General features: G+C 32.7%; 2 protein-coding genes and 1 long non-coding RNA gene across 6 annotated transcripts; all 3 read left to right on the top strand.

Moving 5' to 3' along the window:
• The first annotated feature begins 17,322 nt into the window (after window positions 1-17,322).
• On the top strand, window positions 17,323-21,907 carry LOC112294835 (uncharacterized). 2 transcript variants are annotated; one of them, XM_024545728.3, is made up of 7 exons: window positions 17,323-17,667; window positions 18,099-18,224; window positions 18,554-18,578; window positions 18,808-19,623; window positions 19,914-20,609; window positions 20,923-21,412; window positions 21,627-21,907. In XM_024545728.3, the coding sequence occupies exons 4-7, from the start codon at window positions 18,826-18,828 to the stop codon at window positions 21,674-21,676; spliced, it is 2,034 nt and encodes a 677-aa protein (XP_024401496.1). In that variant the 5' UTR covers window positions 17,323-17,667; window positions 18,099-18,224; window positions 18,554-18,578; window positions 18,808-18,825; the 3' UTR covers window positions 21,677-21,907. The 2 variants fall into 2 exon arrangements, with proteins under 2 accessions (XP_024401496.1, XP_024401499.1); XM_024545731.3 differs by having other exon boundaries at window positions 17,360-17,667; window positions 21,632-21,907.
• A 21,064-nt stretch (window positions 21,908-42,971) lies between these two features.
• Window positions 42,972-48,795, top strand: LOC112294683 (uncharacterized). 3 transcript variants are annotated; one of them, XM_024545421.3, is made up of 6 exons: window positions 42,972-43,867; window positions 43,976-44,014; window positions 44,513-45,109; window positions 45,429-45,581; window positions 45,822-46,900; window positions 47,149-48,795. In XM_024545421.3, the coding sequence occupies exons 3-6, from the start codon at window positions 44,720-44,722 to the stop codon at window positions 47,663-47,665; spliced, it is 2,139 nt and encodes a 712-aa protein (XP_024401189.1). In that variant the 5' UTR covers window positions 42,972-43,867; window positions 43,976-44,014; window positions 44,513-44,719; the 3' UTR covers window positions 47,666-48,795. The 3 variants fall into 3 exon arrangements, with proteins under 3 accessions (XP_024401189.1, XP_024401186.1, XP_090099900.1); XM_024545418.3 differs by having other exon boundaries at window positions 42,972-43,380; window positions 43,541-44,014; XM_090243774.1 differs by having other exon boundaries at window positions 42,972-44,014.
• Window positions 48,796-50,528: 1,733 nt separating this feature from the next.
• LOC149987557 (uncharacterized) lies at window positions 50,529-52,414 on the top strand. The gene is made up of 2 exons (XR_016498064.1): window positions 50,529-51,003; window positions 51,321-52,414. It is a non-coding gene; the product is annotated as an uncharacterized LOC149987557 (long non-coding RNA).
• Window positions 52,415-60,948: the final 8,534 nt, after the last annotated feature.

Here is a 60,948-nt window from a genome sequence, read left to right on the forward strand (position 1 = left end):
ACACCATAGTACTCAAGAAACTCTCAATTTTGTAATATAAGTTTATTTTTCAAAATCTAATTCAATCAAGAACATCACTAATTTTGAAAATCTTCCAAAAATTGAATAATAACTTGATTGAAATAAAATCAATACTTAAAAAATTGCTTTACTAGTCTGCTCTTAAATCTCATTCTTCAATCTACCAAAGAACCTTGGAGTCATTGGTAGGTATGTGGTTTTATGCCTTGAGGTCTAATTTTGACCTAGGTTGATAATTAGTCCTCTTTAGATATCTATATTTGGTAATTTGAGATAATTTATGCTTGAACCTATTGGTAATTCTTTTTTAAATATGTCTATATCAATTACTTATCTCATTTACTTTGATTTGAGGTAATTATATTCCTATAAAGTAAATAGAAGTTCTTTTTTTAAAAAGTAGTATTAAGACTAAAATTTTTATTACCTTCCTATCATTTAGTCTTTTTTTTCTATTAGGTTTTTTTATAACATCTAAGTTTTTATTTTTTACCATATAATTGTGTTACTACATGATAATGTTCTAATTTCGTTTATTATTTTTATAGTTATAATATATATTTGGAAGCCTCAAATTGTTATCTATTAGACATTGTCTGACTTCTTTACAATTATCAAATGATTGTTGAATATAATTACTAGATGGAGGTTGTAAAGAAACTTCTCTATTTAGTTTTATATACAATTTTGTAGGATGATTACCACCACAATTTCCATACTCTATTTGATTTTCAATCCAACATTGATTAGGCAGGTGTCTTTTTGCACAAAATATATAAAAATCTACTTGTCTTATTTGACCCTTAGGACCTTGGTTCCTAAAATTAAATATTTTTGTCTCAAATTATGTCTGTGAAAAGATTGACTTTTATATAAAGATACATATGGTTGGAAATGTTGATTTTGTAGGAATATGGAATTGCAAAATTGGGCCAAATGCCTTGATTGTCGACATTAAGTGCACCAAACTCCCATTGTTTATTTTCCTAATTTGATAAGATGTAGAAGAAGGTTGGAATTGGAATTTCTAATTAATTCAAGTAATTATTCTATCATCAATTTTATTTGATGAGTGATTTGGTTTTGAAGTTCTAACTTAGATGCCCTCATTTTTTTTTATAAATCCTTCTTTTACCTATTATTTTTAATAGGATAGGTTAAGGCCAATGAAGAAAGTAGAAGCTTAGTATTTTAAAGCAAGAAATAGGCTTGTAAGATTGTGGGAATTAATTGTGATTGTTCATGTATCTATGAACTTGATGTAATAGAAATCCTAGTATATATAAATATAAAGCTAAGAACATTGTGGTCTTCTTTATGCCACAATCTTTCATGCTCTTTATTTATTTATTCTACTATTTTTACTATAAATTTGATTATTATGATGGATTTATTTAAGTTGGATTAATAGTTGCACTTCTATTTAGAAGTATTCTTTCCTAATTTGTACCTTTGATGGAAAAATATTCATGACTCTATTATGATTTGAACTCATTTCTAAAAGTTTTTATGGCCACATTCAAAGAAAATAAACAAGAAAGACTAGCAAAGACCAAGTTCTTATTTGTATAATAAGGATCACGTTGTCGTGTTGTAACACGACCATATGATGAAAGATAATAATATGGATCTTATTATAGAAGAGCCAAGTTAAAAGAAAAAGTAGAAAAATATGGATAAAAGATAAGAAGGTAGCAAAATTTTTAGTATTAATGCTGCACTTTTAGAAAATAAAGCTTCTACTTACTTTGTAGATCCAAAAATAAGGTAAAATAAGATAGATTGGAAAAATAAATGATATAGACGTTTTTAGGAGAAAGTTAAGAGTAAATTATAGCAAAATGTATCTAAAAAAATTAGATATTGGTACCAGAAGAGGGCTGGTTATCAATCTGGGTCGAAATCAAATCCTGTTGAAATCAAATCTTGAGGCACAAAACCAAATACCTATGGCAAATCAGAGATTCTTTGGCAGTTTGGAGAGTAGGGTTTAATAGAAGATTGAATAGGATTTCTATGAGCATTGGTTTTTGGTGATTTGGATCTGTATTGACTTTGTAAGAGCTTTGCAAAGTCAAGGTTTGTTTTGGATGACTTGGATTTTGTGAAATAAAATAGGATTTATATTTTGGATAATTTCAAGAATTTTGTTATAGATCTATGGGTGAATTTTTTGTGGGTTAATATTTATAAATGTATTCAATATATTTTATAAATTTGAGCTCGATCTAATGGTTGAATTGAGGATTATTGAGGTTTAAGTGAGTCAAGATCTTAGAAAATAGAATTTTAAATCCAATGAGGGTTTTCAAGATTTCTTGCAATCTATTAGTTAGATTGGAGTAAAATTTATGTAAGAGGATATTAGACTTATTTTTCTATGTGTATGAGAATTTTGAGGTCAATCGAATAATAAAAAAGAGAGATATTGGCTTTGGAAGATTGGCATCAAGGTTGGAAAAGGAGACTGGCCAATACTTAAGCACGTTTTTGAGGTTATTGTCTATTTGGAAATTCCGATTATTTTTAAATTTTTTTGTGCTTGTTTTCAACTTAGTTTATAATAAGTATACAAAATTTGAGTTAAGATCAACGGTTCATTCATTAGTTATTAAGGTTTGAATATGTTGTGGGAAATACTAGGATTTGGTTAAGATTTGGTTTAAGATTTAGGATTTTGTTAGGATTTGATTTAGGATTTGGTTAGGATTTGGTTTAGGATTTAAGGTTTATTTTAGGGTTTAGGATTTGATTTAGGATTTAGAGTTTGGTTCAAGATTTGTTTAGGATTTGGTTAGAATTTGCTTTAGGATTTGGTTAAGGTTTGATTTAGTATTTAGGATTTGGTTTAGGATTTAGGGTTTGATTTAGGATTTAAGATTTAGTTAAGATTTAATTTAGGATTTAGGATTTTATTAGGATTTGATTTAAGATTTAAGATTTGATTTAAGATTTAAGATTTGATTTAGGGTTTAAGATTTAGTTAGGGTTTGATTTAGGATTTAGAATTTGATTTAGGGTTTAAGGTTTAGTTAGGATTTGATTTAGGATTTATTTAGGAATTGGTTAGATTTAGGATTTAGGATTTGGTTTAGGATTTGGTTGGCATTTGGTTTAAGATTTATTTAGGATTTGGTTTAGGGTTTGGATAGAATTTGATTTACGGTTTGGTTAGGGTTTGGTTTAAGATTTGGTTTAGGATTTGATTTAGGGTTTAGTATTTGATTTAGGATTTAAGATTTTATTAGGGTTTTTTTAGGGTTTAAGATTTAATTATTTTTGGCCTAAAGTTTGAATGAAGTCCAATAGAATTTTAATTAGGATTAAATTAAGATTGAATTGAGATGTATTTGAAATATATTTGTGATCATTTTAATATTTTTTTAAGATTTCTTATTGTTTCTTTGAAATTTCTTTGAGATTTCTTTGAATTTGATTAAAGCTTTCTTAGCATTATTATGGTCTAATTAGAGTTTAGTTAATATTCTATTAGAGTTAGGATTTTATTGTTGCAATTTTCATTATACCTTCCACAGCCAAGTATCCAGAGCATTCTCAAGTAAGACTTCACGTATTACGACAACGTTCAACCACCATATATACTGCTAAATTTCAAAACCTTGCTTACAATATGGATTGGAATGAAAAAGCCTTTATTAATCAATTTTGATATGGATTGAAGGATAATGTCAAAGATTTATTATTGATGATGTCAAAAGCAAAAAATTTAAAATAATTTATTAATGAAGCCATTGCACATGATAATTGATTATATAAAAGATATTAAGAAGAAAAAAGTTTTTAGAGAAGAATGAGTTAAGTAATGAAGGTGTCGTAATACATGATATCTTGTTGAAAATGCACTGGGTACTTGGCTATGGAAGGTGAAGTTGTGTTTTATAAATATCTAAAAAATCTTAATAGATTTCATCTACATAAGAAGAATGCAATTCAAATTTTAATTCAAAAGTACTTAAAGCCAATACAAAGTACTCAAAAACACTCTTCTTAGTAACTTCAACCATACATAAACTCCAATTGCCTTATTACTTTCATAATTAGGTAATTTTGATTTCTCTTTTTAAGTCCTAATTTTAATTAGTGAAATTTGTTGAGTTGTAATTTCTAATCTCAATGTCTACTTAGTACAAAATTTTAAATATAAATGCCACTATAAGTTTTTTTATACGATTAGAAAAATTCAACCAAATCCAACATACAAATTGTGAGAAAAAAGTCCAAAAATTGCATTGATGTCACTTGGCTACTAACTTGAAAGTTGATGTAAATATTCTAGTAGTGATTTCTCTTTCTTCAACTATTAACTTCAATCTTAAATTAGTATATAGCTTGATTTTAAATCCCTCTAATATCATGTCAAATTTTACTTTGATTCAATTTGTAGATCTTCAAATATCATAGAAATCCTACCCAACCCCAAACTGCCAACTTCTGATACCCTCTTGTACCAAAACCTAGATATCTTTCAATTACATTGTTAGATTAATAAAAGATTTTATATACACTTAGCACACCTAATCACCCAAGAACTTTAAAATTTTGAATTATAGATGTGACATCAATTTTACAAACTAGCCAAAAGTGCTAGCTCTAATTGTATTGCAATAAATTCGAAGACATTGGTATAAATCCTAACTTTGAACCACAATTGTAAGGTTATACTAAATCCTATGAAAATAAGCCTTATACTTTTAAAATAATCTTAAAATTAGCTCATAAATCTCAATTACCAATCTTTAAATGAATCCCTATTTTACCTTAGGCAATTGTTTTAGTGGCTAGAGGTTTGATTTCAACTTTGTTCCACAAATGGTCGAACCTTGAGTATCAATTCAACCTATCTTAGGATTTTTTTAGCCTGATCTTATCTTCAATTCAATTCTTATATCAACCATTTTAATTATTTATTTATTCTATAATATTTTTATTAATTTATGGTCTTTTTAAGATAATAAAAGAAATTGTATAGTTTAAAAGATAAAATCAATAACATTCTTTTAATCTATTAGCTATTAAGTTAAAAAAAAATAAACTAAAAGGCTTTTATAAAAGCCATATTTAAGTATCTTAAATTATTATTGAATCAAGATGATTAAATATTAATTAAAATTTATTTTTGAATCAAGATGATTAAATATTAATTAAAAATTTATTTTTGATTATATTTTCACCATATAGTTGTATTACAACATAATAATGGTACTTCTTAAGTTTTTAAAAACTCATTTATCAAGGCCAAAATCAATACAAATTCATATGATACATTTTAAATCTCTCATGAAGCAAGAAAAGTCTTAATGATATTAATAGAACTTAAGCTTATATTGCGGAAAAGCTAAATATACTCTTGAATATTATCTAAAAAAACAATACAATCAAAAAATAAAGAATATGGTTGCCAAAGAAAATGATGTCTTATAAAACAAGTTTTTTCAGCTACAATAGGAATTGAGCGGCTAAAATCTTGTATAATTCCTAATAAAGGTTTCATTCTCTCTTTAGATCTTTTACCTTGTTTTATAATAGAATTTTATTTAGGACCAAAAATTCACAAAGTCTCAGCTTTGTCAAATTTAAGAGCCTTAGCTTGTTTTATAGACAAAGACTTTATCAATAAATAAGAAATATTGTTACTCAAGAAAATTAAACCTCTACATGTAGAAGTCATAGATGATCCTTTACTTTCTTTTAGAAATATTATCCATATCATTGTTTCTTTAAATGTAGCAATTAAAGATCATGATAGTATAGTAATATTTAATGTAATAAGGTCTTTTTCTAATCTAGTTATTTTAAAAATATCTTAGTTAAAAAAATACAATCTTCAAATAGATTAGATTTTTCATAACCTTAACTTTTTGTATAATTTGATCCAAAATTTTGTTAGTCAAGTAGAAATACATAAGTTTAATATATCCAAATCATTATTGATATGAATAAAAACTTTCTTGCATGTGACAAATAAAAGACCATCTTTTGCTATATGTGCTATGCTTATTTTTCATGGTGAAAAGATATCAAGTTGTATTCTTAGCCAATATTGAGATTTTTAGGATATTTTTTTAAAAAAATATGTAGATATTCTTTCAAAGCATCGACCTTATAATTATCCAATTAGTCTATAAGAAGGAGCTTAACCACCATTTGGACCAATCTACAGCTTATTATAAAATGAGTTGGGTACATTAAAAGAATACCTTAATAAAAATTTGGCTAAAAATTTCATATGCCATTCAAAATTTTTAGTAAGAGCTCTTATCTAATTTGTGAAGAAAAATGATGGATCTCTATAGATGTGCATAGATTATTCAGGACTTAATAAGATCAGCATCAAAAATAGATTTCAAAACTTCTTGATCAATTAAATCAAATAAATATCTATACAAAAATAGATTTAGAAAGAGCTTATAATCTAATATACATTAAAGAAGGAGATGAATAAAAAACTATATTTTGAACTAGACATCGGCATTTTAAATATAATATTATACCTTTTGGACTCACAAATGTAACAACTTCTTTTTAACATCTAATGAATGATGTCTTTTGTAAGTTTCTTAATAATTCTATTGTTTCTTATTTACACAATATTCTAATCTATTCTAAAAACACAAACAAGCATAAAGTTTATGTTTTTTGTATGTTACGAAAACTTAAAAATGTAAGGTTATATACTAAATTGAAGAAGTGTGTATTCCATACTATTCAAGTTGACTTCTTAGGATATATCATTTCCAATAAAGGACTAATATTGGATCTGAAGAAAGTCCAAAGTAACTTAAATTGGAAGATTTCAAAAATAATAAGAAATATGTAACATTTTTTAAGCTTTATTAATTACTATCAGATCTTCATCAAGAATTTTTTTGAAGTTGTAACTCAACTTACATGTTTGACTTGAAAAGACAAACTTGAGTAGAGTAAAGAAACTAAAACATTGTTTGATGCTAAAAAGAAGGAGTTTACTATTATACTAATCTTATCTTATATTAACTTCTTCAAGGCATTTTTTATGGAAACAAATCCATCAAATTTTGCTTTAGATGCAATATTATCATAAATAGGAATAGATGATAAACTCCATCTTGTAACTTTTTGTTTTAAAAAATTTTCAGTAATTAAGATTAATTATAAGATCTACAACAAAAAGCTCCTTACAATTGTGGATTCATTTCAAGAATAACATCATTATCTAGAACTTGCCTTAAATCTAGTCATTGTCATCGTGAAAACAATATATGTAATTCAAAGAGAGTAAGTGATTCATTTTATTGATAGTAATGGTTGGAGCCATATCTTGAATTTTTAGACAAAATTTTAGCTCAAAATTTCCAACACTATGTGTTATTAGATTAAAAAGCTATATATCAAAATTTTATAATATTTAAGTATTTAGGTTGTGATATATGAAGAAAATTGCACACATGTATATGTAAGCAAGGGTTTGAAGCTATTCTTAAGGTTTTGGCAATATCTCAAGATCCATAATGAATTTGAGGTTGATATTTGTTGTAGTAGTTGTTTAAAATACATCAGTATTTCATGTAAAATTTTAGTTTGTTTGGATGGTCTGATCGGAAGATTTGAATTATTAAAGTTAAGTTTTTTTTTATCTTATGGATATATAAGATTTTAGAATATTTTTATCACATTTTGGATGATCTTTGGTACTTAGGGCTTATGTATTGATGTAATTGCCTCTATAAGGATAATTTTATATATATTCTTGGTGTTTTTTTTTTTTTTTTTTTTTTTTTTTTTTTTTTTTTTTTTATCTTGAGACTTAGTTGAGCAATTAGAGACAACTAGAAGTTCAATACTTTTTTAAGGCAAATTCTTTCTATCTTAGCAGCAGATGCCTATCACAAAGAACAATCACAATTCAATGTAGGTGATAAGGTATAGCTACTTTGTTGCAATATTAAAACTACTTGTCCTTGTGATAAGTTTGACTATCATAGGCTTGGACTTTTTTTTATTAATAAATAAGTCAATCATGTTGCTTGTGAATTATATTTATTGGACTCTACAAGGATTCATCTCATATTTCATGTATTTTTTTTTTTAGCTAAATAAGATAGTGAATATCTTGGAAAGGAGACAAATGCCACCTCCTCTTATAGAAGTGGATAATAATTAAGAATTTAAGATAGAGGAAGTCTTAGATTTAAGGTGGTGCCAAAATAGATTATAATATCTTATTTATTGGTACAAATATGATATTAGTGAACATATACAAGAGTTAGCAAAGAATCTTACAAATACAATAAAGAAAGTTGAAGCTTTTTATCAATGACATCCATCAAAACCAAGATAAAGAATGACAAATCTTAGCTATAAAAGAAAGGAGATCCAAAAAAGATAGCATTTTATCTTCTACTCTTGTTTGTAATTTTTGTATATTTGTGATGCAAAAAAGATGAAGAACTAACAACTAGTAGATTCAATTCAAGAGCTATTATTTTTTGACCCATTAGATCAGACATTGCATTTGTTACAACCTTCAAGATGACATAATCAAGATGAAAATCCTAAAAAATGATATGTCTTTTCTTGAATAAATGGAAAAATATAATATGTTTGATATCACGACCTTGGAAGAGACTCTCAATGTTTGGTGATTTATTAGACATAGAAATGATTCTTGATAGTGTTTCAAATATTTTATTTGAAAGGAGCTATAAAGGCCTCAAGAATGTTCAAATAGTAAGGTAGTCTTTTCATCCTAATAAAAGATACTATTTATGATTGATATGACCTATCAGCTATCTTTGAAGAGAACAAAGATTAGAATATATAACAAACATAATTTGCTACCTCTTAGATTTTTTCAACATATAATGATTTTTTTTTGTAGAACTTCAAGGTAAAAAAAAAATTATAATATTATCTAAAGAAGCTTCTTAGAAGCTTCATATATATTGCTTTGACTTTACATGTATTTGTACTTGATTGATAGGTAAGAAATTTGGTCAACAAGTTAACCACATGTTGGTAGCTTGTGAAACAAGTTAATTATGTGATGTACATATAAAAAACTTGTCTTGCAAGTTAAGATATATATCTTACAAAGTCAATATATTTTAGAGGTCATATAGGATATTGTCACATAACTCTTAGTTAAGAGTATATATAAAGGCAAGAGTGAAGCCTTCTTCACTCTTGTCAATGCCTTTCTAGTCCTTAATTTTATTTCAAGACTTTCTAGTCTTCTTGTCTTAGGCAATAGCTATTTTAATTTAATATTATATCATCTTTGAGTGATTTTTTAGTCTTTTCGAGTGACACAAGAATGTATTGATATTTTTATTTTTTAAAATTCATACCCTTAATAACAAACCAAAGATTAAATATTACACTTACAAATAATAATTCTTATAACTTGTATATTGACATGTTCAACCTTGTGTTGAAATCTAGCATAAAAATATATATAGTCTACAATAATCTCTTAATCTAATGTATGTATTTTTATCTATTGTGCATTTGATGCATAAATATAATATAATCCATAGTCAGAAATGATAAAAAAAAAAAAAAAAATTGTATTCTTATGCAATATTAGCTCAATATTATCAGAGTGCATAAGAAAAACAAAGCAACTTAAAAAAAGAGTAATAAAAAGGCCCCATATTATTAGACATTCTACTCCTACTAAATGCATAAGAAGTAATTTCTTTGGGAGAATTTTCAACAATAGAATCTATAATCAACCTTAGCAGCTTTGTGAGGAGTAGTAGTTAGACTCACATAAGAAAAAATTAGAAATTGAAAACAAATGATAAGATAAATACAAAAAAAAATGAAGATTTTTTTTTTAGAATAGATAATATGATACTATAAAGTAAAAACTCATGGATAAAAATCCTTACCTAACTATATCAAGTTTTTTTATATTAATAAACTTAAAAAAATACAAAAAAAATGGATAATAATAAAAAAAATCTTTTTATACAAGATTGGTCCAAAAATTGTGACTCAACTTAAAGCGGACAAGCATGAGCCATAAAATATTGTGGTAATAATAGAAATGGAAATAAAAGCATAGAATACAACCAATTTATTAGGAAAAAAAAATATGATTAAGATATAGTAGCAAATATACAACAAAGTGATATTCTTTTCACTACTCTAGTGCAGCAAGCAATACTTGATGATACTTATCTGATTTTGTAGTGTGATTCAATCTAAATGAATTGGAAAAAAGAACTTTTACTATTTAAAGAGATCAAAGGAAGTATCACATTAGCAAATCCATTGATGATAAGGATACAAGATCCATCAATAGTTCCATTTGGCTTTAAAGCAATTCAATTAGATATAAATTTAAATATAAGCCATACTTCAAGATCAATATCTATGGATGTACAATGTGATAACACTTCCAAGATAAACAAACCATCTTCCAATGAATATTAATAATCAAATAAAAAAAGATCTAAATAAACTTTTTAATAATATAGCTCTTTTATAAGTGCATTAAAGAAAGAAAATTGAGATATTTTTTTATTATTTGACTCCATTATTTAATAAATGATTGTATGGCTATAACTTAATAAATAACTTAACAATGAATATTATTCAAAATAGGATTTTCACCAAAACAATCATAAAGAAGAATCAACGCTTAAGTTCTTTGCATTGCTAACACTTCTTCCTACTCATACAATAACATGAAGCTAGAAGACCACCAATAAAGAATAAAAATAAAAATTATAGTAGTCAAAGACCTTATCTCCTAATCCAATTTGTATTATAAAAATTATAATATTAACATAAAATATACATGGATTATATGACTTGAATAAAGCAAAAGCAATCTATAACTACTTTTAAAGATAGATGAGAAAGATGGACTTCATTTGTGTATAAGAGCATAAATTAAGAAATACAAAATTAAGTCAAATCAAAAAGCTATTATAATTGGAAGCAAGTTTTTTTGGCTAAGAGGGTGACATGGCATGTAATCATAAAATTAATAAAGAAAGGAGGAAGAGAAAGAAAGAGAAGAGGAGGAAGGAGGAAAAAAGGTAGGAATATGGATTTTTTTCATATATTCTATCTTATATTATTGTCTAGCAATTTTCAATCTGATCAAGAATAATGGATACACCTCTAAGTGGTGGTAGGACTTGACATAATAGTTTTGAATGTTTACACTTCACACACTATATGAGAGCAAAGTGAATTATAGAGCTAATTAGTGAGTACGCTTTCTATGGATTACAGGTAGATTAATATAAGAAATTATTATTTTATAAAAAAGAATTGCAATAAGTTGAATGCACAAAAAAAAAATGATCTATAAAAGAAGAAAAGAAGACCTTCAACACCTTAAAGACAACTTTGTAAGTAAAAGATGATTTTTTTTTACTTTTCATATGTTATAATTTAATTGAAATATCAAGAGGTAAGATGGTTCTTGCACTCTAGCTTAGCTAGATTACATACATACTTTCAAAGCACCTAGTATCCCCTTAATAAGTTCAAATTATATTATTTTAGGTGTAAAATTCTATTTGATTTATATGATAGTATTTTGCCAAATGCATCTACTTCTAGAGACAAAAAAGTAATTTGCATACATAATAAACTCTCAATTCCTTAGAGATCCAATATTATAAGGACAAGTATACAAAATTTAGTAATTGAATCTATTACTACTTTTCTTTGATAAGCTTTGATGGTGTGTTCACTTCTATCAAGTATTTGGCATTAACAAGGCAATTGAAAAAAATTACAAAGAAAGCTTCCACTATCAACTAATTGCAACAGTTCCTACACTACAAGACTATCTAAAAGATGTGAACTACCAAATACTGTTAGCTAACACAATTGACTTGCTAGGATAGTTCAAATCTAGAAAAATTAGAAGACAAGGATTGAGAGCCAAAGTGAGGTGGCAAAAAATGGTTGAAAAATATACAAGACTTTTTTTTCAAGTTCATAGAAAGAAAACAAAGGCATCACAAGTTACAAAATTAATAGATGGTTATAGGCAAATGCAATGCCATCCGAAGATACTAAATAAGCTTTATAAAGTCCGGCCTAGTACACCAACAACAAAAAAAGTCAAATACCAAGCAATCATAAATATAGGAGATCAAGTAGATGTAGAAAAAAATACAAAATTAAGAAGGTATGTGACTTTAGAAGAACTCACAATTGCCATACAAAAAATGTATAGAGATAAATCTTCTAGCCCAGATTGAATCATTTTAAAATTTTATGAATCATTTTGAAATATTTTGAGGCCGGATTATTTAGCCATAATATAAGAAAGTATATAGAAATGAAGATTTCTACTAAAAGTTACCTAAGGATTAATAGCATTATTACATAAAGAAAAAATAAAGCATGATCTTTCAAATTGAAGACCTATTATCTTTTTTTAATGATAGAAACAAAATTTATGAAAAAGCAATGCAAATTAGACTTCAATTAGTGCTTATAAACATCATCAATATGGACCAATTTGTCTTTTTTTTTTCAATTGATTTATATTGGATAACATTTTATTCACACATGAGTCCATAGCATGAGCAAAGAAATCAAAACAACCACTACCATTTATAAAATTTAATTTTTAAAAAGCATATGATATAATAGAATGGATTTTTTTTTTACATAATGGAAGCAATAGATTTATCTAGGAAATTCAATTGTATTGATGATGCAAAATCTTGTGCAAAGATTAATGGATCACTTTCAAGGCAATTTTAAATCAAAAGAGTAGTGAGATAAGGTTGTTGCTTGCCTCCTATTTATTTCTTATTATGGAAAAAGTATTTAATTTAATTATAATAAATAAATTAAGCTTTGGATTAATAAAACAAATACAACTATTAATGGCTTATAGATAATAAATCATAATACAATATGCAAATGATACTTCTTTGACCATACATGGAATTGAAGAAAACATATATTATGTTATCTACATATTAAAAATATTTTGTGTAGGTTTAGATCTTATTTTGAATTAAACTAAATCAAGAAATTATTAAAAAAAAAAAATCTTACTTTTATTAGATCTATGTAGAAAAATTAACTTGGTATCTCATGATTTGAGAGACAAGAAGTTAGAAAATTATAGGATGCTCCATTTGATCTTTCTTTAATATCAATTGTCTATGATGTTTTTTTAAAATAGAAAAATCAATACAAGATTAAAACATTGGTATTCAACAATAACCAATACTATAAAAGAAAGACCACTGTAAATAATATTTTATTCTTTATAATATTTTTTTATCTCCATTTGGAGAGGTACAAAAAAAGATATTTCAAAAATCAAGACGTCTCTAAATAATTATCTTATAGGAAAAATATTGTAATGTCTTTGCTCTAAAGTGGGATGGTTATAATATTACCAACTATTCTATAAAAGTGGTATAAATCTTATCAATCCAATAGATGAAATTGTAGTATTAATTGCAAATGGGTTGTCAAAGAAATAAAAACTTTTGACTCCAATTTACATTTGATGTTGAGGTATTATCTTAGTCATTTTCAATCCTATTGAAAAGAAAGGTGGCAATCAAGCCTTGAATTCTTTACCATGACAAAGAATCAAAGTTGGATAGAATCCAAGGTTTGAAATAAGATTGGATTGGCATAGAAAGATCTTCTTTTAAAAGTGATATATCTACCATCAACATGTCATGAAGAATGGATTAGTGGAAGTATTTGGCACAATCAAGAAATTAATAGCATTGATCCTAGCTTCTCAAACTACAAGCAATAGAATTATATAAATATGGTCTGCAAAAATATAGAGATGTATGAGAGAATGGCAATTTCTTTAGCTTTTTAAAGATAAAAGACCATTTTGATTTAGGACACAAAAGAGAGATAGTGTGGAAATCACTAGTCAATAAGATAGATCAACAAATGTTCTAATTTATCCTTAGTATATCTCAAAGATTACATAAGAGAAAATCGGTGGATGTATTCCAAGACAAAGAAGTTAGATCTCTCATAATAATTTGGCAAAATTCAAATAGTTACCAAGTTGACTTATTTACCACCAAATTTTGGATTCTCTTATATACTCAAGTATATAGATTTAAATGAGTAATTTATATCCTATGTAAACTTATACAAAATCAAATGCAAGCTATATACCTTAAGTTGGAGATAAGGTTACTAAAGGTACATACTTTGTAGATTGTCTTAAATGAATAAAGACAATTCTAGTTACTAAAGATAAAAAAAAAAAAAAAACCTAATATTTTTGTTATAGTAAGGTCAACCATTTAGTGTGGAATATTGGACAATACCAATAGACAAAGTATATCTCATTCATACAATATACAATATAATTAGATTGCAAATTATTTTAAAAAAAACATGTAAAATCAAATACTAATATACAAAAATAAAGTGACATACTGCTATATCAGTTCAAGCTCAAATTAGATTAAAAAGGACTAGAGAGGAGGTGAGGCTCATATGGCTATTTTGGCATAAAATAGTTGCTATGAACACTTAGAAATGGAGGATAAGTAATGAAAGTGACCAATGTTGTCTAATATGCCTAATGGGCATGTAAAAAATAGTACTTCATTGATTTTGGGAATGTCCATCAATAGTAAAAGCTTGAGAATGGAGGATTCATATCCTTCAATTCTTCACTTCCAATCAAAGTTCAAGAACATACCAAGCAATTAACATTAACATAGTCAATGCAACTTTCAACAAAGACAAACACATGGTAAGAACTAGCGCAATGAGCCGCACCAAGGTTTATACAATTTACGCCATCATAGGAACATTGTGTTTCTGCATATCAAATACCAAGATGGTCTAAGAAATTCAATTGCATTTGGCTGTTAATGCGAGGAATAGTAATGTGGATACTGCAGATTGAAAGAATCAATGCCATGTTCAACTAGATGCTCTGGTCGTCCGAGTAAGTATTTCATAGGATATGATTACAACTTCTAGACTACAATAGGAACTCGTGGTTCAATACTCAGGAAAACATAAAATGTAGACTAAGTCAGACATACCTATACATTTAACAATTTCAACAGACTTGGTGCATGAACCAAGTTCTGGCAGTATGGAGAGCAAACAAACCAGAATGGAAGTTATCTTATCCAATCAATTAACATATATGTAGTTCTAACTTACAAACTAACACCCTAACCGGACTTGGTTGGGGTTATGTAACCTTACTTACCTACAATAGAGAATCAACTCTATTTGTGTCAAAAAACAGATTATATCTCCATGATCCCCCTGTTTGTGAATTGCAGCCAAGAACTGGGTACGTGGTTGTGAATAGGAAGTGAGCCTCTCTGCTCTCTCCGAGTGGCAGAATTATGTTCTACGAGGTGATATTGACATGAGCACCACAACTTTCCTTCGGTGCTGCGATGCAGTGCTGGCCGACTGAGTTTTGTTATCCAGCTTCGTCCCTCAGGATATATTTGTGTCGTTCACGACGACTGGCCTGCCGTGGTTTACCATGAGGTTGTAAATGCCCGGGCGTCCTTATGACTAACTTTCCTCTGTGCAGACGGAGAGCTCTTCGAATGGTTAGTTTTTATTTTGATGCTGCTAATTATTCCCTGCACCGCGGTGAAAATAAACGTACCAAGGTTCTAAATTGGTGTGGGAGGTAATCACATTGGACAGGGCATTACTTCTGCAATGCCCCTATGCTGATTCCGAGTCTTGCTTCGGATTAAGATCGGTGTAGAACCATGCAGCGCAAGGCGTAATTTTTGTCAGAGGAGAAACGACGGGCACTGGAAAGACGCTAAGAATCCCGATCTCCAACAACGAAACTAAGGCCCATGAAGCTTAGCTAACCGCGACTGGAGGAGTTTCTCACGCTGATGGATTTTGGACTTCTTAAACAAGCCCAGGCTGCATACGACTGGCCAATAGACACAATTGAGTTGCACAAAGACACGCCTCATTGGCTTACAACTGAATTTAGATTCAGCTCCACGCCTTCTGCAACGTCTCCATAAGAATTGCTGCAAGCACCAACTCCACAACCTGCCAAACATGTTGAGGGCAAACATGCGGGATTGGTCCCAAAGCTGTTTTCCATCATCTGCCTGTCCGGAAGCGTGTCAAGCACCACAATAACCACAATTGCACATACTTGTTGCCACACCAGGCCATATTCTCGCCTCGATACACCACTAGTTTCTGCCGTCGAGGGCCGTTTCGTCTGCGGATCTGGACGAACTGGGTCGCATGTCCAGCGGTTCAGCTTTGAGGAGGATGTGGAGCGTCGTGTAGAACGTATGTCGCAGGAGGGGTGGAGTTTACTGCTGCTCTCAAAGATCTTGTAATTGGAAGGTTCTACTCTACCGAGCTTTCAGAACAGACTGACCGTAAATCTGTAACAATCTATGTGTGCAATGAACAGAGCTCAGACTAGCAACAGGAGAGGTAAAGAAACCAGTCGACAATCTTCGCAGCTTATCCCTGGAACAAACCCGGAGTCTCCACAAACAATGAGGGCGCAGAACTGCTGTTGCCTAAACGACTCGATGATCTGCTGGTCCCTCATCGGTAAGAGATCCTCATGTCAGCATTGCGCCTCTTAGGGCCTCATCGAGATTTGGCTGCAATAAACATTTCTGAAAGATCATCTGGTGCTCCTAGAGCTTGGACACACATGTATGGAGATGGCGCAATATCGACCTCCTTCGTGTGTGTAGGACCTTAGCTGAACACTTTGGAACACAAGCTAGCACTAGTCGTGACAAGAACAATGGAAGGGGTTGGCAAGAGGACCTACAAGCAAGATGGGACGTAGAAAGCATGTGCATGCGATATGGTAACATACAAACCTCTAACACAGTGAAGCCCTCGAAAACCCTAAACTGGAAGAAAAATTGGATCTTTTCATGTACATTGATTGCTAAGGTTTGCCACGACGACCTCGAATCGGTCAACAAGAAGAACGCCGTTAAGGACGTGGACAGATAACATAAATCCGTCGGAAATGACCGACGAAGACAGCTAATGACTACAGTGCAGTATCCTCGAACTGTACCAAGTAAACCATCACCATCACATGTCGTAGCCCTAAAAGCTTTTATATGGTAGATTCACGTACCGACATTCGATGAAGTGTGCTGAATGAAAAACTCTTACGAGTAGGTGGTTCTGGTCGCAAAAGATGAATGTGGCAGAATGGGTCGCCTTGCAAAACATGCCTCGCGAAGTTACACCCTGAACAGTAGGGAAAATGAAGGATTTTTGCATTACAAAACCAAGTGATATTGCAAAAGCTGGGACTTAGTCTCAGCTGCCCGTGTCGCTAGTTATTATATTCAGCACAATTCCACTAGTGGTGCCCGGTCTACCGAAGTAGACTCCTTCACAAGCAGACGCAGAAGACGGAATCCGTACATTTAATCGGTAAATTGAGTAATTGTGCCGGCTGGGTTATTGAGGCGAAGCAATGATTATGAATATGCAGCACATTTCGTTGCAGCACTGTTATTGATCTCCTATAGTGCAAGATCTTCCTTCAAACTAGCAGGGCCTTCACAGATCTGCAACGCGAGGAGTCTCAAGATTCGTTGTCTGAGCGTAATCCTTGTACTAGGATCACTGAAAACCTTTGCTAATTCACCAGCATTGCAATTGGTATGCTTTGACAAGGTGCCATCACTTGTATGTTCTGGTGTTGGAGCGAGTGTCGGTGCTGAATTGTTCATTGCGAGGTTTTTCGTTGATTCGAAAGCAGCGGTCGTATGGTCCGTTTGTCGGCTGTCGCTTGTGAGGTTTTGCGTTTGTCCGTTTTCGTTTTGAGGTTGGTTTGTTGAAGATAGTTCTGAGTTAGTGTACGAGCATCTTATTGTGTATATTGATCCTTAGGTTGTGGCGCTTCTCCTGTTCTTGTAATCTCCTCGTGTGGATTCCCTCTTTCTTTCTCATGCTGGCAAGTTCCGTTAGATCCATTGTTGTGCTCTCAGTTTGAATCTTTGCAGCTCGCTTCGATGAGCTTCGTACGATCCGCTTCATAGAGGAGAAACAATTGTTATTGAAAATTGTGTTGTTTTTACTGAGCAATGTAGTGGAGTCGCTCATATCAGTGCGCCGGGAGGCCTGCGGGTTAATTATCTACCAGAATGTGGCAACGAGTCGATCAGCAGGACGTTACGTGAGCGACGGAATGCAAGCGTGGGAAGTCACCAGTTCTGGTAAGACCACATCACCTAATTCTCGAGGTTGCTTCTGGCTTGAACGTATCTCTGCAAATTCCAAATTCGTTTCTATGATCTGTTCTATGCGTAGACTGTGTTAGAGCTGTCATGGGTACTCAAAACTATTGCTGTTTGGATTAAACTCAATTGTAATAGTCTTTCCCTGAGGATTTGGCTAGATGTCACAATCGGTAGAACCTTGTACAACCATTCCATTACCGGCAGTTGCAAGTGTCTAAATTGTCAGAGATTGGATACTTGACTTGTCTTTGTAATTGTCTTGCGTAATTCGTACGTTTGATTTCATGTCCTTTTGTGTTATGCAGTGGTTCATCTTGATAACAAATCCAGGTAAGAGAATCAGTTCTATGATGCCATTGTCTTTGATTTTCGAGATTATATCCTTTTAGCTTTTGTAGCGAGAAACAGTGGAATTGATATTCCTAGAATTATACACTTTTAGAGTGTTTTTTCCTTAAATAAGGTCAAATTTGGGGAAGCACTGTATCTTGGTACACTGGGTATATCAAGTAGCGATTTTGACACTGTACACCTGATCTATGTCTTGTTCTTCCACCAGGTGAAAATTGTAGACAAAATGGAGTCTTATATTGAAACTTACATCCAGCATCACATGGACACGGACCTCCAGATTGTGGATCTTGTACAATTCGTTTTACAATGTGCCGAGATTGTACGCAAAGGAGTGGATGAAGCCGATTCTTACAAATCCGACTGTGGGGAAATAAACATTAGAGTGATAAAGCTGGTAAATTTGCTTAAGCAAGCTTGGCAAAAAGCCTCGAAAACCAATGCCCCAGGTCTTTATGAGCGGCCTACCCGACGAATCATGGTGGAGGTACTGAAGGTGCTAGAGCGAGCTCTGGGGCTCGTGAGGAAGTGTAAGAGGAGCGGGATGCTCAAGAGGGTCATGACCATCACAACTGCTGCCGACTTTAAGAAAATGAACCATTGGTTGGATAGCTCAATTGGGGATGTCAAATGGGTGGTGAACATATCATCCACCGGTGATGAGCGCTCTGAATTAGGAGGATTACCACCCATCGCGTCCAATGATCCCATGTTGGCCCATATATGGGAGCAAATATCCATCGTGCACATAGGGACGCTTGAGGAGAAAGTCGAAGGAGCAGAGTACCTGGGCAACTTGGCCAAAAGCAATGAACGAAATGTGAAGATTATCATTGAGGAGGGAGGGGCGGGGCCGTTACTGCGGTTGCTTAAGGAGGGAAACATTCCTGGTCAAGATGCAGCTGCCACCGCGTTAACCTTGTTGGCGACCAATCGGGATCGAGTGATGCAGTTGCGTAAGGAAGGAGCTAGCAGTGTCTTTACGCATCTCTTGGGTAGTCATTCCACATCTATGAAGGTTCAGGTAATAGTTCCTCCACCATTTCAAGGTTTTAAGTTGCAGAACGCTTTCCTGGGCCTTGCAGTTCCTTCGGGCGGCAAATTTTGAACAGTAACAGGTTACACAGATTTTGTTGAATGTCATTTTCATTCTCTATAGAGAGAATTGAGAACACAGATGAATTATATCAATCATTCTGGGATACTTAGTATTCTTGTTTGCTGCGAAGCAACGGAGAAAAGAACGATATACCACCAATATACTTTGTGCAATCGACTGACATGGTTAGGTCCGTGTTGTTTGACAAATCCCAGATTGAAGTCGCAAAGATAGTTGCAAAATTCGCCATGTTGGATTCAGAAGCTCAAACTGAACTTGCCAATGAAGGTGCTATCAGGTTATTGGTGGCTCTTCTTGCGCATCAAACCAATACAGTGGTGGGTATGGAGGGCCCAGCAAGCATTCACTTAAACACAAAGACAAATACGGTTCAAAGGACAGATTTAGTTGTAGGGGGGAACGATAATGCTCATAGAGCTGTTTCTAACTCTCAAACACCTGTAGCAACGGCAGCTTTGACAATGATGGATCGTATTAAAAGCTCCGCACCACCAAGTATTCCAGAGAATCACTCTTCCAGTGCCAGAATGAATGCACCCCTGCGACAAGGCAGCCGAGCACAACGAGACATGGAGAGCCCAGAGGTGATGCATGAACTTAAGGTGGTGGTCACCGATGCTCTCTGGAGACTGGCAGCTGGGCACGTAGGAAATTGCAAACTCATCACAGACACATGTGCACTTCTCTGCTTTGCAAAGATCATAAAACATAGCAAAGGTCCTTTAAAACGCAATGCTGTTCTAGCAGTCAAGGAAATTGCAGTTTCTGCTGGGAATGACTCTGAGCTCCGTCGAGCCGCATTTAAGACTAACTCGCCATCAGCAAAAGCTGTAGTGGAACAACTCTTGCAACTTATTGCTAGCGAGGACGAAGATTACCCCAAACTCCAGGTGCTGAGATATCACATTTTGTGTGTGCTTAGAATCACCCTTTTCTTGCTTCCACAGGCTATTTATGTTGTATCTTCGTAAGGGCTGAGCAATGCCATGAAGACAGCCAGTAGAGCATCATGTCTTAGCTGGATAACTCAACAGGAGAATAATTTGTTGCATGTTCTTGTTAGAGCAGGTTTCTTGCAAGCAGAGGACCGACATATTGTAGGGAGATTTTAGATTTTGAGTTGTCTACTTGTCGTTTGCCTTCATTTTTTTATTTTTTATTTTTTAAATTTTTTTTCACAAGAACGTGTTCGGCTGTTGGCAGAAAGAGTGTTGCAAAGCGATAGGAAGTTTGGCGCGAATTTTTCCTGCACCAGCCGAAGCTCCTATCAAAGCGTTGACCTCAGCATTAATTAAGGTTGAAGCTTACCAGGAACCGGAAGTCATAGATGTTGCCACAGAAGCTGCTCTTGCCCTGTCAAAGTTTGCCAGCGACGAAAATTACTTGCACCTGGAACACTCGAAAAACATTATCCAGGAAGGAGCGGTGGAAGGACTGGTTGTGCTTGCACTTAACTTCGGGCATTCAGAATCACAACTTTCTGCGCTTGAGCTGCTCTGTTACCTGGCTTTGAATGTCCCAACCAGTGAAGTATTAGCAGCAGCGAAAGTCGTCAACGTGTTGGGATCTACTATCCATGTCAATCACTTATCTCAGACACTTGCGAACCATGAGACTTCTCGACAGTTGATTACTGAAGCCATCTCAAAGCTGGAGCTTCATCAGCCAGCTACAGGAAGATACGGTGCTCCAGGTGAATTTTAGAGACTGTTCAATTATACTCCAAAATTACCAATTCTTCCCTGTATTAGAGGTTTTCAGCATTGTCTGACTAAATCTATGCTCCCATACCCGGAGATTTTAGGGTAGCATGTGCTCTGACCCTTGAAAGTTTCCAGCATTGTAGCATATCCTGAGGCTGATCTAGATCCTTTTGCTTGTGGATCGTGCGTTATCAATGTGGGCAGGACAGAGCTTGGATCAACTCTCGTATCTTGAGATGGTATGCGAAAGCTGAACATGGTTTTGGTCAAAGCTGCCACAGCATTGTAAAATGTCCTGCTTGATTTGTGGGGTTTATACAACAGGACAGACCCCAGAATATATGTCTTCCCTGGAACTAGTACATAAAATACTGCTACCAACAAGTTTGTGAAAATCGTAACTCCAGGCTAGCATTTACTCGAAGTTACCCAAAGTTATGCAAAGTTTACTGGTTATTAATTGGTCTGTTGGATTCATGGCTACACATTTTGTGTTGATAGTATTGATGCATGAGTTGAATTGATGGACTGCAAATTCTAGGTGTCATACATACAACCTAGTTCTTCTTGTATGCCCTTGAGAGCTAATCTTGTACCTAAGTATTAGCAGAAGCATGCCAAGTGCTTTCTGGGGTCTTCCTATGGCTATACTCTGCTACTGAACCACATACTTACCTTTATCCTATGTTGAATAATCTCACAAAAGATATTGTGGATCATAGGCCAGCACCTTTATTTTGTTTCTTTCTTAATTTCCCCTTTGTTACGTTTTTTTCTTTCTTTCTTTCTTGCTGTCTTTATCTCTACCTTAAAACAGCCCAGTTAGCAAAATCCTATCTACCCAAGATTTGATTACTGCCCATGGCAAGGCCAGTGGCATGCACGTGTGGTTACTTGCCGTATCAAAGTCCAAAACTGTGTGGTGTCTTGTATGAGCAGAACTCTGATCAAAAACTCCCTCAAGACAGTGTCCCTACCCTCTTCAGGGTTAGCACCAATGTCATGGTGGGGCTCTGGGTTGTGATGGTGGTAGTAGTAGTATTTGTAGTTGTTAGAAGCTGCTGCAACTCTGGAAACTTGATCAGAGAAATCGACAGATAGAAACCCATGCCCTGTCACTCAATCAACAGGTGGGTGGATGGGTGGATGCACCCTCACAGTGCCCCCATGTGATGCTCCCTGTCTTGTCCCCCTCCTGAAGAAAGACAATGGTGGATCACAACTGATGGACCCTCACATCAACCCCATTTATGGACAAATCAGGAAGTCCATACACATCACTGATTTCACATCACAGACATCACATTATATTTTATCTTTTCCTACTATTTTTGTGGTGACATAAGACAAATTCCAGTGCACCATCTTGTGTGGTGCAGCCTGTATACAAATCACAGAAGCTCACATTGCCAACATTGTGCAAAACAATGGATGTGAATGCTACAGCTTCCCTCACCAGACAAGTGATGTCTTCAGGTGGAATTTTGTCTTGGGCAGCAAAGAGGCTCTCTTTCACCCCCTCATTCCTTCATGCTTTGCTTTTAATTATATCTACTCACTGTCATGAATAAGTATGTAAGTGTATCCAAGCAGCAAATGACACAATTTCAAAGACATTTTAAGATGATGTAGCAGATGAATAGAAAGGACACCTGAAGGGTGTTTGCCACACAGAGGCTACTACTGTTGGTAACAGCCACTGTCACTCAGTTTTGGGTGCCAGGTTTTGTACCTCTCAAGGCATACACCCACCAACACCAGCTGCTAGCAGGTGCTGCACAGCCAGCCTGCAGTTGAAAAACCACCCCAAAAGGTTCATCATACAATATCCATCAGCAGATACTCAACATACAGCCACCCCACTTTTGTTTGTTCGTTTGTTTGTTTTTTTATTTCTTTTCTTTTCCTGTTTTTATAATGATAATAGAGCTCTGAAAAAGCAACCCCAGAGTATGGTGCTGCCCTGTTCTTGTGTTGTGGGATGAGACTTGTCTGCCCCTATTTGACTGTGAGAAGCCGGAGTTGCTGAGAGCAGCTGTTGACATTTATGCCACTGTTGCTGCACTTTGAAAGAAAAATATACTAAATAAACCTTCTTGATTATACTTTTTGGAATTTTTTTTTATTTAAGACTAGAAAAAACAACACTATTGGTACAGCATGCTTTAGCACTCTGATATGAGCTGAAAATTGTGAGATATTTGTAGTTTTAGATGACCTTGAGGAGAGGAGGAAAGTTTGCTGGACTTACATGCTAAAAGAGGTGAATGTGATTTTTTTATTTTTTATTTTTTTTATTCATTATCTTTTTGTTTTCTCTTTTTGTTGGGGCATTTGTAGGCAGGCAGGACTCAGAGAGGGGCAGCTAATAGAGCAGCAGCAAATGTCAATGTTGCTTTTGTCCTCACTTTTGATTCTCCTTCACCATCCCTGCCAGGCGTCAATTGCCAACTCTGCAGGCGGCCATTATTCTGAAACAACCATTCTGCAAAAGGTGGTATTTATCATCATGGTGTTGGGATTCTTGGTTTCTCAAACCCATCATTTAAAGCTGTATTGTAGGTTGACAAAACTCAGAGCAGAGGAAAATAAAAATAAAAATAAATACGGCGCATGGGATTGTTGGGTACTTTTGATTATGCTTCCAAAGAAATAAAATAAACAGTAAATGTAACGTTCAAGGCCTCTGTGTACTGGCTCCCCTTGTGATTCACCTTTTTATTTTTGACAATCTAACCTTAGCCCCTACAATCAATGATTCATTGTGTGGAGGATGTAGGAGTGCGGTCCTCATTTGAAATACCTAACACTTGTCATGATAAGGGACTATTTGTGTAACAATCTAATTGTTTGAGTTGCCTGGCACACCCAATGCCACACCTAGAATCATGTGTATGTGTATATATCTATCTATATATATATATATATATATATATATAGAAAAGCTGCTGTCCCACTTACTATTGAAAGGCCTCAAAGACAGCACAAACCAAGACCTTGCTCCAGTCAGCATCTAACAAGGATTCAAAGTGTGGTCCAAGGGAGACACAAATTTTGTCCTGAAGAACATTCCATAACAAGTCCTTCATCACCAACAAGCACGCATATTCACATGCATCCCTCTTTGCCAAGCATCCTGTCCCACATGGTTTGTTCTCAAGCATGGATTCAAGTCTTGAAGAAATGCAGTCAAAGACCACTTAGTGCTGCACATTTCTTCTTAATGTGGTATTGTGTGGAAAAGGAGTTGGTTAGAGAACATTAAAGCAAGTGGAAATTCAATCCTAGCCACAAAAAGTTTTTTCACATCTTAAACTTAAAATCATTCTATTGGCCAAAGATATGCAAAGAAGAAGAGAGGGGGTGGAGAAGAAAAAGAAGACTGTAAAAAGTAGGATTGAAGAAGTTATGCATAAGAATTAATTAGGATTTTTTTATTTTTTTATTTATTTTTATTTTTTTAAAATACTTTTAAGCATGTAGAATATTTTAAAATTGAATTGATAACCCAAGAGATTAAAATATATACAAAGTGTACTAATAACATCTTCTATTTTATTATATAAATTTTAATAATATTAATAAATTTAAAAATACAAAGACTTCTTGGTATGAAGGGCTTTTGGTGAGTACTACTCCTTTTTTCTTTGTGACTCATGTTGGTATACTTCAAAAGCAGTTATTTCAGGCTTGATCATTTGATTCTATTGTATTGTTTCATGAATACAAGTATATATAGTATGAATCAATATATTGTTGCATAGTACTACAATTAGTGAGCGTCTTGCTTACCTCTATGAGTTTTCATATAGGTATGAATTTTTTAAACTTATTGTCAAACTCAAAGAACTTGCAATTACATTTAACCTATTCTAATCCATTCAAATATAGGTTTGTCATATTTGGCTTCTAGTATTTGATTTTGGTGGTTGTACAATACAATTTGGATTGAATTAAGCTTATTTTGGGCATATTAGTTGTTTTAATTTGCATGCAATGCCAATTCAACCTCAAAGATTGGAGCAAACTTAGCTTCAAAGACATCTTAAAATTGGACTCTATAGGCATATATCTTTTTGATACTATATTATTTGATTATTTTTAGAGCTTCTACAAAGTATATATTTCAAGACTTTGAAAAAAATTGTGTAATGGATTAAAATAATTTGTGGTTAAGAGTAGAATTTTTGGAAGAAATCCATGACCACATGTCATTCATGTATAATAATAATATCTCATCCAAATCTCTATATATTATGCAATGCAAGAATAAGGTGGTCATTTATCTAGAGTGTCTGTTTGCAAGATCTCGATCTCTCCATTATTGTCTTTATAACATCTAGGTAGTATAAAGATATGTGGATGAAGATTGGAGTCCTTTGGTATTTTTAATAGATTGTACTCTAAGAAAAAATATAGGTCATTGGTTTCAATGTCCTATATTTTTATTTGATATTACAAGAAGTATAATAGATATTCTTATAGGATCAAAAAGAAGATAGTCTATTGTAGCTCACTTTAATTTTTTTAGTGTGCAAATATTTTCATTATAATTAATAAATGTAAGGATGGTGTATAATGACTTGCTAAATATTGGTTGCATTTATAAGTACAACTAGTTGCATCTATAAGTACAACTATTTGCATCTTCATAGGATCGGTCACGGACACAGAATACAGACTTGATATCTACCAAGAAGTTCAAGAAGAACTGGCAAGAACTAGATTAATCAGATGAATACAAGAACAACACCAGAGAGGTGAGCTAGAGCTCCAAGAGATGTGTTGTCGAGACTGAAGAACTCTTCAGCCTCGATTCCAATATATACTCCTATTTAGGAAGCTTCTCAAGCAACTTCTACCAACTAAGAAGCTTCTAGAAGGTTCCAGAGACTTGCTTCTAGAAGGTTCTAGAAACTTATGTCTAGAAGGTTCTAAGGACTATGTCCCTAACATCTTCTACTAACTAAGAAGCTTTTAGAAGGTTCCAGAGACTTGCTTCTAGAAGGTTCTAGAAGCTTGTCTCTAGAAGGTTCTAAGGACTATGTCCCTAACATCACCCCCTCCTTTAGCTTCGAGGTCTCTGAGAAGCAATGTTGTTGTCAATCAGTATCAACGCAAGAAAATGAAGATCTATCGCATAACGTCTGCTATGAACTCCAACTGTTGTTTACGAGGTAAGTGGTTCATCGGCCCTTGAAGCCAACGGTAGTGGCCCACTCCTTCAACTTCTGACCAAGCATGAACTTCTGTGTCTTCATTGTGAAATTATCCTGCAAATATGCCTTCTGGTTGACCATCGTAAGCAGACTCGAATTCAAATACAATCACCAGTGATCGATTACTTGGTATCCTCTGTCGTTATCGTGGTGCAGTGGTTCTTCATCTCGGGGTCGCCTTCGTGAACTAGTTGGTTGAGATAATCTAACTGGCATAGTATCTATCTCTTGGCTATCCATATCAGAAGACCAAACTATGGCTATTGAAAAAATTCTATTTTATCTTGGAGAAAATAACTACATCAACTACGAATTTTGGTGGTGCTCTCTCCCTTTCTTATATTCTTGGGTGAGCAAGCTTCACAAAGAAGCTATTGTCGAACTGGCTTAGGTTTATGAGGATGTTGTTGATGAAACTCCTGTACCTTTTGCGGCGCATTGGTGAGATTTTTAGCTGGCTCCCATGTTTGCTCATTAATGTCGTAGCCGCACCAATGAACAAGATACTCCAACTTACCCCACCTTCGCCAAGAATCCAGCACCTTTTCAACCTCGTATTCCTCGTGGTTCTCAATCTCAATACTAGGTGACGGACATTGCACTCTTCCAGGAAAAGATGACTCTCGATAAGGCTCCAACAAAGAAACATGAAAGACTGGATGTACCTTCATAGAAGCCGGTAATTCTAGACGGTAAGCCACTGGATTGATTTGCTTTTGGATGATAAATGGTCCCAATCTTCGATAGTCCAACTTATCACATGGTCGCTTGGTCTTGATATTTCGTCGAAGAAGCCATGCTTTATGTCCAATTTTGAAAGTAGGTGCTTGATTCCGAAATCTATCTGCAGATGCCTTGTAGGATTCTTGAGCGGATTGTAATTGAAGCTTCAACATATTTTGAAGCTCTGATAGTTGTTTCGCAAATCCTTCAGCTGCTGGATTGTTATTTGTTGATGGACTCAATAAATCAAGCTTTGGATGATATCCATAGTTGGAAAAGAATGGTGTGTATTGAGTCGACGCATGGAGGGTGTTGTTATATGCAAACTCAGCTAGCGACAGATATGTGGTCCAATCGTCTTACTGATAGTTGATGTTGTATCGTAAGTATTGTTCCAAGACTTGGTTCACCCGTTCCATTTGACCGTCAGTTTGAGGATGAAAAGCCGAAGAAAGTTTGATATCCACCTTCAGTATCTCAAAGAGAGATCTCCAAAACTTCGATACGAACTCGGTTCCTCGATCTGATACGATATCATCTGGTAGTCCATGATATCGATACACATTATCGAGAAAGAGCCTTGCTGTGACTTCACTAGACGATGTCTTCTTGCAAGGGACAAAGTGTGCCATTTTTGTAAGCCGATCTACCACGACAAAGATGCTGTCAAATGAGTTCGATGGTGGCACGTCCGTGATGAAGTCCATGGAAATTGAAGACCATGGTCGACGTGGAATCGGCAATGGCTGTAGGAGTCCATAAGGACGATGCCGAGGATTCTTGGATCTTGAACAGATGTCGCAGGAGAGGACAAAATCTTTCACATCCTTCCACATTTGGGGCCACCAAAAATCTCGAGAAATAAGCTCCAAGGTCTTGTTGAATCCAAAATGTCCCGCAGCTAGAAAAACGTGGCGAGATTGAAGAACTCGGAGTCGTGCTGGTCCTTTTGGGATATATAACCGCTCTTCAAAGTATAAAAGATCTCTCTCCACCTTGAACTTGTCGTCATTGGCACGCTGCTTAATATCAATGGCTATTGAATCTTCAATGGTTACGGCACGTACTTGATTCACGAAGTCAGCATCAATTGGCATAATAGTAGCGCAACGCTGAAATTGCTCTGGCTTCAACAATGTCATACATTGTTGATCAAACGCTGCTTCTCTAGCCTTTGGTACAAGATACGATCTCCTCGATAAGGCATCAGATAGTCCTTGCTGCTTTCCAGGTCGATAAGTGATAATAAAATCGAACCTAGATAGCAATATACTCCATCGAGCTTGACGTCGATTTAGAACTCGAGCCGACATGAAATACTCCAAATTCTTATGATCTGTGTATACGGTCACTGGATGTGCAGCTCCTTCAAGAAAGTGACGCCATTCTTGGAAAGAATCCACTATAGCAAGAAGTTCCTTATCGTGGATCTCATAATTGATTTCAGCAGCAAAGAACTTTCGAGAATAGAATGCAACCAGATGGAGCTTCTTGTCTTCTCCCATTTGTGAAAGTACAGCTCCCAAAGCAAAATTCGAAGCATCAGTTTCTAAATAGAAGGCCTTTGTAAAGTCTGGATGTACCAAGATTGGAGCCGTAGTAAATGTGGTCTTCAGGTTTTGAAAGGCCTTCTCTGCTAGAGGTCTCCATTCCAGCTTATCCTTGCATGTCAACCGAGTGAGAGGAGCAGCAACTTGAGAGTAATTCTTAATAAAGATCCGATAGAAGTTGGCAAAACCAAGAAAGCATTGTACGTCTCTAACCGTCTTCGGAACCTCCCAAGACACAATTGCTTCCACCTTCTTGGGGTCCATCTTCAAGCCTTTCGTAGTCGCAACGAACCCCAGAAACTCCATCTCTATTTGGTGAAATAAACACTTCTCCAACTTGGCATATAGTCCTCACTCGCGTAGTTTCTCCAATACCAAACGAACGTATTTTTCATGCTCTTCCTCATTTTTGGAGAATATCAAAATATCATCCAAATAGATGACAACAAAATCGTGAAGGTACTCTCGGAAAATGTCATTCATCATATGTTGAAAGACCGTTGGAGCATTGGTAAGACCAAAGGGCATGACATTATATTCAAAATGGCCATACCTTGTACGGAACGTTGTCTTCCACTCATCTCCTTCCTTGATTCGTACGAGGTTGTAAGTTCCCCTTAGATCAATTTTTGTAAAGATCTTTGTACGTCCAAGTTGTTCTAAGAGTCCAGAAATCAAGGGTAACGGGTAACGATTCTTCTTTGTTACCTTGTTGAGGCCTCGATAGTCCACGCACATCCGCAACGAGCCATCTTTCTTCTTCACAAATAAGATGGGTGCTCCAGCTGATGATTTTGAATGACGGATGAAGTTCTTGGCTAGATTCTCGTCGATGTACTTCCGCAACTCCGCCAACTCCATCTGCGATAGATTATAGATTGGGCCAAAAGGCGGTTGTGCTCCTTCCTGTAAGTCTATGGCGCAATCATATGGTCTGTGTTTCGGTAGCATGTCGGCATTTTTCTTTTGAAATACGTCTTTAAAATCCTTATATTGCTCCAGTATACTTGCTGTCGAGATCTTCTCCTCGGTAGTTGGAGCCGCATAAATGACAAACGGTGTGCCTCCCTTGGACAATCTTATAAACGCTCTTGCTCTAATAAATAAGGATTTCTCTATTCGGGGTTTTCTACTAGGCTTGCTCTTGGGTGGTTTTGTGGAAAAGGTCATCTTCTGCAACTTCCAATCTATGGATGGGTTATGCTTTTCCAACCAGGAAAGACCAAGAATAACAGGATTTGATGGGGTTCTAATAATATTGAAAATAATATGACTACTATGGTCTTTAAACGTCACTTCTATAGGTTCTGATTCATGGGTGACACTACCAGACAATAAAGGTCGTCCATCTATGACCTCAACGTGAACAGGTTTGGATTTTTGTACTAAAGGGATCTTATGACGCCTTGCGAATTCTTCATCTAAGAAACAAGTAGATGCTCTTGAATCTAATAATGCTAAGGTTCTCAGTTTCTGAGGGCCAATAAGCAAAGGGATTGTAAAACAAAGGGCAAGTTGAGCGGAAAGAAAGGAACTTGGTTGTTGTTGCGATATTTCACTATCCAGCCGCACGGTTCATATTGTGGCTGGGCATCTTCGTTTTCCTGAATAAACGCACCCCTAGTCTTGATAATATGTTGATTTTGCTTCTTGGAGCAGTTTCCAACTTTGTGGCCTTCTTCACCACAATATAAGCATAGACCTTCCTCCATACGCCGTTTTTTTTCTTCTAGAGTAAGAAATTTGACACGTACCGCATCAATTTGCATGTCTTCTACCTCTGAATGTGAATTCACGCTACTTGCCGACATAGTTGTGGTGTGGCGAACCGTATGTTGTCTTGAACGTTGGTCTTGGTGACGTTGGAATAGGCGGTTATCGCACTTCACAACTTGGCTAATAGCTTCGTTGAGCGTTTGCGGATCAGGAAGAGTTAACAGCAAATCCTTCACATCATCCCTTAAACCCCAATAGAATTGACTCATCAACGCTTCTTCGTCCCAATTGATGTCGCATGCTAATTGCCTGAAGTCCGATTCATAGACTGATGTAGAACGCATCCCTTGTCGTAGTGACCGGATCTTTGTTGTAGCCCATCGAACCTTGTCGTGTTCACCAAATGTTTTCGCAAATGCCTCCAAAAAGGTTTCAAAGTTGTTTAGTATGGACGATCGTTTCTCAAACAAAGGAGCAAACCATGATAGAGCTTGTCCTGTAAGTAAGGTTCCAACAAGCCCAACACGTGACTCCTCCATTGGATAGCCTTCGGGCTGTAAAATTGTTATTAACTTGATTTGGTTGATGAATCCTCGAAATTTGGAACGTGTACCATCGAACTTGTCCGGAAGGCTAACTCGGGGTTCCTTATGTTGTAGAACCAGCGGTGCTTGTTGAACCTGAGGCAAAGTTGCTTCTCCAAGTGTAGAAGTTTGAAGCTTGTGCAACCTAGATTGTGCCATCCCAGATGCTCCATTATTATGAAGCCTTGCCATGATTCCTTCAATCTCTGCAGTTCTTTGTGATAACGTAGCGAGGGCATTCATGATAGCATCTAACTTGGACTCTGAACTTTCTGTCATACTAATGTCTTGGCCCCCGACCATTTTAAGAGAAGGACAGGAATGACTCTACAAGAAGACAATGTTGGTTTAGAGGAGGGTACTCCGCAACCTCTAAAATGCCTTAAGAGCTTCAAGAAAAGGGGTAATCCACTCTCTCCAAGAAGAATAAGACTCCAATATTGTAACAAAAGAAGTATCAGTTTAGAGGAGGGTAATCCGCAACCTCTAAAGTGCTAGTACACTTCCAAGCAGAGGGGTAATCCATACTCTAATAAAGAAGAAACTAGGTCTGATATCTGAGGTGAGTGAAGTCTCGACAAACTGTCACGGACATAGAATACAGACTTGATATCTACCAAAAAGTTCAAGAAGAACTGGCAAGAACTAAATTAATCAGATGAATACAAGAACAACACCAGAGAGGTGAGCTAGAGCTCCAAGAGATGTGTTGTCGAGACTGAAGAACTCTTCAGCCTCGATTCTAATATATACTCCTATTTAGGAAGCTTCTCAAGCAACTTCTACTAACTAGGAAGCTTCTAGAAGGTTCCAGAGACTTGCTTCTAGAAGGTTCTAGAAACTTATCTCTAGAAGGTTCTAAGAACTATGTCCCTAACATCTTCTATTAACTAAGAAGTTTCTAGAAGGTTCCAGAGACTTGCTTCTAAAAGGTTCTAGAAGCTTGTCTCTAGAAGGTTCTAAGGACTATGTCCCTAACAGGATCTAAATAGGTTTATGTATTTTTCTTTTAAAATTATCTTTTTTTAGAGGTGTGGCATGTTTTTATTAATGATATGAATTTTTATTAACATTGGAATCCAAGCTCTTTTTTTTAGCCTTTATGTTAGATAAAATATTATAAATGACTTTCTTGTCAATTTATATGCATTGACAATGACTTTTAAGAGACCTCTATATCTATAGAAAGAAAGAATGATAAATATTAATGAAACTAGTTTTTTTAAGATCCAACTAAAAATAAGTATTAATATATATATATATATATATATATATATATATATATTTTAGTATATTATAGCCTTATGCTTGTAATAGTTGCACTCTAAGGACAAATGGGTGGCTATTATGTTGACTCATTTTTTGTTGCGAAAGAAAGTTATATGCTTTGGAGATGTTATTTTTAGTTTAGATTGAATATTTTGATGCTTGAAGATTTGAAACATGTCCAACTCCACCTAAAGAAGCAAAGATTGCCTATTTTTTGCGAATGTTATCTTGTTTACATTTATTATTAAAGCATTCAGTAATCCGTCTTCTAGGGACAAGATACATTTAGATTGTGTGATCAAAAGAGCAGTAATTCTTACATTGGGAGATGAAACCATTGTATTCTAGTACATATTTAATATCTTCTTTTTTTATCTAATCTAAGTTGTAAGATTGATTAAGAAAGAGACTTCACATTGTCTAACAATATTTATATTCTTAGACTTGATAATTTTGTTAGATATGTATCAACATTGTCATTAAAGACTACTTTATGTCACAAACATACATATTTATTTTAATATTTACCTATAAGATTAAATAGAAGTAGATAAAAATAGATTTATTTTTATATTATTATTTAGAGATGCTTTTTAGAAGCGTCATAGATGCCACTTTGACTTTACATGTATTTATAATTGATTGGTAGGTTGGAAACTTGGTCAACAAGTTAACTACATGTTGGTAGCTTGTAGAACAAGCTAACTATGTGATGTACATATAAAAAACTTGTCTTGCAAGTTAAGATATGAAATTTCTAAGAATATTAATAATTTTTTGAAGATCAATAATAGTTGCAAATCTATCCTTATTTTTGCCAAGTATAGCATCTTTGATGTTTTTTTTTTTTTTTTTTTTTTTTTTTTTTTTATAAATAACTTAATAAATTCACAAGTCAAAATTAGAAGAAAATAATTTTTAATCTTTAATATCAAATAAAAATTTCTTCAAAGAAAGATGATTTACTTTCTTTAAAGAATTATTCTTGTTAAAAAAAACTAAATAATTTATTTAAAGGTGGATAATCTGCAACCTTTAAAATACAAAAATAGAAGTAAGATAATCTTCTTACTTCTAAAAATAAAAATAAAATGAATTAACACACTTGTCAAACTCTCAAGGACCTGAAGCTCAAAGAAAGAAATCTTTAATACACTCTCGTGTCACTCAAAAAAACTAAAAATTCATTCAAAGATGGTATAAAAAACTTGTCTTGCAAGTTAAGAAATTTCATGCATCACAAGTATCAATCATAGAAATATTAATCCTACACCTATGGAAGAAGTCGAGAGTCTACGTCTAAAAATTGTATACTTAAAAGAAAGAAGTAAATCAGCTTTAGAATTAAATCCACAAAGTTTTACTTGTAGAAGTACAAGAAGAATTAGAATTAGTATGTCTAATAAGTTTGATGGAACAAGATCAAAATTTTGAGGATTTTTGCAACAAGTCAAGTTCTATCTAAAGTTGCATCCTTTTCAATATCTTGATGGATTTACTTAAGTTGGGTTCATAAGTGCACTTCTATCTCAAAGTGCACTCTCTTGGTTTATATAGCTAATTAAAAAGGATTTAAAACTCTTTTATGATTTGAATTCATTTTTAGAAGTGTTTATGGCCACATTCAAAGAAAATAATCAAGAAAGAGTAGTAGAAACCAAACTCTTATCTTTACAAAAATAATCATAGTCAGCTACTATATATGCTACTGAATTCTAAAACCTTGCTTATGGTATAGACTGGATTGACAAAGTTTTTGTCAATTAATTTTAATATAGGTTGAAGGATAAGATCATAGATTTGTTATTGATAATATCAAAAGTAAAATCTTTAAAATAATTTTATTGCTTAAGCTATTACATACAACAACTGATTGTTTGAAAGGCATTTAGAATAAAGACTTGGCCAAAGAAAAAAAAGCCAACTAATCATGACAACTTTCTAGTTTTCAGAAACTTATTTATCAATGCAAATAAATACAATATGTTTAAAACTCTTCATTGAACAAAAAAATTCTTGATGTCATCAAGTAGATTTGTGCTTATATTATAAAAAAACTAAGTACACTATTTAATATAATCCAAAAAAACAATACAATCACAAAATAAAGAGCAAGATTGCTAAAGAAGACAATGTATTGAAAAACAAAGTTTTTTCAACTACAATAAAAATCATGTGGCTTTGTTAAGGACATGAATCTCAAAAAAAAGACAATCCTCATTATACTTTTGTGCCACTGAAGAGAACTATAAAGTCACTGAAAAGATGATGTAATATCAAAGTATAATGACTATTGCCAAAAACAAGAAGACTAGAAAGTCTTGAAACAAGACTAAAGACTAGAAAGGCATTGACAAGAGTGAAGAAGACTTATATTCTTATAACTAGGAGCTACATAGCAATGTCATATAGGACCTCCAAAATATGTTGACTTTGCTAATCATATGTCTTAACTTGCAAGACAAGTTATTTTGTTTCACAAACTATTATATAGAGTTATTTTATTCCACAAGCTAGTATACAGAGTTAACTTATTCCACAAGCTACCAATATGTGCTCAGCTTGTTGGCCAAGTTTCTAATCTACAAATACATCTAAAGTTAAAATCGCATCTATGAAGCTTTTAGGAAGCTTATCTAGAAGACTTTATGAAATTAATTTATATTTACCTACTTCTACCTAATCATATAAGTAACTATTGATGTAAATATATATATCCGTGATAGGCTTAAATCATGTGCAATATCTAATAAAGGTCATATTCTCTTTTTAGGTCCTTCACCTTATTTTACAATAGATGTATATTTTGGACCAAAAAATCACAAAGTCTTTGCATTATTAGATTCAAGAGTCTTAGCCTACTTTATTGATAAAGGCTTTGTCAAAAAATAAAAAATACCTTTAGTTAAGAAAAATAAATCCATACATGTAGAAGTCATAGATGGTTGTTTATTATCTTTTAGAGATGTTACTCATGATATTCTCCTTTTAGATGTAATAATTAAAGATCAAAATAGCATGATAATATTTAATGTGATATAATCTTTCTCTAATCTAATTATTTTAAGATTATTATGGCTAAAAAAATATAATCTTCAAATAAATTAGATTTTTCATGACCTTAATTTTTCTTATAGTTTAATCCAAAATTTTGATAGTGAAGTAGAAATAGATAAGCCTAGCATCCAAATCCTTATTATTAAGTGTAAGAAGTTTCATGCATGTGGAAAAAAAAGGATATTTTTTGTTATATATGCCACATCTATTTTTGATGGTAGAAAGATCTTAAGTGGTATTCTTAGTCAATATCAAGATTTTCATAATATTTTTTTTAAAAAAAAATACAAATATTCTTTGAGAGCATTGATTCTATGATTGTACAATTGATCTTCAAGAAAGAGCTCAACCACCATTTGGACTAATCTACAGCTTATTGCAAAATGAGTTGGCTACACTAAAAGAGTACATTGATAAGAATTTGGCTAAGAACTTCATATGCCACTTGAAATCTCCAATAGGAGCTTCTATCTTATTTATGAAGAAAAAATATAGATCTCTATGGATGTACGTAGAGTATTGAGGACTTATCAAGATCACCATCAAGAATAGATATCTCTTACCATTGATTTCAAGACTTCTTGACCAATTCAATTAAGCAAAGATCTACACAGAAATAAATTGATAAGAAGCATACAAACTAGTTTGTATCAAAGAAAGAAATGAGTGGAAGATTACTTTTTGAACTAAGTATAGACATTTCAAATATGGTGTCATACCTTTTAGACTTATGAATGCTCAAGCTGCTTTTCAACATTTCATAAATAATGTCTTTTATGAATTTCTTGATGATTTTATTGTCTATTATTTAGAAAATATTTCAATCTATTCTAAGAATTCAAAAGAACATGAACTTCATGTTTGTCATCTGTTACAAAAACTTAGAGATGTAGGATTATATGTAGAGAAGAAAAAGTATTTATTCCATACTACTTAAATTAATTTTTTAAGATACATCATTTCTAATGAAAAATTAATGATAGATTCTAAAAAGGTCCAAACCATCATAGATTAGAATGTCCCAAAAAAAATCAAAGATATGCAATTTTTTTTAGAATTAGTAAATTATTATCAAATCTTTATCAAAAACTTTTTTCAAATTGAGGCTCTTCTTAAATGTCTAACATATAAAGAGAAACTTGAGTAGAGTAAAGAAGCTGAAATATTTTTATGAGCTTTGAAGACAACATTTATTTTTACACCAATTTTGTATTATATCATTTTTTCTAATGTATTCTTCATAGAAAAAAATACATCAGACTTTGCTATAGATGTGATTTTATCACTAATAGAAGCAAATGATAAACTCTATTTGGTAGCTTTCTATTTCAAGAAATTTTTAACAATTGAGATTAATTATAAGTTTTTTAATAAAGAGCTTTTTGAAATTGTGGATTCATTTCAAGAATAGCGCCATTATTTAGAAGGAAATTTTAGTCTAATTATTATATATATATATATATATATATATATATATATATATATAGATCACAAGAACCTCAAATACTTCATATCAATACATATTTTGAATCACTCCCAAGCTTATTGGAATATGTCTTTATCAAGATTTAATTTTAAGATTATTAATAGATTCAAAAAATAATAAGATTTATCAAATGTCCTTTTTAGTCATTTTTATCTTGTGCCAAAAGAAGGAGATGCAACTTTCTATCAATAAAGAACAATTCTCTTGAAGTTAGAAATTTTCATCTTTGAGCAATAAAATCAATATTGACTATTGATTCAACATTTGTTAAGTAAATTTAATGAAGTGTGTTCTCAAATCTTTTTATTTATGATATCAAGAATAATTATTTTTAATCTCATAATAATTTTAAATTCAAATTCAAAAATAATCTATTCTACTTCAAGGGATGGTTATACATTCTAAAAAGTAAAGTACAATTACGTGTTTTTCAAGCTCGTTATGACTTTCCAGCAGTTAGACATTTTTGATACAATAGGACTTTGGAGCTAATATTTAGAGATTTTTTGAGGCCTCAAATGTGGAAGATAGTCAAAGACTTTGTACAATCATGTGATACTTATTCAAGATCCAAAATTCCTTGTCATTGATCTTATAGATTTCTTTAGCCATTTCTTATTTCAAAACAACTATGGTTTTTTGTTTCTATAGATTTTATTATAAATTTTTTAATCTTAGATTCGTATAACTCTATATTTGTGATAGTAGATCAGCTTATAAAGATGGCATATTTTGTACCATGTATAAAATCTATCACTAATGAAGAAATGACTAAGCTTTTTCTTAACAACATCTATTGCTATTATAGATTGTTCAAAGATATTATATCAAATATAACTCAATTTATTTTAAGATTTTAGAGAATCTTTTTTAAGATTTTAAAGATAGATATAAAGCTCTCTTCACCTTTTCATCCTTAAATTGATAGGCAAATGGAATAAGTGAATCAAGTTTTAGAGCAATATTTAAAGTGTACTAACAAGTTTTATTAAAATGATTAGACAGTTCTTTTGCCATTGGTGGAGTTTGCATATAATAATTTGGTATATTTTTCTACTCAAAAAATATCTTTTTTTGCCAAATATGTTTAACATCCACAACTTCATATTTTTAATTTTTTAAAAGTTAATAATCCTATAGTAGAAGATTTGGCAAATTATTTATTAGAACTAAATGCAAGAATAAAAGTACAGTTATTAGAAACTTAAGAATAACAAAAAATCAATGTGAATGCCTATTGGAAGGAATAACTATAACTCAACGTACGTGACAAGATATAGCTACTTCATTGGAATATCAAGACCACTCATCCCTGTGACAAGTTGGACTATTATAAGTTTAGACCTTTTTCTATTAGTGATACAAGAATGTATTGACATTTTAGTTCTTTAATATTCATGTCTTTGACATTTTGCAAAATATCTCAAAGATTTCGTATAGAAATTTTTAAATTTAAAGAAATGATAGAAATTCATGAATTTGGGCCTAAACTCCAACTTTGAGATAAGACTTAATGAGAAGTAAATCTAAGTTGAAATAAAGAGATCAATTGTAGAAGTTAATTTTGCCTCCTTTTAGGATTCAACTTTGTTTTATCAAAATTCTTTTTGTGTCCTCTTCTTATATAATTTAGACTTTAAAATAATTATTAGATATAATCATGACTTGAAAAAAAGACTTATATAGGTTTTTTTTGGCCTATCAAAACAATCTTTTAGCTCCTAAAGTCTAGTCCAATTTGTATCTTAATACCATGAAGTTTATCAAGTTATTTATCTTGCCTTTATAAGATTGTAGATGATTGAATATTATTATAATTTGCAAAGGTAGAGGTCACTTCAAGTCGTCTTATGGCTTATTATATTCTTTAGAATTTAATTATTTTGTTGATTCTTTTGTTGACTAAATATTGAAGGTTGATTGAAATTGTAGAAGATTAGAGATCTTTTTTGGAATAGAAGATTGCTTAGAGCTGTAAGACATTAAAGATCTCTTGTAGAATAGAAGATAGGTCCTTCAAAAGTTTATAATTTTCTTACATTATTAGATTTCATTCTTGGTGAAATTAGAGATAGTATATTTTTAAAAATCTTATAAAATTTGAAGCTACCTTGATAACTAAGGCTACAACTTTGTCATATTTTGTATTTATAAAGATAAGACCTAAATGTGGATATTTCTTCAAGAAATATTGCTATGTGAACTGCCTCCTCTATATTTGGTTTCAAATGGTCTTAAAGATTTTGAAATATATATTGATCTTATATTTTGAAAGGTTGTAGTTTTTTTTATTAAAAAAGAATGTTGAAGTTGTTGAAGTGTATTTCATAGATGGAAAAGATTGGACACTCTATAATTCTATATCTTCAACTGAAGTGTGAAATTTAATGTCTTTCAAATCAAATAATAAAAGAAACAACTAAAAAAAATGATAGAAGTTTACTTAAAAATGTATTGAAGTTCAGTAGCTTAGTATACCAATTGTATATGTTGGATCAGTTGGATGGTATTCCTTCTTTGATTATACTTCTTAAATAATGCTACAAGTATGTGTATTAGTCATGTGTATATCTTGAGCTCTATGTGGTTTGAGCTTAGAGTTCAAGTAGCTATTGAGTACTTTCCTACTTCTAATAGATTCCTACATTAATATTGATTATTCCTACAATGGTCTTTATTTTGTGCATCTTAATGGCCTTGCTACTACATGAGTGGTAATAGACTTGTTCTTTAATATTATTCTATCCCAACCAGCTATCAATTTTGTATCTATTTTAACTAAATTGACTTGTATTAGATGCAAAGTATTTTACTAAAGATACACTTTACAACACCAATGATAGCACATAACAAAAAGTTTCATTCAATACTAAGATCTCTCTTATAGTTATATTCTTAGAATTTTTGATCAAAGTCAAAGAATAGCTCGAAGTTTCATAGAGCCCTAGAGCCAAGTTTAGCCTATTATTCTAAATTATATATACAAATTATATTCATATACACAAAAAATAATTATACATATTTTTTTAGTTAAGAATCAAGTCTTTTTTATAAGCTATAAACATGTTATATATATAAGAATATTTAAGTGATTTAATTAATTTTTTTATTATATTAAAAAATAAGAATTATTAGTTTTTTTGTTTAATTAAATTAATATAAAATACAATATACTTCTTTGATAGTAATCACATAATAACATAATAGTTTGCTTTAATGTTTTTATACATATGACATTCTTTATTATTTTAAAAATATATTTATTTTTTTATTAAATTTTAATTAAAAAGTTTTTTCTATTATAGAAAATATTTATCTTTATTTATTTTTATTTTTATATTTAACAAATTTTCATTTATTAAAACGACTTAGAAAATAAAAATTCTTCTTCTTCTTCTGCAATTGATATAGTTAGCCTTGATTTTTTATTAAGAATTATTATATTATGTAAATTAAAAATAAATTAATATATTTGATATTTATAATATGAAACTTTGGTTTTGTAGAAAATTTTTTTAATAATTTAGAATTTTTTGGTAATTTCCTAAAAATATATTAATATTTTGTAACAATATGATATTTGATTACTAACCAAAAGAAATAGTTTTATAAATGATTCTATTATTATTGTTAAAAGATAAAGTCTTTAATTAAAACCACAATTTATTTTTGAATTTAAAGCTTTTTTTATCAAAAATGTAGTTCTACATGTATTTATTTTTAAGATTATTATTAATTTATAAATTATATAATTAATTATATAGTTTGAATTTTAGCATTTAAATTTATTTGATATAATCTTTTAAAGTAGGTTGTTAGTTATTATTAATTTAAAATATTCACAATACATCTTCTTTGCAAGTACTAAATTATAGTAAATAAAAACATTCTATAAATTTAAAATATCATATTTTTTTACAAATCAACTTTTATTTTTTATAAAAAAAAATAAAATAAGAAAAAGCCAAAAAACATGTCAAACATATATATATATATATATACATTGCATTTATCTAACATAATATGATACTGTATTCTATAAATTTAGTTTTTTGAGATTTTTGAAAAATCATATGTATATATATATATATATATATATATCACTAGTGATATTTTATAACAGATTGTTGAGGTTTTTTGATACAAAGGAACTATTTCTACAAGTCCATCTAACTTCAAAGATTGTACTATAAGATATACATCAATAATAAATAGTGTGAATTTTTTATTGTAATTAAATAGAATCCTGTAACTACACTTAGAGCATTCAAATTAAATGTAAAGTAGACTCAAAAAGTTGTTTGATAGCTTAGTTTCAAAATCAAATAAATTAAATTGAATTAAATTAAAATTTAGACATTTTTTTACGATGTAAAAAGTTGCAATGAAGCATATTACAAGATCAAATAAAAGTTTATCATTTGAAAAGTAGGCATTTCTAAAAGCAAGTTGGTTCTACAGTAAAGCAACATAGTTGTACACTTGTAAGCACGTTTTTATTCTAGAATAAATTATCCAAGTAATTTAAATGTTTAGATGATATAATTAAATTAAAAAATATAAAACCTTTGTATACATTTTCTTTGTAAATTGGTTCAAGTGATTATTAATTATTATATAGACATTATGTTAATAAAGAATATAATATTTTTAGAGTAAAATTCATGATACATTATTGTTTAAATTCTAAAGCCTTATTTGTAAGCTTTGCACTAATTTGGTTTTATTAAAACCACATGTTTTTCTTTAATAAATCACATATATTGTCTTAGATTCTATTTGACCTTTCAAAGGCTACAAATTTTCTTTTACCATTTTCATTAAAATATTTTGATGCTTCAATGCTATATATTTATGAGTTAGAAGTCAATACAGTATTTATTTGTGCCATTCCAGTATACCATAATGAAGTTTTATTCTATAAATATTTGACATTTGCAAAGACATTACACCACTTTATTATTTCTCAATCATTGTTTCCATGGCTTTTGACTTACAGTACCAAATAAAATGTTAATTACCATTTTCTACTTGAATTAATACAAAATTGATTATATATATATATATATATATATATATATATAGTACCAAAGTGCCACACACAGTGTAAATTTTCATTTTATATAATTATTGATTTAAAGGTTAAAATATTATATTATATTCTTTATTTATTTACAAACATTTTGTTAATAGACAGTGGCAATAATTTAGAAATAATTTTTTTAATATTTACACAAAACAACTTTGAAAATTTTATAACAGATATATATATTTAAAAAATTATAATTTCGTCAGATAAATTTTAAAAGAAAGATATTCTTTCAACAAAGAATGTTGTACCTTAAATCCATGAATGTTCTTGAACTCGTTTTTTAAGAATAAAATGCATTCAAATTCTCTTTCCTTAGTTTTATTGCCACTATTCAATCTATAAAAAAATAAAAAATAAAACATCGTTTCAGTTAACGACCAACTACTATTGAATGAACCTTGGAGATGTCTTTACCATTTGATTTTTGTTTGTTTGTATGTATGTATGTATGTATAAGAATACAAATTTACTTCATTATCTTACACAGTAACCATCACATCCTCCACCTTACCCTCACCAAAAAACTACTAACCTTAAACTTCAAACAAAGTGTAACTTTTGAAGCTGTACACATATCCCAGGAATCAATGCAAGCCTAGTGCACAGTAGGATAAAAAGATAACAACAATTGAAAACCTTACGGGCAGCTAAACCACAAAACATACTATACAAACACACACATTTACACAGCCCATCCATATCGAATAGAAAAGGTTGAGAAGCATGAAACTAAACTGAGCTCAACATGAGGATGAAAACATGAGCAAGCAAGTGAAAATTGCAGGAAGCAATTGCCGATCCAACGGCGAATTCCATTCATTGATCATGCCAAATGCGGATCGGATAGTGGGAAATGCACTTTGTTTAGGACAAATAATTCTGCGGAGAAAGTGGAGGTGCGGAGACCATTTCGGGGGTCTGGATTTCCAACTAAGTTAGTCTTTGTTTGTTTGTTTGTTTGTGTATTCATGTTTGTGTTGTTGGATTGGTTAGGTTGTGTATTTTGTTTTCTGTTATTTTCTTGTAGTTTTTGCCACCTCGGAAGTGACCACGATCATGAGCTTGCCTAACCCTAGCAGGGGAAGATCTGTTATCAGATCCCCAATCCTAGCATAGCTTGCTTTGAATGCCGTTTTTCTCTGGCCTGATATGAGGCAAGAAGATGATGATGATGATGGTGACGATGCCCTGTGGCTTCTGAACTGGGTTTGATCTACCGCCATGGCTGAGCTACGAAGGCTTGCCTTCGAGGGTTCCTGATGGTGAGGTGTTCTCGAAACAAGCTGGGATTTTATTGTTTTATTATTTTAAAAAAATCCTTTTCTTTTTCCAGTTTTCGAGATTAGGGTCAGTGTAGCAGTGTTGTGATTGTGTCAGGATGGATTAAGGGTAATGGCGATTGTTAAAAACAATGTTTATCAGGTGTGGTCACGATGAAGGGTGTTGGAGAGGAGGGTGGATTGTTGTGAAATTATCTGAAAGTGAAGATGAGATGTGGGGTGAGTGAGGATTGTGGAGATAGGCGGTTGAGGAGGAGGAGGGGGAGAGGTGATCGGAGGAATTGTCCGGCATTACAATGGGTTTGTTGCTACATGATGACATAATGCGGTGTTAGAGGAGGAGGAGGGAGGAGGAAGCTGGCTATAGGTTTGTCACCGAGGCTGGGGGGCCAGGAGGTGAAGTCATCGCGAAAAGAGCAGCATGAGTAGTGGAAGAGCCTTTTGGAGTTGTTTTTCTGTGACGTGGAAGGTGGGGATCTCACCCTTACGTCATGTCGATTGTCTTCTTTTGTGGGGGAGAGCTGTTTTGATCGCGTACATAAGGTTGCGGTGCTGAAAACATTGTTCCTTCTTCTAGCACCAGGACGTTCGTGCCGTCTACGTGAGCAAGTGTCAGGTACTTCACTGACCAATTCCTCCTGTTTGTCGTCTGACATCTTGGTGTTGTCGGTAGTCCGTTTCGCCCCAAGGAGGTTTGCAGCGACGCTCTGCTTTCGACAGGGAAGAGTCGCTGTTACTCAAGCAATCTTTGAGCATGAAAGCTATTTCTGTGTGTCATGCTGTAGTGGGTTCTATTTTTATTTTTATTTTTGCTAAGTTCAGGGGGCGGGGGAGGGGATGGGGGGAGTGGAGTGTGGGGGACTCTCCCAGTCCGAGTCCTGAGATTTGCTAATGTGACCTCCTTCACACCGGGGGAGAATGCCGAATTTTAGCAGCAGCCATGATCTTACTAGCGGGTTCTAATTTTCCTCGGAACTTAAGGGATGCCAATCTACTCTTGAACCGATTGGTGAGGCACTGAAAGTATCGACCGCATCGAGCTGTGTGGTCGTCGTTCTCACTTTGTTTGAATTATGTGCTGTTTGTGATCATCTGTTGTGTTGTCTATTTGCAGTCCTTAAGGAAACTTCGTGTGAAGCTTGGGAAGAGACAAAGAAAGTCATTTGCATCTCAATTAAAGTGCTACACGTTCGAGCTTTTCTAAGCTGCTCCTATTGCTCATCGTTTAGTGTTTCCTTTAAGAAACCCAAGAGTAGGTTCGGTTTTTGGTGCTCAAGTCCACTGCTTAGATGCAGGTGAGTTGGAATTCAATTAGTGGAAAATGGAAGGGTCTAAACTTTCAAAAATTGCTGAAGCTTTACCCAATTATCCCGCTGAGACTATTCCAAAGTTCGAAGAGGGCTCGCAAGTGGGCTCCTTCAGAGTGGGCATTGGGAAGAAAACAGACCATCGTAGAAACAGCAAGGTGCACAAATTATCTCATTCTGGAGGGAGCAATGGTCGTACCTTTGATCTAGAGGACATTGCTTCAGGATCCAACGGTTCTCATGTTACGAGCACAGACAGGGCATGCCGAGTGACGGTGACTATAGTTGCTGCAAAAGACTTGAAGAGATCTGGAACTGCTCCTGATGCAAGAGACCCTGTTTTCAAAGTGCGAGTGGAACAAACTATGAGAAAATCAAAAGATGTTAAGACTGGCGTCGACCAGGTACTAATAGTGCTTTTGACGAAAACCGTTCACGGACCTTATCGGCGAACTTATGCGAGCTTTTGTTAGGCTGCAATAGAATAGACTTTGCACCTTTTACATTTAGTTTGACGAGGCGAAGACGGGTATAGAATCTCATTGAAGATCGTTCGGATGGGTTTAATAGCACTTAAGTGCCAAAGTTTATGGCTACATTCTTTGTTAACTCTCTGATGCATACCTGTTGTACATTGTAAATGTTCGTTTACCTCATGAATATGTGTAGAAGAGAACGACTTTTGAACATGGGAAGGGGGACTCTGGTTGATTGAATCTGCAGGATGGAATTCTTAACGTGAACCAGAGTTTCACTTTTGACGTTAGGGAGTTGAAGACTGCTCAGATAACACTTCAAGTTGTGGCAAGAGGAGTGCTTGGTATTGAAGAAGCCCTTGGACATATCAATCCTCTGTGTGTTCTCAACTTGCTTGAGGTATAAACTTAGTTCCCCTGTTTGCTTGCAGCTAATTGTCCATCTGTAATCCTTCTACAGTCAAAGGAAGGTTGTTTGTGCGAACATCATCACTCGAGATTTATTGAAATTAAGCTCATTTAATCTACTGCGTTCTTTGATTGATCTGTTTTGATCATGAAGAAAGCTTCCTCTACAATCACAAATACTTCTTTCAACAGAAGAGGTTGTTAACGTATACTTTGAAACCTACGTTATCAGGAGCAAAATGACCGAAAGGATGTTGAAACCAAGTGGTACGATCTGTACTCCAAAGGTGGCAATAGGCTTATGCCTGGAAAACTGCAGATGCAGATTGTCGTCGGGATGGCAGAACCTGAACAGACTATTTCAGCGTTTGTGGGCACCTGGAATGTCGGAAACGCTCGCCCTCCAGCAGATCTGTCTCCCTGGCTACCTACCGATGCCTTCTTTGAGATCATCGCCATAGGAGCTCAGGAATGTGATTATCCACCGCGTGCTCCCTTCACAGAGTGCAGTAAGGATTGGACTCATACATTGAAGTCGCACTTTGGTGATCGTTATAAGCTTGTTCATGCGACCTCACGAGGGCAGATGCGGCTTGTTGTGTTTGTTCGAGATGATGCAGAGAAGGCGATTTCTGAAGTCGATAGTGACAGTGAGGCGACAGGAGTGGGCAATGTCATAGCAAACAAAGGAGCTGTGTGCATAGCGTTTAAATTCTGGGACACAGGTTTATGTTTCGTGAACTGCCACTTAGCTGCCCACGTTGGGCAGTGCGAGACGCGGAACAGCAATTTTAAACAGATTGCAATGTCAATGAAGGTAGGACTAGATAGTATGGATTTACTCAGCCAGTTTCACCACATATTCTGGCTTGGAGATCTGAATTACAGGCTGGACTTCGGAAAACTGGATCCCCAAGGGCTGACTCCCGATCGGAGTTTCTGGGCCACAATTGTGAAACAAATTCATCAGAACAGGTGGAAGGAGCTCCTCAAGTATGACGAGCTACGGAAGGAGAAAGGGGCCTCACGTGTACTTGCTGGTTTCAAAGAAGGGGAGATCACGTTCCCCCCAACTTTCAAGATGCAGAGGGATTATTCAGATCATTACGATCAAAAACGAATGCCTGCATGGTGCGATCGTGTGTTGTGGAAGACCTTACAAGGGTGCCATTCATATCTCATTTCGTACTTTTCTGCCCCCAGCATTCTCACCAGTGATCACAAGCCCGTCGGAGCAACATACAAATTGACGTCATATGCATTACCTTCATCGACGTTAATACCGGATGGTAGCGACGAGGATGACAAGAGGTGGGTGATTTTCTTCCCTGAGTTATGCGGTAGTGCTTCCGTTCTAATTCTTGTGAATCAACTCTGTAAAAAGTAAATTGGAGTTTTATACCAGCTGCTCAGTACTAGCTCTTTCATCAGTCGGTTATCATCTTGGAAAATCGGTAACGTCTTAAACAACGTTTGTAGATCATGGGTTATATGGTGACATTCTTATCTGTTTGAGAATATTGCCAGGTTCCTGATTGTCTAAATGTTGAAAATTTCAGGTGGCACATCCGGTTTACTTCATTGCGGGCTAAGAAGCTTCGGGCATCGGACATCAATGGTTTCTCGGATCCATTTGTCTCGTTCGTTGGCCCCAATTTGTTACAAGAATTTTGTTCGAAAGTGAAACACCAGACTCTAAATCCTGTGTGGAATCCTTTACAAGAACTTCCGACGTTGGTTTTGAGTACGTTTCCCTTGCAACGAGTGGACAAAGAATACTTATTAGTCCGAGTTCTTGATCATGATTCAGACGAAGATGCACTGGGCTATGGAGTCATCCCCTTGGGTCAGGCTGTGGCCTGCTTCAAGAAAGGCGTCACGGAAGTGGCGCATTTCAAGGTCAACCTTTCGCATCATGGTTTACCAGCTGGTACGTTAGAAGGGGGTATGAAACTTACCTGGGAGAAGAACGTGATAAAAAGTAAAGGGTTTGCAGGCGAATTTGTTAGTCGAGGAACTAGTATCAAAGATTCTTTGAAAAAGAAAATATTTGTTCGTCGACACAGCCCCAGATAACAAGATGAAGAACGCATAGCGGCAACTCTCCTCTCCAACTGCATCTCCCTGACGTATCTTTCTAGCGGACTAAAGATTTGGATGCTTTCTGTCTAGCTCACGATGGCAGTCGGATATCACCTATCATGAATCTCACGTAAGAGCTATCTCATATTTTCAGAGTGAATTCATCCAAGCAGTGATTTTGGGGTTTTAAATGCATTATTTGGCAGAGTTGTGTCATAGTTAAAGATGTCAGTTGGTCAGTGTCCCAACAGGTCCCGATAGGTCTCTATAGATCAAAATCTCGAAAGGTCTCCGTAGGTGAATTTCCGCACATTTCTTTAGGTGGACTCTCGTGAAGAGTGCGAAGATGAGTGGGGCCATCTCCTCTAATTGGAAACTCTACTTAAGTACCGGAAGCCGACAGCTGGAGCTGCACACATTTCATATGAAAAGCAGAATCCTGGAATTTGTCTGCTGTTCATGGTGTGGTCTATGTGTGTAGCTTGATACGTGAAGTATCAAGCTTAACGTAAAGATCATATTCTTATGTTGGTGTAGATATTGGTTAGATTTGTGCGCACATTTTTGTGGTGTGTCGTAGTGTTCATATGGATGGTCTACAGTTTACAAATCTCAACTGCTGCTAGAATGTGCAAGAAAATCTAAGAAAGCTGTGTGAGTGGAGCCGTTAGCTAAAGCAGTTGATAAGTGGATGGACTACTGCGGCTGGTGTATCATAGAATGGGATCCTGAAACTTCTAACTTCATCCATGTCTGGGTATGGTGGCGTGAATACTAGAGTTTCTTGAATTTTTGTTTCCATCCTCCAAAGTTTCTTTCATAGTTGTTATTTAAAAGCTAGTTCGTAGTCCATTTCCAGGAGTATGCAGAGGTCATTCTCAGAATACAGTTGTGAGGTTAGTGGTTCGAGATTATGTGCAAATACACAATGTTATGTTCAATTATACTTAGATGATACCCAATTCTATTGGAATCAGAGTGTTAACATTCCATTTATGGGTTTGGTTTTAGGCTAGTCATGTTAGACAAGATGGTTAAGAAACTTTTGTGGGACCTCATTTTTTGGAGTTTCCACATGAGGACTTTGCAGCTCTTTGAATTGAAAGTTTTGCAGGTTTGGAACACTTGAGAGCACTTTCATGGAGTGTGGCTTTTAAACATAAATTGTTTGGATGTGAACCTAGCAGTTTTGAGTTCTGAATTATCATTATAATTTTTTAATGAAAAATGATATTAAAAATAATATTCATTGAAATAGTGGGTTTCACAGTGATTTTAGTCCCTTTGGAGGTTCCATCACTGTCATTTTCTTCATGTGGCAATAGTAGTACAACAGTACATGAAGCACAGCTGTAGGCTCTCTATCGTAAGTCATGCTTTGCCATTACATTTCACCAAATTTGGACATCTTAATATTCATTACCTGAATTTTGAAATGTATGTTACTTCCTAAAATTTTAGATTAAGATGTTCATCATAGCTTGTTGAACTTACTTTCTCCTGATTCGACCATCTGTATGTGATTTTATACAATCAAACGTATTTTTTTAGTTAGGAATGAAAAATTGACTAAAAAGAAAGACAAAGTTGGAGGCTTATCATAAAGCATGCATGTTGAAGGTTAGATTATAATGAGAGTTTTATTCGTTTTTCATTGCTCAGATAGATAAAAGTATTATTTACACAAGGCATATCAGCAGAGTTGAAAAATTGACTTAGAATATGACTTAGAGTATGGTTCATTACATTACAAATGATATCATAAATATCTGTAAATCTAAAAAATGATTGTTGTGGACAAATTCATCATAACTCATGTATGCATATAAACATCTTTGCACACGATAGGTGTAATTTACTCAAGTAGAATAATTATAAATAAACATGTATATGAGTGAAGTCAATAAAATTCATTTATATGAAAATAAAAATAAAGAACGACTAAATAACAAGAACATGTTTATATTCTTAAATTTTAAGTTCAACATTAAGTTATAAAAATTATGATATATATATAAATTTTTTTCTTGAATTTACATAGATTTGACATTTTATACAATGAAGTTTATATGGGTTAAATGTTTGATATTACACATGCATATGCAATAATCTATTAAATAATGATAATGTATTATAATAATATTGTCATTTATCACTGGTCATGGCATGTGCATACATCAGTGGTTTTTATTCACACCTTACAAAATAATATTTTAATTTTTATGAAACCATATTTTCAAACTAGCTTTGCGGTACACTTACTGACATCCAATAAGTTTCCAAGTCAAATGCTGATGCAAAAGCATTCATTGTAATAAAAAATTATAAAAAAAAAAAAAAAAAGAAGAAAAAAAACCAGAAATACTATCTTCTATCTTTATTGTACACAGATAATTAGTCATGTTACAATAAAACGTAGTGACCACTTTCCATTTCCTTCCACTACAACATTAAGAAAACCTTTCTAGTGTGTTTTGGTGTGTCTATATCTTCCCATCCGTTCTCAGCTTCGTCACCAGCCCTCATCCCGACCTCATTCTGGCCCTCATCTCAACCTCCCTCGTAACGATTTAACTACACGCACTCTGTATACACTGCCATTCAAGCAGGCCTGGACATGGTACCATCCACCCATCCTGCGCGACAAGTTCCAGTTGGGCCTTTTTGAACGCCCTTATTCTGATAACAAGCTCAAGTTGAGTGTCAGTCATGATGTAAGTCACGTCAACCCGTTTCATGTTTAAATTTAGTCATCTCTTAATTTGATGGCAAAGTGTATCGAAACGTGCTTAATTATCTGAGATAACTGTTGTCATCTCGTGACAATCGCAGTGGCATACGAAATGAATCAGTTTCTGACCAACATTGAGAAGGACATGGATACTGATCTATATGACGACATGATAGCAAAAACTATACGGAAGATTAACGAGCGTCGCCGGCGTCGACCTTACTTTCTTGGGTTTAGTCATTCTCTTCTGGATTTTATCAATGGTTTGATTGCCTCTCAAAGCCGAGACCATAAATTGGTCGTTGAACAGAATAGTCGAAATGCGAAGGAGCGAAGATCCGATTTCTACAGTCAGGCATGGTATGTGCTAGTTAGTCCCGATGATACAAAGACCTGTGCTCGAGGCTGCAGTTGTGATCCACATTAATTTTTAGTATCATGGACCAAAATGTTGGAACGTGTGCGCGTGCATGGTGGAAGTTGCAGTAATTCGGTTCTTGAACCTAAGACCGGCAAAGGGCTCGGAAGGTCTGGGGAATAATTCACGAGCACTTCAGGACTTCATCCGCTCTACGATCATATTCTCATACTATAAAATAGCGTAAGCAGAAAAGTTCACGTGTTCTAAGTCTATATCTTCGTTCTTACCCTTTTCAGGCTCCGAAATTGGGCATGGTTTCTCGCGTTGCATTGTGTTCTGCCTATTTTCCTCGATTTATCTGATCATTATTGAGTTGCGCTCGTGCTGTGAACAGAATTCTTTCAACCACAGTGTACAATTTATATTGAAGGACCTGATATTTGTCCTATTTGACCTCGTTTCACTGTTGGTTCTACCTAGTTTATCCTTTTCTTTGTGTGTAAATGAGGGATAGAACAGGTGATCAAGGACTGACGACATTTCTGAACATGTTGCAGGTGGACCAATCTGAAGTTGATCAACACATTAGAAAGTATTTGACGGTGGGCGTTCTCGAACGTGATACATACCTCGTTACGTGCATGTATAATTTTTTGGCCAGGACGCATTTCTAATGGGTTTCACAGTTGGTTTGTCAGAAACTCTTCCGGTTTCTTGCACAGTTTAGTGCATAATAAATTTTTACATAGGTAGTTGGATGGAATACTTGCTTTCCATCATTTTGCTGGCCAAGTTAGGACGGCCTTCGTATGATATCTAGTTCACGTTCCACAGTACTTCAAAATGCTAGTCGGTATAGTTGTCATTGTATGTACAGATTGTGTGATTTTGGCACTAATAGATGAAGTCTGTGTGGAGGCAATTTTGTAACCTCCTAACAACAATTGTTTCTAAACTTGCAGGTATATGTTGGAAATAAAATAGAAGTGGGTTGTATTGTACTTACATATCACTAATCCAAAACAGGTGCTGGTGTGGAGGTGATGTTCGAGGATCGAGGAAAAGTGAAAGCATTTGTTGATGCTCAACAAGTTGAGAAAGTAATACGCATGTCGTTTATGGTACCCACTCTTATCAAGTCTCTATTAAGAGAGTAATAACTTTTTGTCATATTTGTAAAACCATCATCTCTTAAACAAATCTCCATGTGAAAGACATGAACACGTGCACATGAGATGAGAGCTGGAATAAGGTTGAGATAAGAGCTGGTGACTAAGCTGGGCGAGGAGGCCGGGAATGGATGGGAAAAGAGGAAGCGGGGGTTGAGAACTAGAGAAGTTGGAATGAAAGTTGGGAACAAAGGGAGCAGGGGCTATGAACAAAGAGGGTGTTGACACGATGGGTACAATGGGGCTGAATCGCTTTAGCAAAAGTCAGGGTTGCTTTATTATTCTTCCATCTACATATATATATATATATATTTATTTATATTAGCTGAACTCATGTCATATCAAGGAAACTATGACTCAAATGAAGCAATTTTTAAGTAAAAAAAGAAAATTCAAATACAAATATAATATAATATAATAAAATTAGAAAAGAATAAAATACATAATGAAGCTCTCAGCTACAAAGTAGAATTTGTAAATCCATGCCATTGTCTTAGATAATATGTAAAAAAAGTAGTTCATTTTATTGAAATAATTACTTCTAAAAATATAAAAATTAAATTACATTGAAAAATCATAAAAGAAGTTAAGACATTCAAAGATGTATTAAATTTAATAAATAAATAAATTAAAATAAAAAATATAAAAAATAAATTACTAATATTAATCTAATTAAAACTTTCAAGAAAACAATATTCAACATAGAATTAAAATTTTTGTTTCTAGAAAGAAGAATCTTGATAGAACGGAAGGAAGTATATCAAGAGAGTGCTACATAAAGTTAACCATGGAGAAAAATAGGTTGTTGTAGATCCAAACCAACAAGCTTCATCAATTGTCTTTGGAATTTGTTTATTGTTATAGCAAATATAAGATGGATTGTAAATTGCTTTTACTTTAGAATGAACAAAAGTTCTTTTGTTATAGAAGTTAATATAATCAACAAAATGAACACCAAGTTCTCAACAAATTTTCTTCTAAAAACTCTTTTTTAAAAAACTTGATCTATTAATCATATAATTATCAACTAGATTCCATTGCAAAGTTCTTAGCAAGGAGCAATATTTTTTAGTAGCATCACTAGAGTTTCAATCTTAAGACAAAGCCTTGATTTGGCCATTCCAGATGGATTAAGTGACTTGATGAATTTGATTGAATAAACATTATTATTGTAGACACCATCTTTGACAACAACTTCATTACCACTTAGATATTCTTGTTCTTTTCTAAGAAATATGGCCATAATCTTTTCATAAATACATTCTATATCATCATTCCATGCAAATAAAAGTATTTTATCTCTTAAGAAGGTATCATTTGCTACACCATCTTTTGCCAGTCTTAGATAAATAACATCAACTAATAACATTAATTGTTGATCAAAAATCATGTAATCATGAAGCATAACTACATTATCAAGCAATAAATTTGTACCATTTTCAATCTAGCAAGTGACAAATAAAAATATTAGTCAATAATAATGCAACCATACAAAATCCAAATGTACCACCATTAATATATACAATGTATATGCATTCTATACTTGAAGAAGCTAATTAAAAAACTTGATATTTGCTTGAAGTACTCTTGAATTCAACCTCATGTTTTCTTTTAATGTATGGATTTTTATTTGAGGCCAAAGTGTTGAATGTCAAAAAGACATTGCTGCAATTTCTTTTCAAGTTTCTTTCACAATCATTGGCAATATTTGGCAAAAATCTCTACCAAAAATTATTGTAGCTCCTTCAAATAGGGGATTAATATCCCAAATATCTCTAAAGGAACAATTAACTACCTCAAGACAATAATGATGTTGCATTGTAAGTTCACCTTAAATAATAAGCAAAGTTTGGCCAATAAACTTAATATGGTTGAAATTCTTAGTAATTAAATAAAAAGAGTCTTTGTTACAATCTAGTAGAATCTTAAATGAAGAATGGATAGTTCTTCCTCCTTCAAGTAGCTATGTGGAAATTTCTAATGATGCAACATATATAATAATTTTTTACATTAACCAAATTTTAAATGCCAAAGTATTGTAGACAAATGTCTTATTAGTTCCTACATGTCTATTTAGAAAAAAAACATGTATCCATATTCTTCTATTATGGAAGCCACAATATCATCATATGCCTTTTTTTGTTGAAGATTCAATTGTAGAATATATTGCTCCAAATTTGCTTCTAATTATCAAATGTTTCATATTCTTTCTTTGGCAATAAATTAATTTTTATTAATTATTTCATTCCAATTGTTTTTTTGATAATAGCATTGGAAGAAATATGCAAGTGTTTTGTTGGAATCTAGCAAAATCTTATCCAACAAAAAAGGTCCAAAATTCTTAATTTGTTCCTCTATTAGATTGCTAATTCCATATTTTTTTTGCAAACATGCATTAAAATCATCTAAGATGTTTTTTTTAAAATCTTTTCCATAGATTTAATGTTATATATATATATATATATATATATATATATATATAACTTAAAAATCAATATGTGCATATGAGGTGGACCTCTCTATTCAAAACTCAATAACATAAACACATGCAATAACATAACCTCTTCTTTATATCTTCTATAATTATACATTTCTTGAGTTCAAATATATGGACAATCAAATTTGGCTTGTCACTTACTTGTCCTTGAAGTAATTCATTTTAGATTTTAGACCATCTTAGATTTGCTGTCATTGTTATAAAAATATCAAGATGCTGATAAAACCTTATAATTTCTATAGAATCTTGAAATATTTCTATCATATGTCTTTTATTTCAAATATGTGATGATAGAAATAAGATCTTGCATCCTAAATTATTTAATTCATATTATCTTTCTTCAAGTCCAATATTTCGATGAGTTACAATTGCATTCATCTATCGTTGGTATAAATCAACACATAGATTTTTTTGATTATAAAATAGATATTACAAATACAATTGTTCAATTGTTGTCCATCCATCAACAATAAATTTTTGTAATAGCTTTTTTCTATACAAATTGTGAAATATTTGAGCTTGAAAAATAATCTTATTATATTAAATTAGAATAGAATTTTGTTCTTATTATGCAACATGTTTATTTTCCTTCTTCTTTCACAGCTCACTTCTTGCATTCAATCATAAGTTCATCGTGAATCGTAAAAATATATATATATATATATATGAACTTCTGGTGATGTGGTTTTATCACCTAAAATATGCAAATTTTCATTGGGATAAAGATTGAAAAGAGAGAATGATAACTTTTCTCAGGCCTTCTATTAAAGAATTTTAAATAACAAAATTTTGTACTTGATTTTTTTGATTCTACATTGTACATATTTTACATCTTTTGTCAATTATCTTTCTCTTCTATAATAGAAGCAAGGATATCATTGTTAATCATGGACTTATATAAGGATTTTATAAGAAATAAAGCCCTTTTATCATTTTATAGTTGTATATTTTAAATTTATATATGTATAATTATATTTATAATTTTTATAGTTTTTATAGTTTTTATAGTTTTCATATTATATTTATTATATTATATTATATATTATATTTTTATTATAAAGAAAATTCTGAAAAAAAAGTTTCATTGGAATTTTTGAAGTATTATCAACTATAATAAGAATTGCTATATAAAAATTCAATTGTAGAAATTTTATTTCTTCTTTTTATATGAAATTTTTTATATTCAACTTTATATGTTTACATATATAAAAATAAAATACATATTTTAATATATTTTAATATATATAAAAATAAGAAACATATATATTTTAATATATTTTAATATATATAAAAATAAAAAATATATATATTTTAATATATTTTAATATATTTTAATATATATAAAAATAAAATATATATATTTTTGAATATATTTTAAATTAATATATATATTTAAAATTTATTTATTTATTTAGATTTGTAAAATATAACATTTTGAAAAAATTGAGCTTTTTGTTGTAGCAAGTTGTAAAAATATATATAAACATGATCAATAGAAATGCATAGGTATAGAATATTTTTGTTAAAACACTTTGGTATTATAAATTGTCTTATTAAGTTGTATGTGCTCATTTTTATTTTATAGGTACTATATAATTTTGCTAAGATACTTAAGTAACAAGGTTTTATTAGAATTTTATAAAGATAAAATTTTAATACTAATAAGCTTACTCCAATTTTTTAGTGGAACTTGTGCTATTGTGAGCAATGTAGTTTTAACAATGAATCAGAGAACAATTGCTTATTGAAAATATAGGGAACGTGAGAGAGTACAAAGAAAAATTGAAATAGTTACAATTCCTGAAGTCATACATAAAATAGGGAGAATGAATGTTTTGTGTCTTCATTGTAATACATTGTATTGATTTGATGAATAATTAGCTTGATTATTAAAGGATTTGTTATTCTTTAGACAATATTGTTGTCAAAGAAAAGTTTCTCTACCATATCTACTTTCTCTATCTTTACTTTCAAGATGCTTATTTGAGGACCAAGATGCAAGAACAAAAGAGTTTTAAGAAAATATCCATAAATACAATGTTACATATGCATTTACATCCTTATGTGCAAATATTGATTGACTTATGCTTCACAAAAATACTCCACACTATCTCAAGTAGAAAATAAAAGAATAGTCAAAATAAATCTTGTTGTATTTTTGCATTTTATAAATGAGAGCAATAGATGTTAATATAATCTTTTTAATACTTTTGAAGAAATTGCTATTATATTGCATGGAGATGAATCAAAGCATAATGCACTTTGTAATATTATTATTTGCCTACATGATAATAGGCTATTAGAAGAGATTTATGAAGCTCATCTTACTTATTTGCTCCTTCATTGTATTTTCTTTTTTTTTCACATAGAACCCTTGAATGGTATCTTGATCTTAGGATGCAAAATGTAGTGATGTATAGCTTTAAAGAAAGAGAAGGCGTTGAACAAGAGGATTGGCATTGCAACAACCTTATACAAATAGATGTCAAGGACCTGAACTAAAAGAAGATGCATAAACTTAGAAAATTTGTGTCAAAAGAAAAGTGGCATAATAGAAATAAAGTAGTATGTATATTAGAAGTAAATTAGAATAGCTATTGTCAAATGATAGAAAACTAGAGACTCTTAAATCTAGACTAGAAGCAAGAAAAGAATTGATAATAGTGAAGAGGGCTTCACTCTTGCTTCTATATATACCATCTAACTAGGGGCTACATGGCAATACTCTATAGGACCTCTAATATGTGTTGACTTTATAGGACACATGGTTTAGCTTACAAGGCAAGTTTTCTACATGTGAGCCACATAATTAGTTTGTTTTTCAAGCTATCAATATATGTAGCACATGGCCAACTTGTTGACCACATTTCTAATCTAAAATATAAATTAAAGACGCCTATAAAGTCAAAGCAGTACCTATGAAGCTTCTAAAAAGCTACTATAGAAGATATTATAGAATTGACCTAATTTTATTAACTATTATTTAAATCATATAAGTAATTATTGATTTACATGTGTATGTTTGTGACATTTTCCTCCCTTTTAGGAACGAGTTCTATAAGGAGCGGTCTTCATATGTTGAGGAAATTCAAGATGTGACAAATTATATTTTACTACATACTCTGATCTTTGTTTTCTTCAAAGATAGTTGATAGGCCTTCCCAACCATTGATAGTGTTACATACTAGGGTAAAAAGACCACTGAGTTATTTGGTCATTATTGATGCCTTTGTAACTTCTTTTAAATAAAATATTTGGAACATTGTTAAGAATTGTTCCTACCTCTAATAAAATCACCAAATATTGGGAGTTTCTCCCAAGGTCACGATACCAAATACATTGTATCTCACCATCTATTGAAGAAAAGACATGTCATTTTGGAGATCTTCATTTCAATTTTGTCATCTTGAAGGTTGTGACAATCGCAATATTTTATTTGATAAGTATGCAAATAAAAGCTCTTGAGTTGAATCTGCTGGTTGTTGATTCTCTATCTCTTTAGCGTCACAAATATACAGAAGCTACAAAAAAAGATAGAAGGTAGAATATAATCTTCTATGGACCTTGTTTCTTTTATAGTAAAGACTTAATATTCTTTATCTTGATTTAGATGGATGTCATCGATGAAAAGCCTCCACTATCTTTGCTACATTTGCAAGATTTTTTATTGGCTCCCATGTACATTCACTAATATCATATCCATGCAAATAGATAAGATATTCCAATTTATTATGGCACCACTTTGAGTCTAGAACTTCTTCTACTTCAAACTCTTTATTATTGTTCACTTGTGTAGGAAGAGGTGGAACTTGTCTTCTTCTTATTATGTTTATAGTCTTGTATAGTTCAAGAAGAGATACGTAGAAGATATGATGGATCTTCATTGCCTTCAATAGATATAACCGATAAGCAATCGGATTAATTTATCTATAAATAAGAAAAGGTCAAAGCTTGCGATAGTCCAATTTATCACATGGACAAGTAGTCTTGATATTACGATAAAACAACCATACCTTGTCACCTATATTGAATTGTGGTTATTTCTTTCAATAGGCATCTGCATTGATCTTTTATTGTTCTTGAGTTTCTTTTAATTGCACCTTTATTATTGCATGTAGCTCTGACAAATAATTTGTCAAACCTTCTGGCATAGGATTATCAATTTTTAAGAAGTCAAAAATATCAAGTCATGGATGGTGATCATAATTGGCAAAAAAAAGGTATTTATTGCATAGAAGAATGTATCGTATTATTGTAAGCAAACTCTGCTAATGATACGAAGGTTCTTCAATTGTCTTGTTGATAATTGATAGTATATCTTAAGTATTACTCCAAAACTTAGTTTACGTATTTTTTTTTGTCCATTAGTTTAAAGATGAAAGGGCATCATAAAAACCTTGTTATTTTTATTGCCAATAAATAATATTGAACTCAAATCTTGACAAAGACATGCTCCAACAAGCCCTGCGATAATTCAAAATACAAACTGACATGAAATATTCAAGGTTCTTGTGATCCATATACATAGTGATTGGACTGGAAGCGCCTTCTAGATAATAGAACCATTCTTGGAAAGAATCCATAATTGTAAGAAGCTCTGTTGTGGATCTCATAATTAACCTTGGATGTAGAAAATTTCTTGGAATAAAAAACTACTAGGTGAAGTTTATCATTTATTCTGATTTGTGATAATACGACACTCAAAAGAAAGTTCAATGCATCTGTTTCTATAAAAAAATACCTTAGAAAAGTCAATACAATATAAAATTGATACTAAAGTAAAGGTTATTTTTAAAGCTTCAAATATTCCTTCTACTTCTTAATTCTATTTAAGTTTGGCTTTACAAGTTAAACGTGTAAGTAGAGCTGTAATTTGAAAGAAGTCTTTGATGAAGATCCAATAGTAATTGCAAATTCTCAAAAATATTGGACATCTCAGACCATTTTTGAGATCTTCCAATCTATAATCATTTGAACTTTCTTAAGATCCATCATAAGTCCATTATTTGAAATGATGTATCTTAAGAAGTCAACTTGAGTAGTATAGAATATGTACTTTTCTATCTTAGCATAGAGTCTTACATCTTTCAGTTTTTGTAAGATACGACAAATATGAAGTTCATGTTTTTCTGCATTCTTAGAATAGATCAAGATATTGTCTAGATAATACACAATAAAATCATCTAAAAATTCTTAAAAAACATCATTCATAAGATGTTGAAAAGTTACTGGTGCATTTGTAAGTCTAAAAGGCATGACATTACATTTAAAATGTCTGTACCTAGTTCAAAATACAGTCTTCCATTCATCTCTTTCTTTGATGAGTACCAGATTGTATGCTCTTTGTAGATCTATTTTTATATAAATCATGGCTTGATTCAATTCATCAAGAAGTTTAGATATTAAAGGTAGTAGGGACCTATTTTTGATGGTGATCTTGTTGAGTTCTTGATAATCAACACACATCCGCAATGATCCATCTTTTTTCTTTACAAATAAAATTGGAGCTCATACTGGAGTTTTGGAATGGCATATGAAGTTCTTGGTTGGATTTTCTTCAACATATTCCTTGATTTCAGCCAACTCATTTTGTGATTAATTGTAGATTGGTCCAAAGAGTAGTTATACACCTTCTTGAAGGTCAATTCAATAGTCATAAGGACAATATTCTAGAAAAGTATGTGCATTCTTTTTTTTTTAAATACATCTTAAAAATCCTAATATTGGCTTGCAATACCACTTGAAGCCTTTGCCTCCATTAAAAATGGATGTTGCATAAATGACACAAGATAATCCTTCTTTTGCAGCATGCAAGAAAGCTCTTGTATCTATAAATATAGGTTTAATTATACTAAACTTGTCATTTTTTACTTGATTAACTACACTCTTCGTTATATTTTTAGAAAAGTCAAGAGTACAAAAAATCCAATATACTTAAGGATTGTATTTTTTTAACCATGATAAACATAAAATGATTGGATTAGAGGAAGATCTAATGATATTAAATATGACAAAGTTATTATGACCATTAGTTATTACTTTTACAAGAACGATTTTATGAGTAACATCTCCAAAAGATAATGAACAATCATTTATGACTTCTATGTGAACAAGTTTAGTTTTCCTTACCAAAGATATATTAAGTCTTTTAGCTAATTCTTCATCTAAGAAACATGCTCAGGCTCCTGAATCTAATAAGGCAAAGGCTTTCTAATGTAAAGGTTCTAAAATAATATTTAATGTAAAACAAGGAGAGGCTTTTAAGGAGAGAATAGGACCTTTATTATGTATCGTATAAGATTCTAGCTTCATGGTGTTATAATATGTGTTGTCTTGCTTAAAAATACACTGAGCACCTAGCTATGGAAGTTGAAGTTATGTTTCACAAATATCTAAAAAATCCTAATAGGTTTCACCCATATGAGAAGAATATAATTCAAAATTTGATTCAAAAGTACTAAAAAACACTCTTCTTAATAGCCTCAATCACACATAAACCTCAATTACCTTGTTACTTTC

Source organism: Physcomitrium patens, chromosome 17 (genome assembly GCF_059467195.1).
Source record: "Physcomitrium patens ecotype Gransden chromosome 17, ASM5946719v1, whole genome shotgun sequence".
Classification (NCBI taxonomy): Eukaryota; Viridiplantae; Streptophyta; class Bryopsida; order Funariales; family Funariaceae; genus Physcomitrium; species Physcomitrium patens.

Bases quoted from the DNA above. Each gene is read 5' to 3' on its own strand.
- LOC112294835 (XM_024545728.3), top strand. From the start codon at position 18,826: ATGGAGTCTTATATTGAAACTTACATCCAGCATCACATGGACACGGAC. The intron at 19,624-19,913 runs GTAATAGTTCCT...GACAAATCCCAG, and splicing joins CCACATCTATGAAGGTTCAG to ATTGAAGTCGCAAAGATAGT. The intron at 21,413-21,626 runs GTGAATTTTAGA...CAATGTGGGCAG, and splicing joins AGGAAGATACGGTGCTCCAG to GACAGAGCTTGGATCAACTC.
- LOC112294683 (XM_090243774.1), top strand. From the start codon at position 44,720: ATGGAAGGGTCTAAACTTTCAAAAATTGCTGAAGCTTTACCCAATTAT. The intron at 45,110-45,428 runs GTACTAATAGTG...TTGAATCTGCAG, and splicing joins TTAAGACTGGCGTCGACCAG to GATGGAATTCTTAACGTGAA. The intron at 45,582-45,821 runs GTATAAACTTAG...CTACGTTATCAG, and splicing joins GTGTTCTCAACTTGCTTGAG to GAGCAAAATGACCGAAAGGA.